Source organism: Coturnix japonica, chromosome 1 (assembly GCF_001577835.2).
Source record: "Coturnix japonica isolate 7356 chromosome 1, Coturnix japonica 2.1, whole genome shotgun sequence".
Taxonomy (NCBI): Eukaryota; Metazoa; Chordata; class Aves; order Galliformes; family Phasianidae; genus Coturnix; species Coturnix japonica.
The window spans coordinates 124,882,457-124,954,545 of record NC_029516.1 but is presented as its reverse complement, the minus strand read 5'-3'; the positions used below and the strand labels follow the sequence as shown (position 1 = coordinate 124,954,545).

Below are 72,089 nucleotides of genomic sequence, written 5' to 3'. Positions count from 1 at the left end.
AAGCATTGTATCCTAGCACAGATCAAGATAGATTATGAATCACAAATATTTGTGTGGCTGAGCCTGTAAAAGAATCATTACAAGAAAATTAGGAAACAGTAATTTGTTGATGCTGATTTTTCTTCCCAAGAGGATGTAAGATCAAATCTTTTTCTATTAACCTGATTCTCTTTGCTTCTAGCCATAATCCCGAGGGCGTTTCAATAACAAATGTCTAAGTATATTCTCAGTGCTACATGTTAGCAAATTACCTAGGCTTTTTATTTATGTGGATTGATAGGACATCTGGGAAATAATTGCTCATTAGGAGAAAGCTGACATAAATGTATGAAATAATATTTTAAGATATGACAAAACATTACCCAAGCTGATGACATATTAACAATGATTTTACAAGCAAATTGATTAAGCTGTGGCAAATGAGCTAGTGTATTTAATTACAATTTTATGCGCTGTTGATACTTGTGCTATAAATAAGGGAATTACATATGGGTCACTCTGGTGTTTGGTTGTGGAATTGTTTACTTGACATACTGATGTCATTAAATGATAATTCCAGATCACTGGGTAATCATGGCAACTTTCTACAAGACTGAATCGACTTTTACTGAGTCAGTTTCTAATTCAGTCTCTGAATTCCTGTAGTTCCAGATCTATTTTAAGCAAAACATACAGAAGAGGGTACAAGTGTATTTGTGTTGCTTGCAAGTCTGCGTGTGAAATTCAAGTATGAACAATTTATTTTAGCATTTCAGTTTTTGGATTCTGACCTGAAGTCTGCTGAAAGCCAAGGAAGGGCAGTGAGGTCTCTCTACGTGGCTCAACAACAGTGGATTAGGTATGAGTACTTGACTTGAAGTCTACATGTAACTGCTGAACTGCACCTCAGAGGTGCAGTTCACCACTGAGGACTCAAATTAGTCCTATAAAATTGAGTCCTATAGAAAGGACTCAAATTAGTCCTTTTTATACACGAATTGCCTGAAGAGAGCAAGATGTGACACTCCAGGACAGAGACTGGGGGTGAAGCAACAAATCTGTTGTGGGGACAGTTAAAAGCAGAACTAGAGCCTACTCCATGGCTCTTGGTTGTTTAGCAAAATGTAACTTTACTTTTCTCTGTGAAGTCTGAATGAGACATTTACAGCAGTATTGCTTGCTACTGACTCAGCCGGTGCAATGAGTTCTACATGGATCGGATGTAGTTTGAGTGACAGTTTTAAGCTCTTCATGGAATTTGTCCACTTGTTTACACTAAATATAAGAGAATGAGTGTTTGAAGTGCCTAACTTGATTAATACTCTGTGAAAAGCATGACTGTACTAGCTGAAAGGTAAGCAAATTCAATCTTACAATAGCTCCACTTCAGTGGTTAGACTAGTTTAATGATCTCCTGTGCTTCCTCCTCCCCGTGTTTCAGTCAGCCCTTTTCTGCCCCTCAATGCTCATTCCCACGCCCTGGCCCCTCCAAAGCAAATGTTATTTTTAATCCAAATCAGCTCAGTGATCCAGTTTAGATTGCAGTTCCACAAGCAGTTGTGTTGACACAACTGTGGAGGTGGTACAATATGGGGAGGTAGGAATGAGTGGTTAAGGACAGCATATTGTGAAATGACAGCTTGGAAATGACACCTGAAAATGAAAGGCTTTACATATTAGGCCTATGGAACTTATAACATAATTATACAATAACACATTAGAACATAAGTCTCAGTAGAGAAAGTTCAACAAAATAAATCACCTTATCTTCATATGAACTCTGAAGTAGGTGAATTCTGGTAATCTGCCTTTTCTTGACTTTAGTTCTGTCAGACTGAAGCAATAGCTGAAACGCTCAAGAATGACCTGAATTATAAAATGGGTTGCATGTGTTGTTTTTCTCCCTTCCTCCCCACTCCCAAATGAATTGATTTTTCATTTTGAATGTTTATGTCAAACTCTCTGTCATTCTGCCCAATCTAATTCCTCATTCAGTTTTATAGTCAAACAATAATTACAAACAATCACTGGGGAAAAAGCATATTTTAGTTATTTGATGTAATCTCATCTCATATAAAATATAAACTCCAAAAGCAGCAGTAAAAGAGTTGCAGAGGACCCATCATTACCTCAGATTCAAAATAAAATGCTAAAGTCTGTAGCTTGAGACTAGTGCTTCTTCTTATAACCATCTGCAAACGAAGTACAGTCAGGCTTAAAATGGAAGGAAAGAAAACCATACTTTCTTTTCTTAGAGAATGTTAGTGAAACTCTACGGGAAGCACAGTAGTACACACAGCTATATAGTAAGTATGACAGACCCTTTCTAAATCTCAGTGTCTTTATGGAACAAGCCCTCCAGTTTAGATGTTTGTAGACGGACACATTTGCCAAGGACATGTTGATGTAAGAGTGAAAATAAGTTTATCTGATTCCTAAATCCTCTTCACCATGTAGCCACTGAAAAGTATGTGGTATGAGGGGCGAATGGGCAGTGTGGGAGTAGGACAGACATGCCACCACCTTCATGAAGTCCACCATTGGTATCTATGTTGTGAGTGATGGAAATAGCCTTCCTTCTTTCAAAAAATCTTCCAGTAGAATGACATCCTATTTTTTCAAGGTAGCATAAAACCAAATGGATCCGCTTCCTACTTATTTATTTACCCTTTTGTCTTTTTCAATTTTATTATTATTATTATTATTATTATTGTAACAAAACCAAAACTGAAACAGCTTTGCCTATTCATTAAGTACAGTAAAAGAGAGTAAACAATCTATTTTCCCGTAGGGTGCTAATTGCCCACAGAGACATACAAGATAAGAGGGAAAGGCAAACAGCGAGATCTACTGTTCATTTTTAACCACAAAGGTAGCGGGAGCAGGAAAGAGGCAGGATCACTAGGCTTGAAAAAAAATATATTTGCAAGACCTTTTGTCTCCAGAGTCTTTTCCGTGACCTTTATTAACAATAGCTCAGATTCCTCTCCTCTCACATGCAGGGTAAGACTAGGCCTTAAAAATTTACTCTGCAGTCCCGTTTGCATTGTTATATCTTTACTGATTTCGATAATTTTATGACTGCTTTTCACTGAGTTAGAGGGCAAAGTATGTTTTATTTCTGTATCAATATTACAACAAATTGCTTTCAGCAAACTGTTAAATCTGTTAGTTTTTTTTTTCCACAGCAGCTCTTCACCTAATCCATGGCAAATGAGTTCTGGCAGATTTATTTTACATTCTTCCCCCTCACATCATTGCTCCTCAAGTTCTCAGCCTGTCCTGGCCCTGAGGACACTGAGGCCCTCCCTGTTCCTGCCCAGTCCAGTGCACCCCAACCTGCCCAGGCACAGGGACCAACACCAACCCTGGGGCCATCAACCCTACCCCAGTGAGACTTTGGCAGTGCTGGTCTCCAGTAGCACACAGCCTTTTCCTGCCCAGCTATGGGACCTGACAAGCTAGGTCCAACCACAGGCCCAAATCCCAGCCCAGCCCTGGACTGTCCCAGCCCTTGGCACTGCTCTGCCATCCTTGTCACCTCGGTTCCCCTCACAGGGACTGATCCTGAACCCCACTTGTGGGTTAACGTCCTGGCCTAGCATGTCCTTGGCCTCGCTTTTCACTTTATTTCTGCTCACATAGCACATTATCTAAAACAGACTCTATTTTTTCCACTGTCTACCAGCTTACCTTCAGTTACCCAAATATTTCTATGCAAAGGAGTCACAATGAAAGCTGTGCATATTTAAATGTGAGCTTAAAAATCTTACCACTCCATCTAGGCAGATATCTACTCCATGCCCATTCTGCATACCTAAAAGACAGGTGTTTCCAGGATTTGCTTTGCTCTGTGGGATCTCAGTCACTGACTGAACAACCTCTTTTTGGCTGTTCCTGTGCAGTGTGTACATAAATACCATTTCACCATTGTTGTGGAGAGTATATTCAAGCTTTTGTCTGTTCTGTGTCAATTATCTCACACTCCCAGGCTGAAAAGAAGCTAGGCAACAAAAGGTTGTTCAATGTGTTGGACCAAAACCTTCCTCCCAAGCAGAAAAATAGGTTTTCAAGTGGAAAGTGCAAAGTCAGCCCTTACAGAACTGCAAATAGCTGCAGCCAGGGAAAAAAAAAAAAAAGAAAGAAAACAAGAAAATAAAAAAAAAAAAAGCTGAATATGCATATAGAATTTGGAATCAAATAAGAATATTCTAGTCTGAATAAAAATGCCAAAGTATTCAATGGATTTTTAGAATGTTCTGAAATCTGTGGGTTTCGTTGCTGTCATTACTAAATTTGTTCTGAAATATTTCTTTGCATAGCTGAGTTTCTCCTCATGTATACGAAAACTGGAGTCCTGGGGTTATACCATAGGAGGTAAGTTCTGGAACATACGGCATCTATGGGTCTGTGAACAAGCTCCCCTCTGACAAAGTTTTTCTTTCTAAGCTGCTGCTCTCTATTCCTTGTAACTGATGTATAATTCACCCCTCGCTTCTTCCAGTTCAGTCCATTGACTAAGATTTTACTCAATAGGATATCAGCAAAAGAAGTTCTAAAGCTAAAAAATCTCCCAGAAAAAAAAAAATAAAATATAAAACAAAAAAATATTTATATATATATAATATAGTATTAATAATAATAAATAATATAATACTATATTATATATACTATATATAATAAATAATATATATATTCAATTTAGATTATTTCACTAATCTAATTTAGTGCATGGCACTGAACATGCATTGTCCTGGAATGCAGGCACTGCTCAGGAGGTGATACATTGCAGTACAAAGGAGGGGATAAACGACTGGGGTGAGAAGGGATGGAAATCTACTAAATTGATTTTGCTACAGGAGCAAATGAAGTCTGGAACTACACTATAGCCCTGCTCTGAGTAGGTCTGGATAACATGAAGATTAAAAAGCACTGATAGCTGCCAGGGGCTCATCTGTATGAGCATCCCACTGCTGCAGAAGCTGTGCAACAGCAGGGAATTTAAATAAAGAAACAAAGTGTCATGAATGCAAGGCTCCAAGGGTTAAGCACTGTTTAATTATGAAATCAAAATAAGTCTGTCCTACAACAGAAAAACATCTGTTTATTTTTTTCTAGTGGAAAAGAATGTGAATTTTTAAAGGAGATCCTTAACTGTGTGAATTGTATTAGTGCATTTAGGATGGCTTTGCAGGAATGTTGTGAGAAAATCAAAAAGGGATAAGAACTGAGACTGATTGTAAGAGTTTGGAACTTTATGAGAAAGGTATTACCCAGGCTAGGGGAAGAAGAGTTTTGTTTGGTATGTGTAGGTGTGAGCTCTTAACGTATTAGCTGACTCCTGTAAGTCTATGGTATTTACAGTGTAGGTGTTGATTAAAAGCTTAGACTTATGATTACTTTATCAAGTCGTGGCAGTTTAAGATGTTTACACTTGACATGTGGTTTGATGGTGGAACCATCAACCAGCACAGGTGTTGTGAGAGATCTGGAGAGAGTTTCCAAGTCACAGGGCTGGTCAAGTTACCATCTATATGGGTGCCTGTGGCTACACAGGTGAAAACTTCCTCCTGGGCTATCCCCAGTGTCAACTGAGCTCAAAGGAGAAGGACTTTCTGCTGAGGATTAGTAATGAAACACAGATAGGCTAATTTTCATCCCCAGGTAGATCCAGAAGAGGCCACCTCTGATGTCTTACAAAACAAATAAGCAGATAGGTCCACTGAACTGCACTGTTCTTTTCCTGACTGAATTGAAAAGAAGTAAAATGGGAAAGTGTCTGACTCTCACAGTGTTTAAGAAACATAAATCCTACTGAATGCTGCACTTGAACTCAAAAACTTCCAAATGTATCAGCAGTAACAGGTAAATAAACCAGAAAAAAAGAATACATAAAATACCAGTAATACTACTATTGGCTTTGCCATTGGTAAATTGCATCCATTTCTCATTGCTTACACCAAGAAACCACACCCTCTAATAAACTAAAAAACTGTCAACAGCTACTTGAAAAGGAGCTTAAAATGTATGCTAATTTGCATTCATTTATTATTGGTTATTCTATCAAAAAGCATGGAATCAGCTGAATACTTCTGTCATTAATAAAGTTACACCAAAATGGGATTCCATGGGATTCTGCTATCGTTCAAATAATATTAAGCATGCTTTTAATAGCCTTGCACTGTTAATAACCTTTTACTGTTAATCTCTGTATAATGTGAAACTATGAATTAAGATGGTTTTTCATGTTCAAGGGCAGAACTTAATTTAAAGACCCTGATGGTGCAAGAAGCAGACTGAAATAAATCCATATTGCAAACAGTCAGCTAAAGGATGCAGAGATAAAGAAGGACTTATGAAGACAAGCCATGCAATGTCAAATTTATCTTTTTCAACAGTTTCCTACAGAGAGCATTCCCATTAGAAGCAGGAATGTGGTGGCAAATGAGAGGTTTGCACAAGGTAAAAAATATAAATGGCAAAAATGACCAACGAAGCTGATAAAATAAGATTTCTTTATGTTTGGTCAGACAGAGAATAAAGATTAATGGACTCTGATTAGCCTCACATTTATTTTTAGAAATCCACTCACTTGACAATGTTGAATATCTTATTCATATTTCTTATTTTTATATCAAATTACTAGCCAAAACTTACACTGATTCCACAAACGCTATTTGTACTTATCTTAATTTACCATTTGTACTTATCTTAATTTAACTTGGATTAAATTAAAATCAGACCACATTACCAATGACTTCTATTCTGCATTTCCCAGTAGGTTTGTTTTATTTTTCTTTCTTTCATTATTAAGTACAGTGGTCTGTCTTATTTTAATAGAGTAAATGAAATTCTCTGAAATGGAAAAGCTTATTCAGCTAACATACCCACTTGTGTCACCGCTGCCACACAACCTGGACAGATTGCGGCATTGTCAAAAACATATTCCTGGCAGCATCCTCATGAAGGAAGCAGCAAGGAAGGAAGGAAGGAAGGAAGGAAGGAGAAGAAGGAAGAGGAAGGAAGGAAGAAGGAAGGAAGGAAGGAAGGAAAGAGAAAGGCAGGAAGGAAGGAAGGAAAGGAAGGAAGAAAGAAGCGAAGGGGAAGGAAGGAAGGAAGGAAGAAGAAGAGAAGAGAAGGAAGGAAAGGAAGGAAGGAAGGAAGACGAAGGAAGGAGAGGAAGGAAGGAAGAGAAGGAGAGGAAGAAGGACGAAGGAAGGAAGGGAAAGGAAGAGGCAAGGAGAAGGAAGGAAGCAAGGAAGGAAAGGAAGGCAAGGAAGGAAGGAAGGAAGGAAGAAGGTAGGAAGGAAGGAAGAAGAAGAGGAAGAAGGAAGGAAGGAAGGAAGGTAAATGAAGGAAGAGAGAGAAGAAGGAAGGAAGGAAGAAGGAAGGAAGGAAGGAAGGAAGGACAGGAAGGAAGGAAGGGAAGGAAGGAAGAAGGAGGGGAAAAGGAAGCTTTCTTTTGTTATTTTTTTGGCAGGTGAGGTTTAACACAGAAAAATGCCTCATTTTGAAATATGAGTATGATTTACAGGGTGAAGTGATTTTAAAATAATTAGCAGTTATTTTGTGATTGGTAAAAAAATAGAATTTCTTCCTACAAACACGCTTCTTAACCCATCCTAGCTACAACTCTGTTACTACTGTTTTCACAACAAAGTAGTGGAAGAGCATGCACTATTCAGTGTATTTCTTTCTGAAATACACTATGTAGGCTGCACTGCAGAAAGTGGGAGGATCACACCCTTCAGACAAATATTGGCAGGTCAGCCTATCCTGAATGGGGACCTGCTCACTCCACACAGCCTGGAGGAGAACCTCCGCTAAATAAGAGGGCCAGAGACCAATTCCTGCTACTGGTACCACATGGCATTCTTCCACAGAATGAGTTCCTGTGCTGCAAAGTATATTGCCATGGGATGGCTCCTGAAGTCTGAGGCCATAAATGATATTCAAATGGGAATTTCTTTTGGTTTATAATCTCCAAAATGGGGCAAGGGTTGTGTTGCTATCTACCAGAGTGAAGCAGGCTCCTTCTTTTTGCATTTTAGGAGCACTGACAGGTATGTTCTATCACCAAGACAGCAAAAGAGCACCACATACACATAGATGACTGAAGCTGGGCAGGGAAGGAAGAGCCAACAGTGACAGTGATGAGGGACCCAGTGTTCAATTTTGTCTTATGGACCTGCCTGTAGGTGAGCTCTTTCTGTCCCCAGTAGAATGGGGAATGGCTTGGATTGTAACTGTTAACATCTGAGGATATATTAAGCTTTTAGGAGCAAGCAGTCCCAAAAGCCAGGGCTCTCCCAGACAGGTAAAAGTAAAGAGAGGCTTTCATATAGGGAATGAGTGAAAACTGAATGCCAAAAATACCCAAGGCCTCACCTCCCATGTAACAAGTAGTAGGACAAGAGCAAGTGGCCTCAAGTTGCACTAAGGAAGGTTCAAGTTGGATACTGGGAAAAACTTCTCAGAAGGAGTGGTCAGGCATCAGAACAGGCTGCCCAAGGAGGTGGTTGAGTCACCGTCCCTGGAGGAAAGAGTAGAAGTAGTACTTAGGGACACAGGTTAGTGGGCAATATTTATGGTAGGTGGATGGTTAGACTAGATGATCTAAGAGGTGTTTTACAACTCTTATGATTCTATGATTCAAATCTGTTTCACTTTAAATGTTAGGAAATGTGTCATGAATATGGCAAATAACTTCAAATAGAAGACTTTGGATCCCTGTTTTTAATTTGCTTTCCGGATATCCAGATATCTTAAAACACCCTGCAGCCTACTCAGTTGAATGCCAGGCAACAATAATCATGACAGAAGTGGACATGAACTGTATGTTGACCTTATGAAGGCCTAAAAATTGCTAAATACTCTGGAAAAAAAGCAACTGGAAAGCGTGTCATGTGAAGGAAACACAATTAGAGGACAGTTTTCACTTTTCAGTGTCTCAACTCACAACACATAAGAGGAAAATAATAATACCACTAGAGTGTTGGGAAGATAAATTCATTAATATCTGCAAAGAAATAGAGTACTACAATGAGATCATCGAGATGCTCGTGAGAAAATGAGTGATTTCCCATTCAGTGAAGCACTCAGAATGTGTGCAGTAAATAATGGACAGGGCACAGATTGAAAGATGAGTTTAAAATGAAAGATTGGAGAACTACCCACACACTGATCTCTGTTCATCCTTTCTCCACCCTATTATTTGCACCTCCTATGAAGTATATAAGAAGAAAATTAATTCTGCCTGAGTTAGAAGCAGTTGGGTAGCCTTATTCTGAGCTAATTTTAACCTGTAAAATAAGATGTTTAAGCTGTGTTTCCTCTGCAGTCAGTGAAAAGAAGTAGTTACCTTAGGAAGTAATTCATCACACCTCCTCTGACACCCATGTTAGGACAGGGTGATCACCGTCTGGTGATGTCTATCTCTTTTCCTGGACACACACACTGAGGGAGTGCAGAGAAACAATTTGGCTTCAGCCTCTGGTGCTAAGATGACTTCAGTGTTTAGATTGATCCCGCCCTAAATCTCAATCTGAACAGTACAGTGTGCCATCCCAAAGTGAGTAGATCATTTTAACTGCCTTGTTTTTCTTCTGGTTTTCTGTGAATCATGATCTTTTTTGAACCATTAAGCAAAGGTGCTGAAATTTGCATGAGACTGTCACTGACAAGACACTTCAAAGATGCCATTTGTGTGGCAGCTGAAGAGTGATGGAGTGATGCCTGATGAGATGTAGAACAGCTGCTTGAGGTGACTGATATTGACTGGAGAAGAGTCCTTCCCTTCCTGTAGCTCGCTGTGGGTGCAAGGTTCCTTTTTTTTTCACATAGTACTTGCAATTGTTTGAGAAAGATACATGATTTAGAAGGAGCCTATTTTGCGTTTGGAAATAAGTGTTCTGTTGTGGGTTTTCTTTTGACCCAAGCAAATGATATTAATCATTCATATCACAAATCTGATTTTTGTATTCCATCAGGATGAGAAATCAGATGCATTGCGCAAACCTGTCAGCAAATAATGCAGAACTCAACAAGAAATTTTATTCTGTGGTTAAATTTGTATTTAATTTTAAATCAAAAGTGAAGCAAAAGCTCATAAGAAGCACAATTTGTTGCATTTAGTTGGAAAACAAAAAGATTCTTTCATGGATTTGTTTGATTTTAATTTTAAGTTAAATATGTTTTAGTTTAATTTTCTTGTGCTTATTAAAAGAGATTCCAAGAGTTTACCTTTATATTATGAGTACCAATCCCTTGTCAGCTTCTGAGGTCTTCTAGCTTTGAAATGACAAGTAACTAGCCTGGATTAAATAGTTTCCTGTTTGCACTGAACCATTTCTGAGCTCAAATCCAATCCTACTATACTTGTCATTCATTCTTTTCTTTCTCCCTTATTATCATTATCCAGGCATCTCTTGTAAATGAAGCTCATGTCCATATTTTTTGATAGTTAATCTGGAAAACTTGCTTTCAGAGGACATTTCAGATTCTGTAGGAAAATGTTGAATAAAAAGGTTAATTAATGGAATGCTCAACAATCAATCATCTTCAATTAAAATTTAGCTATAGTTAATGCAGTCACAAGTCTGTCTCAGTCTTTGTGCTCTAGGGACAAGTCAAATACATAATGCAAATCCACCCTACTTATCTTCATAGTATTAATATTCATTCTATAAAATTTTCATGGTAGGTGCAGTTCTGCATTTTATTTTCTAACAGCAACTCGAGGCAGCAGTTTTATGCTGTTAATTTCATTTGCTTTCTTCATCTACTGGATACCTAGTTTTCCTGTGTCCTCAAACAAATACTCTGCTACCTGCTTACACTAAGCAGATCTGTTGCATCACATAACAGTGCTTGAAAGTATCTATAAATATAGTAACTGACCAAGACATTATCAAAGATAAATCCTTGGTGCTAGATGTCCACTATGGATTTAGAAGCCAGCACAATAAAAGGCAAAATAAATTCCAATTTTTATCTTTGGTGACAAAGGTCTCATGTCCAACTGGTATCTCTATGAGTAGAGGTGGAACTGTCAAGAGTGGATGTAAGTTCCATACTTTTAGCTATGGCTAAACCATTGCTGATTTTGCATTTCTGCCATGACCTGCAAGAGGTGATCTTTGGTAGACTGGGTAACCAGGAGTGTATTTCAATAAGCTCATTTTAAGTAGATGACACTTCAAGTTGTCAAAAAGCTTCACTTGAAGTTAGTGTTCAGAGATGCTAGAACTGACTACGTGAATACATCTTATCTATTTTGGTAATAAAATAGCTTAAAATAGCTTAGAGGTCTTCATGCTGCATTGAGTGAAGAATACTTACACTGTTCTGTCACAGAAATGAGACACTGAGAGGTGATTTTAAGTAGCTGGAAAGCACAAAAAAAAAAAAAAAAAAGCTAAGTTCACGTGCTTGGCTGTCAACATCTGTTTGTGTCCCACTTGGCACAACCATGTGAGAAGATGAGCTAAAGAAACACTTTATAAGGGCTATAATTCATTCTATGTCTTTCTGGAGGTCTCTGGAGTGATGTCCCACCTGCACAATATCCTGAAATGTGTAACAGCGCTCTCCGTATTCCCTATGTGATCTTAGGAAGAACCACCTTTCGCTAAAACAGCTGCTTCAACAACTCCCTGCAGCAGTAGAGCAGTTTAATGGAGAAAGATTACAAGAAACGAAAGCATTCTCATAAATGCTGGTACCTTACAATATTAATTTGGTATCAAGATGTTATCATATCTGATGGCATCCAGAAAGGTTAATGGTTAGTCACATCATTTACCATCATTAAGTAAATAATTTGATTGCTACCTGTGAACATGAAGCAGAGCCTGAAGTTTTGTAATGTTGGGTTGTTGTTCTTTTTCGGTTTTTGTTTTGTTTTGTTTTGTTTTTTAACTTGCCTTTCTTAAATGTGTTTTTGGTCAGTCCATTTATCATTTCAGCTTTTGAGAATGAACTGACTCATAGACTTAAAAAGTAGATAAGAGTAGATTAATTTTAATGTACTGTAGTTGCCCATCGGTACTAAATTAGTTAATACTCCCTTTCTGAAATGTTGCTTTGAATATCAGGTATTTTCATTTACTGGCAAGGTCTGTGTTGAAAAGAACTGTTGTCTTATGCAGCAAACTGTAACTGAAATTCATGAAGCAGAAGCTATAAATCAAAACCGAGTAAACAATTTTGTTTAGTGTGTAGATGTTTCTCTACATGCTTCAGGGCCTCAATACTGATTTCTTTTATGCTGACCTTTGCACCTGTCAATTGACTCTCCTGTCACTATCTGACAGTTTTCCACAACTGTTCATGGCACATATGCTGTCCTTACAGTTGTATTTTCCATCTATTCCATGAAGTGCCCTCCTTTCTCCTCAGCTCTCTTCTTCCAAAAGTCATGAGGAAGAACATGAATAAAACTCCAGACTATGGATAAGTCAACTGCACTTACCTTTTTGCCTCCTGAAAAGACTTAGAGTTTTTATAACGTTTTTTCAGCTCCCTTCCTCTTTTTCTTTCCCTATTTTTCAAGCTAATACAGGTTAATCTGCATTACTTTTTACTCTGTAAACTGAAACCTTGAGGCAGATATGTTGAAGACTTTAGGAATTCTGTAATGAATTGCATGCAGATTAATTACATTTTTGTGTGAAGACGAGGTAAAAGACACCCACCTTATTTAACATGATACGGATTTCTACTGAAACAGTCAGAAAGTGTTCCCATTTTTGTCATGCTCCCAAACAGATTGATGTGAAACACACTTTCTTTTCCTGTTTTGAACTGAAGAATATTTTCAGATGCCAAACAAGGGAATCAGTATACAACTAACGTTATTCCAAAGTAGATTTCTGAGTGACATTTTGCATTATGTATTCCCACTATTGTGTCTAACCCACTTCCAGTCTGTAACTGTGGGTCCCTTTTTGTGCATGTTAAGTAGTTTTTCATCTTGACTGAATTCTAATTTTATCTGAACCTCTGTAAGTATATCCGCTAATTGAAGAAAAAAATCATTTTGCATTCATTTTGAAACTAGAGCATGTTTTCAACAAGAAGTTTCTGTTTCAGAAATGTGAAATTGCAACTACTCCCAGCTTTGTTGCTCAAAAAAATCTGAAAATACTATACTTTCAAATATATTTGAGAAACACATTAATTTTACCATCTATTTTCTGTAGTATATAGAAGTGTTTTTGTTAACAAGACAAAAATCATTTAAGACTTACATATGCATACATTTCCAATGCAGGTTACAGAATAAAATACAAGACAAGCTGAATAGAAGCCTTTTTAAAAGGCAGTGTGTTCTAGAGTAGTTTTAAGGAATCGTAAAAAAAATAAAATAAAAATAAAAATAAAAATAGAGGTCCTTTTACTAATTTATTAGAGCTATCAAACGTAATTCCATTTTAATTTTATATATTTAAAATGATTCCACTCTACTTCTGATTACACACATAATAATAGGTATTATTTTAAAACGAAAGGAGCAGCAAAGAAGATAGCCTTCTAATTACTTCCTACCTAGTACTGAAAAGGAAGGACAATGAAATACAAATGATCACTTGAAGATTTAAGTGCTTAGTTATTAAATGATTGAAAGTATAAAGGAAGTAGCTAATTTTGAAGTCAATTTGAAATGTAATTGCCCATTATGCCATCAGTGATCTAGGCATACTATGATTTACCAATGAAAAATTCAGCCTTATATTAGGAAAGAGAAGACCTATGTCATTAGTTGCTATACCTCATTTGCATTGGTTTTCAACAGAAATAACCTGATGTGAGCTGGATGGAATGTATTGTCTTGAACTTGTTGTTTGGTTTTTGGTTTGAACTTGTTGTATTGTCTTGAGTTGTTTGGTTTTGTTACAGAGCTTTAGCAGTAAAAAGGTATATCTGTTGATGATGCATTAGCTTCTGATTTTGGTAAACTCGGGTCTTGCTGTTGCTACAGCTCTTTCATAACTAAACCTCTCTTAACAGTCTATGGTGACTAGAATTCACAGTGCTTATCACTGTGAAAATATAGATGCTTCAAAGCCCTTGCAGTAAAATGTGACAATATGCTGCATTTCACCATTTCGTGAAATCAAACATTTTCAGGGCAATCAGAAAAAGAAGACTCTGGGATAACAATCTAATAGGGATAAGATGCATTAATTAACATAAACAGTTTTAAGGAAGAATGGCAATGTAACACAGATGACAGTCTACCCAAGTATTGCAATGAGGTTTCCATGATGAGAGAGGATTTTGATGAGAAGGTACAGGCAGGTTTTCTGTTCTCATGCCTATACTGACAGCTTTTACAGTGGGGAAAATTAACTCAAATGTATGTACTCAAGTACACTGTATGTTATAAAAGCCACAGAACAAACAGTATTGAGTACTGAGTGATTAACAGATGAGAATCTGAACTGTTTAGACAGTTAAATGGTAATTAAAACCTATTTAAACATTTTCCTTGTGAACTAATGTGTACCTTTGAGCAAATGTAAATAAAATCTTATTGATTTAACTTATCCTTGGCCAACTTCATTCGAGACCAAATGGACAGGCCTAACTCCTTAATTGTCTACTTTTGCCATGAAATTCTAATCTATCAATGCTAAAGAAGTACTATTTTGGCACCAGACATGTGAGACAGAATTGTTAATTGTATAAGCTAATTGCAGACAATTAGCATAAAGACATCATAAAAGTTAGCCTGAACCTCATTTTGTTTTTATTTTCTGAGTAGTTCAACTGTTATGGTTCTGGACCCATACCTGTTTCAAATAACATCTCTTTCATTGGGTGATATAATAAAAGAAGTTACAGTATTTATGACCGTACAATAACCTCATAAATATTCCAAGATTTAGTGTATTTAGAATTCTAGGAATTTTGTAATATCTTAGAAGTTCTAGAATTGTTATACAAGGGAGCACAGAGCTTATAAAGAACAACTTGAATACATACTGTTTTTTAAAAAACATTATTCAAAGGAACTTTTAACCATAGGCAGACCATATTTCTTGAATACAGTCACCAATCAATCATTCTGATGGGGTGGAGACCCAAGACAGCTCTGTTCACAAAAGTAGTCATTTTGTCCTGACAGTGCATTAACATCTCCTCTGATCCAGCTGAAAAACAACCTTTTATTTATTTATTTATTTGTAAGGTCGGTGCTTACTAAGATTAGCAAAATAATCACCTGTGTGCCAGCATGAGAGGAGTGGCAGGCACATGAAGTCAAGGGCCCCCACTAGTTACAGTGAATTTTCAAATTGGCTTAAACTGACTGTGATTCTGTGGTGCTAAAAGCAGCACCTTTCTCTAATTGTGTGAGGAGTTTCAAACTGAGCTTTGATTCATCAACAAGCCCTTCTTCTGAAAGTAATAGGACCTCTGCCAGCAGGGTCTGTTATTGCCCTTCGTAGAGTTTAAATCCATTGGACTGAATTGAAGCAAATTAATTGATTAAAACCTATGTGTTAAATTTAATAAGGCTTTGTTTGGTTGGTTGGTTGATTTTTCATTTGAAGTTTTGTCAGCCTGCTTTTGTTTCTCTGAAGCAAATTTTGGAAATAACCTCTGAAGAAATATGCGCTATTCCTATCCAGAGGACTAATGCACAACATTCTGTCTTCTTAATAAGGAAGACAGAAACCACCTGAAATACAAACATTAAATATTTCAGCTCCGAGCTTACCTCTGTCTTAACAACAGAGCAACCTTGAATTCCACAGAAATGTTTTTTCACAGCAGTGGCCTCTTCCTTAGTGTTTCCCAGTCAAAAGGTGTTGTGTAATGGCATGTGGTACTTAACACAGTATCAACAGGATCCCAGGGAGGAAGGTATTAATATCAATTGCTGTTTAAGCAATTTGCTTCAGAGCAGAGCTTCTCTCATAGCCTGCTATGTTTCAGACTGCACACTCCACACTGATAAGGTTGCCATGCTGGTAGAGTACCTGACATACACGCTGGCTTGAGTACAGCTGCACTGCCTGTCATACCAGTAGCTCACGAAAGGTAAGTGGTGTCCACTGACAATCCAAAATGGCAACAAATACATAATGCTTAAAAAAAAAAGCACCGTTAGGATAACAGTGCTCCTTTTGGCAGTTCTGCCTCTCTGAAAGAAACTGTTGCTCCATTGCCACCTGACAGAACTTTCCCTTTCTGGGTCTAACCAGAACAATGCCTCGAATTAGTCCTTCTCCCAAGAAACTCCATGCATTCTCATAAGAAGACCAATAATGTAAAAGGTCTTTTTCTTAGTAAATTGCTAAAAAAAAACAAGGGGCAAAAAACATTAAAAATGACAGTTTCTAGAAGCTCTCATCTAGTTCATCTTCCCTGGCAAATTAATCCATCTTGTTTGTATATTACCTTTCCCATTATGATGCTTTATTGAATTGCTAATTTACTCATAATTCTAGGCTGTTTGGATCCATTTTGGCTTGCCAAAGTTATACTTAGAGCCAAATAATATACCTATTAAACTTGGAAAAACACTCTTTTTCAAAGGTATCAACCCTTAGGCCAATTCAAACTGGTTTATCTACACTAGTGTGCATACACTCTGTATCCCTAAAGCAAACGCAGAGGTGGAGCTTGCACACTAATTGTGTAATGGGATTTAGGACTTCTATACAGTCACATGATGTCCATTTGGTCCTGTTCTCAACACTGAATACTTAGAGGGATGAATGGTAGCATTTAAAGAGGTTACCACCTGCAGCTAATTGGTCCTCTGCCTTTTCTTTTTCCCTTGATCGAGATTATAACCTTCTCAGGAGAATGTCAGCCAAAACAACAACAACAACAACAACAAAGAAAACGTGAATGATCCGCAGATATTTTGTAGCAGTCAAATATCTTGCTGTAAATTTTTAATAGAGGTGAGATTAAAATAATCTGTCAGGTTTTGGACTTGATACACCAACATGTGGACTTGCATTTGATCCACACAACTCTTAGCTGGGAGGTGGGTTGTTTATTTTTTTGGCTGAGCAGTTGTAGCACAGGTCATCATACTGTTTATAATGGACCTTTTTTTGCAAAGAGTGTAATATTCTGATAATATCCAAGATTCTCAGAAACCTTTCAGGGGAGGTACCTGTCCGTTTTACCCCATTACCTCCTTTAATCTTTCTTAAATAAAACTGGCTTAGTTGACATAACCTGCCAGTGCTTGGCTACAAATGATGGAAATATCTGATACCGTGAACAGACCTGGAAGAAGATGGACTTCCACAGCGTCTACTGAGGAGCAAGGGTGATCAACGCTGGTCAAGAACAGAGCATTTCCCAGTTGCAGTTCTCTGTTCCCATCTCACTGTGAATGATGTTGCCAATGGCTATGAATTAAAGACCCCGGTATCAGTGCTAGTTTATTCTGACAGGTCAAAAAACTTTGATTTTATGTCTGTTTTTCAAGAAATCTAGCTCTTTGCACAGTGGACTTAGTAAACATGAAAGAGAGGAGAAAGCTGGACCAAAATAGTTGACTGGGAGCAGGAAAGATTACAGTCATGTCAGTTTAAGACACTCTTTCTCCTGAGTCAGAGTCCTGTGTGAGCCTAAGTCAAATCCCCTGATTGTGGCAGTGCTACCACATAAGATTTCTAGCTACATCCCCTTACTGGATCTGCTAAGCAAAGGCTAAAATAAAGAAAATAAACTGTAGTTAGAAATTAAACAGAAGCGTACTTTTACAAATCAAAGGTAAATCAGTTTAACATCTGAAATGTTCAGGTCTGCTTCAGTGAGAAGAACTCTCTGAACATGTGCTTAAAAACAGTCACTACCTCGTATGTAACTTTTCTACTTCCCTGTGCTTCATGTTGCTGGAAGTTCTTTAAAAAAATGCTTCAGAACGTTCATGGATATTGGCTTGTCACTCAATTATTTCAGACATATGCAGAGAATTGCATGTATAAAACCTGCTCAAGCTGGCGAGGTGAGGAGGAAACTGAAAAAGAGGTGTGAAAAGTGGGACAGAAGGATTGTAGTGACTTTAGTAAGCACTCACTCACTAACTATTTTCTATGAAGTACAAAGGGATAATGAGCTAATTTTTGGTGGCTAGGGGTCACCTAAACTTCAGTGGGTTTCCCATATTCACGTGATTCTGTCCTCCATATGCAAAACTGAGAGATCTTGAAATATTTGTAAATAAGTGTTATTTACAAAGACAGTCTGGCTGTAGATGTGATGAATCCAAGCCGATTTAGCCTTAGCTCAGTGCAGTGTTATTTTCCAAGCTCCTCTCTTCACATGCAAGAATCATGCATTTAGAGCAGGCTGCCTGAGGTCATAGACAGGATTTAACAAGTGCAAGCCTGCTTAAGGAGGCCGATTTGAACTGAGTGGATACAGAGCCTTATTTATGACACAAACATAATCTGAATGAAATTGGTTTATGTCTTGTTCATGTTTAAGAGTACTGTGCTACCCTTATGCAATATTTGCATTGGAAAATAAGAGATTTGCATGGGAGTGAATCACTAAAATTATTCACAAGGCATTACGAGGCTTTACAGAGGATCTTTCATAAGTGAATCAGGGATGGGTACTGTCACTGATTTCCAAATAAAATTCTGGTACTCTATGTGAAATATTCCTTTTAGTAAAAAGGCTGTGGTGTTGGACTAAATATATACAATATCTTGGCCTTTACATAATAACTTTTGCTCTAGAAATCTTGCAGCCTATCTCTCTACATCACAGCATCAGTGCAGGCATTGAATGTGGGGAGACGATTTAAGCAGAATGAGAAAGCAGGATTCGGAGCACATAAGGTCATCTCCTGAATAGTAGGATTTTCTGCTAGCAGCTGGCACTGCTGAATCTGACCAGTGACTGGAAGGCACTGTGCCAGGAGCTGGGACTTGAAAAGATCTTCAGGCTGGAGAGCACAAAACTGAAATGGAGAGGAGACGATAGGCTTTTTTTCTAGTTTTAAAGATAGGTCAGGGAGGCGAGTAAGGCAATGCTTGATGGAGCTGGCACTTCTGTGTTTGTCTATGGGGGAAAGCTACACTGGGGTAAATATAATTAGTTTTGATGCCGATATAGTCACCATAGCACCTGTCTGTATTTTGTACCTTCCTGGTATAAGATGGCATTTATCATTTTTAACTTGTCATTAATATCTTAGAGTTCAATAAAAAAAAATCATTTGTACACTGTCATAGATGTACTTATCAGATAGTGTGCCGTGGTTAAAAATTAGAGCCAAATCCACATCAAGAAGGATTTGCTAGTGTAGTCTGTCTGGTGAGTGGATGCCCTCATAAGATACAGAGAGCCTGTATCAGTGAGAAAAGTGCTACACTTATGCAATTACACCACAACAAAAGTGCAAAACAGCCTGTAAACATCCGTGCCATAATAAGTGGGTTTTCCCACTGGCTAGTATGGAAAAGATATAAGAGAAAGCACCTCAGATGTCGCTTGTGTAACTGCCAGAGTTGCTTGTTGTGCTAGCCTCTGTCTCTTCAAAGTCACAATTCATACTGCTACTGTAAAGAGCAATCCTATATACAGCCACCAGCAGCCACACCACTGCCATGTTATGTCCATACTGTGGCTACTAATCATATTCTAATGCATAGTTAGCACAAAGAAGAGCACAGGTAACATATGATTTTGCAGAGATAACCTAGTGAAACAGGGTCTGTTGATTTGGATTTCCATTCATCACTGAAAAGATTAACTAATTTCTTTTTTTCTTAACATCAGAGAAACCAATGTGCGTCAGCCCTCCTGTGGTAAAACCACAGTCCAGATAAGGTGCTTTAAGTTTGCACTGAGGTGAATTTTCCAAGGTCAGTCCCAGGCCAGAGGACAGGGCTGACCTTGCTGAGCAAACCTGTGGTAAAATTAAAGTACCCAGCACTTGGTTGTGTTACTAGTTTGTCATATCTGACATCCATTTGTGACTTTAATACAAAAGTATCATGTACTTTTTAGCAGCAAAGACTCAGCCTTTATCATCTGCTTTTACTCTTCAGAAGCAATTCTGCTGTCCATTCACCATGGAATACAGAGCACACAATTTATCAAAAGGACCTAAATTCTACATGCAGTTGAATTAACCCTGGACATCTGTATCTATGATAAGTCGTGTGAAACAGGCAGCAATGTGTCCAGAGGGTTTCATTATCCTTGGGTGATGCAATCTGTGTTAGGACTGATCATGTCTATACCAGGTTTTGGAATCACTGTGTCTTCACCACTATTACTAAACTGCTGTTTTGTTGATTCTGCCACTTATTACTTTGCCTTCCTGTTGTTTTTGTGTTTTGTTTTGTTTTGTTTTATTTTGTTTTTTCAATCCTGATTGTGAAAGATGCCACCAAAAGATAGTGGAGGTTATCCCACAATTTCTTTTATTTCATTGTGATGATAGAAGGCATCTACATTTGAAAAGGTATGATTGGTACCAGGCAGAAACCACAGGGAACTACTAGGCTGCTCCTAGTGCTATTTGTATATCTTTAGGGACAGGGACATGTATGTGGATGAAACTGAGCAGAGACATCTGACTAAACTAAAGCATGAAATGGTAAGGCTCAATAGTGATGCAGAGCAGGGACAGCCAGCAGAGTTTGGGGGTATTAACTTTCAGGAGCCTTAAATGGAGAAACTGCCTTACAACTGTAAGAGTGGAACATGTCATAAGAATTTCTCCTGGCACAGTGAAATACCATCATCCATTTCCATCTGAAGTCTCACCATTCTCATTTGGTAACCATTTCTGAAGAGAGAAATTCACAGAAAAAGAAATGGTCTGGATTGTTGTGAAGGAGCCATGTGCAACAACTAAGAAACTGTTTGCCTTGTAAGTTGGGAATGCACAGGCATTTATTGATGAATCTAAATGTTTGGAGGTAGCTCATTATGTTTAGGTAATTAATGTAACCAGCATGGCTGTTATCACTTCATATCATATCTAACAGAAGGCAGGATTCTTCTACAATGTAGTGAAGACAGATGATCACCACAGAAGACTTGCTAATATTAGAATAATGTGATAGATAGGTACAAGAAACCTACATTTTTAGAAACACTAGGGTACTTAATGCTTCTTCTCTTCTCTTACTTTAAGGGGAAATATAAAAGTTGATAGTGCTGTGATTATTCTTGTCCATCTGAAAGATTTAGTACACACATAGTCCCATCTCTCCCCCATTAACGAAGCCTTTCACTGAATTCACTTTCAACTGAAGAAAGGGTCAATTATTCCACATCTACTACAGTCTGTATTAACAGCACTGAAAAACTTGATCCTGGGTTGGCACTGTTTGCCTCATATGAGAATTATTTCTTCCATATTATGCAGATTTGTTTTAGAGCAAAGTGAACAGGAGAACTCTGAGACATTTTGAGTAGTAGAGAAAGTAGCGATAGTGTACTTCTGCTGTCAGAAGCGCAACAGCCAGAGGTGCAGTACAACTGAAATACTAAATGAGAGCAGAATTTTGAACAAAATGAATCTCCTGTTAGGACAGGAGACAGAAAAAAAAAAAGAAAAAAAAAAAAAAAAAAAAAAAAAAAAAAAGAAAATGTATACAGAAAAGATTTTAATAAATCACACAGGGAATTTATTGAATTCTGTAAAGGTTTATGTAGTAATGTTACAAAAATAATTGCATAAATTATAAGGTAGTTAGGGCAAGAAAGCAGGGATAAATATTCTATGGAACTATAGAAAGAATCCATCTCCGCGGGTAAAAGAATGAGCTTATATGGTCTCACATAAAATGTATTTTATCTGTTGCTTTGCAACATGGAATGAGAAAGGACAAACTTGTACCTGCAAATTGGTGTAAAAAGTCTCTACACAGATTTATGGGCTGCCTGGGTCCATAGCCAGGCAGCTTCTGGAGATCCCCTAGGAGGAGACCCCACAGCCGTTGAGCAGTCTGTGCTGGTGCTCCATCACTAAATAGTGCAGAACTTTTGATGTTCAGAGGGAGCCTCTGTGTTACAGTTTTTTTTCTTGTCCTGACACTGAGCAACACTGAGAAGAGCCTTGATCCATTTTCTTTGCATTTTCCATTTGGGTATTTATAGACATTTATGACATTCTCCTCACTAGAGAGGTGCTCCAATCCCAGACTATCTTGGTTATCCTTCTTTGGACCTTTTCTATTACATCCATGTCTCTCCCATACTGGGGACACAGGGCTGGACACATTGCTCCAGCCTTACAGAGGAAGGATTACTTCTCTTTACCTGCTGGCAATTCTTTGCCTAATGCAGCTCAGAATAACATTGGCCTTCTCAGAAGCAAGGGCATGCTGCTTACTCATGTCCAAAGTGGTGTCCCCACCTGGTGCCCCATGTCCTCTTCTGCAAAGCTGTTTTTTAGCTGGGTGGCCTCAGCATGTCCTGGTGCCTGGGCTTGTTTCTCCCTAATTGTGGGACTCTGCGCTTCCTCTTGTTGAACTTTGTAAAGTTGCTGTCAGCTCACTGTAGTAGATGCATTGTTACAGAAAGGCTGACAGACACAGAAAATGGTGTTCTGCCTTTGAAAATTAATAAATAAATAAAAATGTGTTTCTATTTACCTTATTTACCTTCTTCCCATCTCCTGCAAAAACTGTTTCTGAAGGTCACAGACATTTTCTTCTACTCTCTCTTCTTAACCATGCTAAATTTAACTTTCTTTCCATTTCTCCTTTTTATCATTCTCCTGAGTTGTGTACACAATACCAGTGAGCACGACATCCCTTGATTTCCTTTCCTTCTTGCGTAGATTGGGCAGGTGTTCATCCAGTGTAGGCACCTGCGGCCACATTTGCTGCAATATGGCATGGGTGGGAAAGATAAAAAGGAACAGATAGCCATTGCCCAAGAAATAGCCTCTGTGCCAAGAATGATAAAATACCGTTCATTGCTTAATTGCTCAATATCCATTCCAAAATCGAGTATTATCTTTACCTGAAGATTTCTTTTTTAATACCCTTAGGTCAGTTTAAGGTCAACTGTTAAACAAACATGAATCCACAGTCACCAAAGGTGAAAATATGCTAAAAATCTCTGTAGTTATTTAAATGCTTGTGTAGTTAAGAGTTGGGTGATTTACCTTTTGAAGTTCAGTCCAAAGCTGAAGCATAATGAAAATGAGCCAGGAAAAATAATTCCATTATTTATTTATTTATTTATTTATTTATTTATTATTTATTTATTTTCTATCCTGTACTTGCCATTAAAATAAACTTGAGTACTAATCATGAGGCCATGCAGGATAGGTATGAATCTGAAGTAAACGGCAGAATGGGAGATAGAGGCATCAGTGATGAAGAACAGTTTGGCAGACTTCATGTGAGGGTTATTTTACATTTACAGGAAGTGACACTGTGGTATTGCACACTGAAGTATGTTAGTTTTTGTATCCGAGGCTACAGGTGCTAGTGATGTTAGACACTAGCCATTCGAGGAAGATTATTTTTGTATGGAGGCAATATGTTTAACAGAATAAGATGTGGATGGGCATCTTGAAATCCATCAGGATATGTAAATACAATAGCTGCTTTTAATTTGTGGTGAAGGCTACACACAGCCAACTCAGAAATATGTTATTTGGGTCAAAGAACCAGAATTGACCAGAAAACCATACTGCTTATGATAACCCCTCAATTGTTCCTAAATAAAGTAGGAACACCAAGGCAAAGTTAATCCTGATAGTCACATAGCTGTGCAAACGTCTTTCTGGAGACTGCACGTAAAACAGACATACACATGCATTTGGAAACCTTTGACAAAGCATCTATTGTATCAGAAATGCTGTGAATTACATATAGGGGAGCATCCTTATGAGAAATACTCTTGCATTAATTCTAAAATTAATTAGTTCTTGCCATACTCAGCAAAAGAGGCAGTGTGGCCATAAGCAAGTGAGGACAAGAAGACTGCAGTTTATCTAATATTAAAAGAACTGTGAGTCAGGTGCTAGCCATATACATGGAAGAATTCTGTATCCTATAACTGCAGCAACAAATTCAATTCCTCTTGAGATCTACAGGGCTCAGACAGGTGGGGAGGCCTTGGCGTAATGCCATGTGCTTCAGAGGTACTCAAGCACTTGGCAAAATTGTGTAATTTGTAGCAAATGATACACTTCTCATGGACTGTTGTTTCCTTCAAGTCCCTGGTTGGTAGAGACACACATGTAACAAGAGCCTTTGATGTTGTGCATGATAAAGTCTTTGGGGGATTTGCTAAAGGCCCGTATGGCAGGTTTTCCCATCCACAGTGATAGGTAGTGAGAAAGTATTAGCTAGTACACAGGCTTTGTTGTCATAGCTTATATAAGCAGAGGGGAACTGGTCAACACTGCAAATGTCTTCAATTAGCAAAGGAAACAAATAAATAACATCAACAATAGGAAAGGCATTTTCTAACATAGGATTTTTACTTACATAGAGTTTATTTGCAATGTATTGTTATTTCTAGAGTTCTTCTACCTGATGAATCAGTAACTTTGTTCAAATTACAAGCTTAATGAGAATATTGATGATTATCAAAATCATGTTGGTGAGACCAGAAGTGAATTTTAAAACCTGGGTTACAAAATAAATGAAATCCAACAGTTTATTCCAAGGATTTCCTGCCTCTTTCATTACTAGAACAGAATTGTCAAATGCTAAAGTAATTCTTCACCCATTGGCCAAAGCCATTTAAAGTGATCTGTGCACCTATCTCGCTATTTATACTTTATTCAGCATGTTGAAATCTTTTGCTATATTGATTGATAGGCTAATAAAATAGATATTTGAAACCAGGTTCAACATGTACCTTCAGATAGATCTTTAACAAGTTAGACATAACCTGATCATTCACTTGTAAATGGGGAAAAAAAACAACAAACTACCTTAAACTTTAAATTTTGAATATACTTTAGAGCCTTAGAAACTTAAAAAAAATAAAAAAATAAAAAATTTCAAGTGTAGTAAAAGTAACATTTGGGTAAAGAAAAGAAAAACAGAACAAATTTAAGTTAATTAATAGTTCCTGGAAGTTGAGAATGCTTTATTGACTGGATTAGTGTGACAGACAGTAACCTTAAAGTTTGGTAATATCTACTCCTATAATTATTACTTATTGCAAATTTTAAGCAAATTTTAAAATTTTAAGCTTTTTCATCTAACTTTCATTTTACTTTCATTTAACTTTCATTTAACTTTCATTTTAAGCTTTTTCATCTAATTTAACTAAAAATAATTAGGTACTCCTAGAGTCATGGTCTAGATTGTTATTTTTGTTAAGAGAAGCAATGACTTTTTTTTTAAAAAAGAAAAATCTTGAAAATTCTCAGGCTCAGATGCTTCTTTGCTTTTTCCTCATAATTGTATAACCATCACTTTTTGTTCAGTAGTATGAATTGACCAGGCATAGATCACTGCAGTGCAAAGAACTGGATTGGGACTAAGCACTCTGGTCCCCCTTTATTTTCGATGGGGGAAAAAAAAAAAAAAAAAAAAAAAAAGGCACTGTAAGGCATGATTCATTCCATTATAATGTAAGCAGCTAAAATAGTTCAGATTCAAGGAGCTCTAAAATGTCTGGTTTTCACTATGGACAGAGGCATGGTCACCCTAGGGAATGGACAAGCTTAGATCTTGATATCTGTGTTACCAAGTAAGGTGAGATCATTTCCATTCCATCTATTTTCTGTAAGCAAGATATCTATAAAGAAAGAAATACTGTCTCTAAAAAGTTTCTAATATAATAATACCTGCTAATGCTCTTGTTCCGTGCTACCTACAGTGCCCTAGAACCTCTAAAACATACAGACTGAAATTTGTCTCAAAGAAAATCAGGTAATATTCCATTATGCTCCATTCTGAGTCATGAAAACCACTGGCTTAAAACTAGCACTCGTCAAGAAGTACATGACAGTGATCTGACTAAAGGTGTGTACACAGGATTGTTGATACAGTTGATACAGTGTTGATTGGAACATGTATTACAATAAGTGTACAGAAGAGTATATTAGTATTATTGTATAGAAGCATGCACATGCAATAACATGATTGAAATGAAATCATGGATAACAACTCTCATTAACAAAGCAACTGAAAGCCTATGAACACTTAGAAAAATTGAATTTCATACATTAACAAATGCGGTATAGTGGTGTGTAAACTACATCTATGCAAAAGTAGAGAGAAAAAATAATAAGAACATTTCTTTGCTTTATTTTCCATTTGTGAAGGACTATTCAGGGCAAAAGCAATCCCAGTGATGACACAGCTCCATTGCTATCTGTGGGAAAAGAAAAAAGCATTCAGTGAATATTTACGTTTTGCATTTAGAAATGAAAACAGAGTCTGTATTGCTGAAATACCATCTATTTTGATATATTTTTAGACGATGGTAAAGAGCATCTATTAAATTCTTTAATTGGCAGGAGTGGATAACTTATTTAAAGCTTCTAAAAGGAAGCTTGTACTGGTGCTTTCTGGCAAAAAGCCTTGGCATTCCGTGGAAACCAAAGGGGCCCGGAAATATCCAATGCTGCACTGATATTTCAAAAGTGTAAACAGGGTAATTGTAGATGAGCTAACTTGACCTTGGTTCTGTGCAGAAGAATGGAACAGCTGATACGGGACTCTGTCCATAAGGAAATAAGAAATGGAAACATAATTACTGTCAGTCAACATGATTTTATGCAAAACAGGTTAAGTTAAACAAATTGCATAGTATTTTTATGAGATCAGAATTTCCATTGTTTGGTCTATTTTATAAAGTTAAGTATGCTGATAAAATAATGGCTTTCACTCACCTGTGCAACACTGATACCTCATTACATTTTGATTAAGTTATTAACATCAGAAGAAAATCAAGAAAATATTTATTAAACGAGATCAAACTGTATAACTTGGAAATTTAATATGTAATTGTTAACTAAAACCTACCAAGTTTCACCAGTGCAGTGTTAAGAGAACTTTTCTTCACAGAATCACAGAATCACAGAATTGTAGGGGTTGGAAGGGACCTCTAGAGATCATGGAGTCCAACCCCCCTGCCAAAGCAGGTTCCCTACACCACGTCACACAGGTAGGCGTCCAGGTGGGTCTTGAATATCTCCAGAGAAGGAGACTCCACCACCTCCCTGGGCAGCCTGTTCCAGTGCTCCGTCACCCTCACCATAAATAAGTTCTTGTGCACATTCGTGCAGAACTTCCTATGCTGAAGTTTCATCCCATTACCCCTGGTCCTGTCCCCACGCACTACTGAAAAGAGACCAGCCTCGCCACTATGGCCCCCACACCTCAGGTATTTATAAACCTGGATCAAATACCCTCTCAGCCTTCTTTTCTCAAGGCTAAACAGATCCATCTTCTTGTCCAAGATTGTATCCAATGATTTTACCTATGGCATGTAGAGAAAGAAATATATATTACAAACAAACAAAATACAAAATAAAAAACTAACTCTAGAAATATTTCTAATTTATGAAAACAACAAAAAGGAACAGAGAAATGTTGAGGATAGATGATGAGCAGGAAGTGATCCAGATTTCTGGCTAAGCAGAAACAATATGGACGTTAGTATTGCCAATTGAAGGCTACATATTTTGGGAGAAGGATATATAGATGGCACTTGTAGGCCTGAGGAGTGTAACTGCTCTAAGAAAATGGGAGACAATAGTTGATAGTTTTGTGGGGGTTTTTTTTGGTAAAAAATGACACTAAGTTGGCTGATGTGATCCATTGCATTACTCTGGATGGGGTCAGAGGTGGCCTTCTCATGGGATGACAAAAGCAAATTAAGGTCTCCATAGAGATAGGCATAAACAATGAAAGGCGTAAACAATGGAAGCTACCACTTAGCAAACACATTTTACTCCACTTTGTAGTATGCAGACAGAGTAATTCAGAGTATCAGTACTTCCTGATTTTACTCTTTGCCTGCCTGATATCACTCAAGAATTTGAACTTCACAATTGCGTGGTCACTACAGCCCAGGCAGTCTCCAATCCTGATATCACCAATCAGTTCACTCATGTTGGTGAGCAACAGGTCCAGCACTGCATTCTCCCCCTGATGGGGCTGTCCATTACCTGGCTGAGGAAGTTATCCTTGTTATATTCCAGGAGTCTCCGGGATCACCTACAGTGCACTGTGCAACTTTTCCAGCAGATATCAATGTGGTTGAAGACCCCCAGTAAGATGACAGCCTGTGATCACAACGTCTCTGTACCTGGAGGAAGAAAGTTTTATCAACATGTTCTGCTTGATTGGATGGCCTATAGTAGATGTCAACCATAAAGCTCCCTTTGTTGCTTTGTTCTCTATCTCTCACCCACAGGCTTTTGACCTGCTTCTCAGGGACAGCTCTTCACACATTAATACTTCCTTGATGTTGAAGGAAACATGTCTCCTCCTGCCTTGCTTGTCTCTTCTGAGCAGCCTGTAGCCATCAACAATCACATTTTGGTCATAGGAATCACCCCACCAGGTTTCAGTGATGGCAACTACATCATGTTTTTCCTGTATCACAGTTGTTCCCCACTCTTCATGCCTGTTTCTCGAGTTGCATGCATTAGTGTAAAGACAATTAGCTGGGCAGCTGGTCTTGTCACCCCCTGAGAGGATAACTCCTTAATTCCTTTGAATTACCATTAGATTCACTGTTGCCTTCATCATCACAAGATGTAGCAGGTTGCAGGCCCCCACTAAGAGCTTGTTCCTCTAGCTTAGCTATACTATCCTGCACTGTCATGGGCAGGCTCTATATCACCTTCTTCTCCTTTCAAACCTAGTTTAAGGTCCTGTCAATGAGCCTAGACAGCTCCTGAACCAGAATTCTTTTCCCTTGTAACTGATGGCATCAGCCTCTCAGCCATGTCTTTATCAGATAAGTTTTCCTTGTCCTCTCAGTATCCCTCCTTTCCATTGAAGGGACAGAGGAAAATACCACCTGTATTCCCTCCTGCTCCATCCACCAACTGCCCCAGTCCCCCAAAGCCTCTTATGATAGCCCTCAAGCTTCTCTCATTAACTTCATTGCTGCAAGCCTGAACCATCAGTAAAGAGTCTTACCAAGTAATCTTTTTGTATTCCTCAGTGCCAGTGGATAACAGAGTAGTAATATCAGCTAACATGATAGAAAATCAGACTGAGGCATCAGATCATGGTATGAGGCAATGACCCTCATGCTGACCTGCAATGGGAGCATATACCCCATATACCAGTGAATGCAAGGTATCTGGTCAGTCATTGCAATTAGGTTCTGCAGCTTTTCCTCTGTGAACTGACAAGTGACCCTATCTCTATCTAATCAGTAAAATAAGGTGTGGGGTTTTGTTTGTTTGTTTGTTTGTTTTTTTAATCTGCTGCATCTAGTACATCAGCTCATGGAGCAGAGGAGCCTGCAGCAAAAATACGTGAGATGTGAACCAAATGGAGAGAAAGGTCAGGTGGGAGCAAGTGGATACCAGTGCTGGGAGACAGAATGAGTTAAAAATCACCTTAGCTAATAACCACTGATATTTGTATTGAATATGAAGATCCATATAGATGAAAATGGGTAAAAAAAGGACAGAGTATCTCTGATTAAAGTGCTAATGAGCAGTAGCAGGTATACCATCCCTGCCCCTCAGCATCTTCACCGCCATACTAAGGATACTTTGGGCTTCTGTTTTTAATCCCCCATCCAAATATCTGCGGATACATCCAAAGTCTGTAATTCTGCCCTTTCTAAAAAAACAAAACAAAACAAAACAAAACAAAAAACAATGATCTAACAGCTGGTGTCTTCCTTCTCTACTATCAACAACAGACAGTCTGTGCGGGAGGAGAGGAAAAAATCAGATGTCTTAATTTGGCTCCCCTCTGACTTCCCTTGCTGGCTAAACATCTGCCCTACAGCTGACACACAGCACTCCAAGAGCAATGAGCAACTTTAAAGCACAGATGTCTTCCAGTTCTCAGATTCTCAGTGAAATTATTAAAATTTGTCCCCATAGTGTCTAAAACATTTCCTGAAGTTTTTAGTTTTGTTTCCGATAAATTCTAAAGGGGTCATATGTTATCCAGACAGGCAAGGAAATAAACACATATATTCATCTTAGCTATTGAAAATATCTGGGACATTAGTTCTCTAGAGTTCCTTTACAGAAAGTAGAGAGAGCTCTAACATCACTTCTGGAATCACAGAGTACAGCTGCAGCATTCGTGTCAAATACCCCAGGTCTATGTAAGTGCTAAAAATTGTATTTTCCTGTGCTTATTTATGATGAGGAGCAGATATTAATTTTCTGAAACTAACTTGAGAGAAAATATTGTCAGTTCAGTGGGCCTGTTTTCCAAAAGAAGGGAATCATAGAATCATTAAGGTGGGAAAAGACCTCTCAGATCACTCAGTCCAACCACCAGCCCATTCCTATCATGCCCACTGACCACATCCCTCAGTGCCACATCTACATAGTTCTTGAACACCTCCAGGGATGGTGACTGCACCACTTCCCTGAGCAGCCTGTGCCACTGCAGCACCACCATCCCTTCTGAAAAGAAATTGTTCCTAATATCCAACCTGAACCTCCTCTGAAGCAATTGTTGAGTATTTCTGAGACTCACGGAAACAGTTCACAGTGAATACTCTGTAATATTTTTTAAATTATTGAAGTCGGGCTGGAGAAAATAACTTTGTTTAAAGTAACGGGTTAAGTTGATATAAGTGTGCAGAATGGTTACAAAGTTGAACCTGCAAATGGAAAGAGCAAATCAAAATTAACTATAGACAGACTTCAGAAGTGTGAAAATCAAGAAAGCCTTTTTACCCAGCTGAAAGTTAAAAAGTAGCTAAATCATCAAGCTATTAAATTGGGTTATTTCATTATTATCACTCTAAAGGATTAGTAATGTAAGGACATTCGAGTTTGAATGTTTTGAGCTTCCTGATATTTCTTTAAATACATCCAAGGCAGAATGGTGGCAGACAAATGTTGTTTTTAAATTCCATTATCCTGCAGCAATATCTAGATCCCTTTCCATAGGCATTTTTCAGCAAATGTTCAATTAACAACCTGACAGCCATTCACTGACTTTAAAACTATCTGATCTTTGCACAATCAATACTGTATATCTGTGTAATTTATACCACTGTGATACAGTTACGTGTTTTGCACATTTACTGTTCTTACGTGTTTCTAAGCAAAGTGAAAAAAAGGTCATATTGTTAGAAAGGGGGACTCCATCCCAGGGAAGAGTTGCAGAGACTGTGGGGCAGATACATTTGCTGGGAAAGATAAAAGAAAGGCCGAGCAGGAGAGTCATCCAAGGATCTTTCGTCAGATGCGAGTCAGCTGGGACAAAAGCAGTTTTTGTTAGCAAACAACCCCAGAACACTTTGTACCAGAAAAGAAAGGCTCTTTCAGAGCGCTAGAAGGTGTAAGAAAAAGATACATAGGGGGCTGCACTTCCGAAGGTTCTGCCAGGTCTTTGCAATGCTCCAGCTGCAGGAAGAGATTCCTTTGATTTGCTAGCACTGAGCCTTTGCTACCTGATCCACATCCATTGCAGCTGCAGTTTATGCAACATCTGTGTTTGAAGTCATTCACCTTTTAACAATCTACTTTCATAGCCTCAAAAGGTTTTACAAGTCAACAACTCCTTAACCAAAAATGGCTGCAGTTTCCTTCAGAACTAAGTGAATTTTTGAGCTCAGATGTGTCCTGAACTTCAAATTTGCAGCCTACTTCTCCTTTTGAGATGATCTGAATGGACTAAAGTGTGGCCCAGTGGACATTTCCTATTTCTTGTGGGTTTGGAGGAAAAAAAGTCTTCTCCACATATCAGTGAGACAACAGGGAGAAAAACTGCTTGACTAACCTGATCTCCCTCTATGATCTAGTGACTTGTCTGGTGGATGAGGGAAAAGCTGTTGATGTAGTCTACCTAGACTTCAGCAAAGCCTTTGACACTGTCTCCCACAGTGTCTCCCCACTTCTCTTGCAGAAACTGGCAGCCCATGGCTTGGACAGGTTCACCCTTGGCTGGGTAAGGAACTGGCTGGAGGCCCAGGCTCAGAGAGTGGTGGTGAATGGAGCTAAATCCAACTGGTGACCGGTCATGAGTGGTTCCCCAAGGGTTGGTGCTGGGGTCTGTCCTCTTCAATATCTTTATTGATGACCTGGATGAGATCATTGAGTGCACCCTCAGTAAGTTTGCAGATGACACCAAGTTGGCTGGAAGTACTGATCTGCCTGGGGGTAGTGAGGTCCTACAGAGGGATATGGAAAGACTGGATAGCTGATCTGAAGCCAATGGGATGAGATTCAACAAGGCCAAATGTGGGGTGCTGCACTTTGGCCACAATGACCCCAGACAATGCTGCAGTCTTGGGGCAGAGTGGCTGTGTAGAGGAAATGGACCTGGGGGTACTGATTTGTGATCAGCTGAACATGAGCCAGCAGTGTGCCCAGGTGGCCAAAAAGGCCAGTGGCATTCTTGTATCAGAAACAGTGTTGCCAGCAGGAACAGAGAGGTGATTGTCCCCCTGTGCTCAGCTCTGGTGAGGCCGCATCTCGAGTACTGTGTCCAGTTTTGGGACATTGAGGCCCCGGAGCATGTTCAAAGAAGGGCAACAAAGCTGGTGAGGGGTCTGGAGTACAGGCCTTATGAGGAGAGGCTGAGAGAGCTGGGATTGTTAAGTCTGGAGGAGGCTCAGGAGAGACCTCATTGCTCTCTATAACATCCTGAAGGGAGGTTGTTCTGAGATGGGGGTCAGCCTCTTCTCTAGTATAACTGGTGATAGGACTAGAGAGAATGGCTTCAAGCTGTGCCAGGGGAGGTTCAGGCTGGACATTAGGAAATACCACTTCTCTGGAAGAGTGGTCATGCAGTGGAAAGGGCTGCCCAGGGAGATGGTGGAGTCACTAACCCTGGAGATGTTCAAGAAACATTTGGACGTTGTGTTGAGGGACATGGTTTAGTGAGAACTATTGGTGATGGATAGATGGTTGGAATGGATGATTTTGTAGGTCTTTTCTAACCTTGGTGATTCTGTGATTCTGTGAAAATAACAAAGTGGGGAAAAAGGCAAGAAACAGAAGTGAATGGGAATGGAGTACCTAGAAATATTCTCTTGTTGTATGATTAAATACAAGACATGAAATTAAAAACACGTCCATTTGCCGTGATTACCTCATGCTCTACTGTTATTAATGCCATCTAATGTTCCTTTGCAAAATCAGCAGTTTAACTGAAAGCACACTCTTTGCTTGTATTTGATTTTGTGGTCTCCCACATCAGTAATGAAAACGTAATGCTTGCATGAATATTTTATTATCATTAAGTGATCGTTTTGTTCTGTGTCTACAAATACTCAGCAGACCACGTGTGGCATCCTCTTTTCCTATTCTTTTTTTTCCTTTTTGTCTTTTTGTGGAAATTACTTGATCGTGATTATCCTGGCAAGTCACTACTATTTAGATACATGAACATGGTGGTGCTTGTTAAGAGTGATCTTGGCAATGCGCCCTCCGCTTCTTCTGCCCCACCAACCAGTCCATAGTGAGTGTAGTAGCCATACCACCAAGCCCACTGACTGTGGGAAGGCTTTATTCAGCTTCTAGTGTAGATGCAGGAAACTGGATAAATACCAAACATCACCAGTTCTCTATTTCTTTTGTCTGTATGCTTTATCGTTCTGAAGTGAATAGCTACATCTAAACTGCACAGCTGAAAAATACGGAACAGCATGTTAAAGAAGACATTCCACCTCTTCCTTCAGCATACGTACTGCCTTGCCTGTCTTCCCCATATGGCCATAAATGTGTGAAGCTGGCATTTTTGGGTTCTTCTTTAAACCCTGAAAATACCTGCAGTGTCCCCCTGTGAGGCCATTGTCAGGCTGAAGCCTCTCTGCCAGCCAGACTGTATATGAGGCTGCAGAACTGCCTTTCCCATTTGACTCCCCACATCGGCAACCTTCCTCAACTCATTGTATACGTACAATATATACATTAAGCAAAACAGAAGGAGGCCCACCATTAATTACTCATCTACACAATGTCTAACACAATGGGAGCCTGAGGCTCCAGCAAGTTTCCCAGACGCTGTCTAAATAATGCAGATAGATGATAACCCTCTCTGAAAGCAATCAGTACATCCTGAGAGAAAGCTTTCCTCATATTATTCACATAAAACTCCCATTGAAGGAGCATGCTAAAAAAAGTGCCAAGGTTTTCCTCTGTAGTGCCCATATTTCTGGGGCTTGTATGTGCATGGGTTGAGTGAATGTTTTGCATGGGTAAGAACTGCACTGATGGCATATTCCAAACACTAAGGGACAATTAATAGTAGTGATAATTAATAGTTTTACATTCCTTGTTACGCTTTATCAAATAGGTAGGCAGAACAAGTAGAGACACACAAAAAGACAGAGTGAAGGTTGTTTTTCCCCTTTCATCAGTAACAATCCCGGGGCTATTTATAAGGTGTATATATCATAGAAATCCAATAAAACAGGACTGGAAGTAAACATGAGATCATGCAGGTATCACACTGCCCTGAGTCAGGACGACTGTACTTGTGTCAGTCCTGATAAATATTTGCCTAGCTTCAAATGCTCCAGTGATGGGGCCTCTATAAAAATCCCTTGACACTCTGCCCCAGGACTGCATAACCCCTGCTGTTAGAATTATCCCAGCATCAAGATAAAAAACTGAGGATGCTGGGCTCCCTTCTGAAGTTCAAACAAACAAACAAAATAACAAAATATGTTTTTTATGAGGAGGGGGGATAAAAATAAAAGAGGAAAAAAGAATTACTACCTAAAGCAGAGCTGAAACAAAGAGAGACAGTCAATGGAGCAGTAGGGTAGAGGGAAGCGCTGAATGCTGGGGATTGTTTGGCTGAGGAACAGCTTCCAAAGGCAGTAAGAGGCAAACAGATGGATGCTGGAGGGACCTGCTGGGGAAGGGGGCAAGCAAATGGGCTTTCACACAGGAGCCGCTTGGGAAGAAATAGACTGAAAAAGCAGATCAGGAAAAAAAAAAGAAAAGAAAAGAAAAGAAAAGAAAAGAGAAAGAAAAAGCAATAAAAGAGAGAAAGAAAACAAACCCCAATTTCTGCTGGAATCCTGTTGTGCTTGGGTGAAAAGGCCTCGGTGAAATTTCACTGTAAATATTGCATCAAAGAAATCCTGAATTCTAACATCAGCATCTTTTTTTGAAGAGAAAGGCCCTGGCAGACCCTAGACCTCGGCTATCCCTACAGCTCAGAGCAGGACGGAACAAAATCTCTTCAAAAATGAAAATGTAAAAGGGCACCGTTTCCAAGGAGCGCTACGTATTTGTTTACGTGCTGCCTCGTCTAACAGCAGCACAGGCTCCAACCACCGCCGGATGGGGGCAGCACCGGCGCGCCACCGTAGGGAGCACGCTTAGGGACGCGGGAGCGCTCCTCAGCCCGTTTCGCATGCGCGCTCCCGGGCAGCGGGACCGCGCCCGAGACCCCGTCCTGCTCCAGGATGCACAGCCTCCGCAGGTGTGTGCCCGCAGCAGTGTCTTGGTGTACCTGAGTGCATCACCTCTGTGCTCAGACTGCATGGGCTTGACCTGCTGCTGTCCCCAGAACGCTCTCTCCCAACGGGTCCCGGTGTGTTGCGTTCTGAACGCCCCACTGGGAGCATAAATTGTGAGCTAGATAGGAAAATACCCAACTCTGTGATAGCATGAACTGGGAACTGAGCGTGTGCCAGATTTCCCTGTGCATTTCCCCGGTCCGAGCAAACATCACTTTTGTTGTGTTTGTGGAAGTTTGGGGAATGAGAAGATCATACCCCTTTGAGCTGCTCTCACTACAAAGGCATAACACACACCTGCAGCAGACACTAGCCAAGAAGCAGTATCAACAAGCAGGTCCCTAAAACTATATGAAGGATGGATGCTCATTCCCCACCCCAGTACCACAGACCACGCTCCTGGGCAGGAGCTGTCACGGCCCATTAGCACTCAAAGGAGCTGAGAAAGGTTAGGGAGGAAGACGCTGCCGAGAGTTCATGTCCTCATACAGTAAGGTTATGAAATGTATAACCAGAATGACACTGTATCGCAAGTATGCAAACAAATGTACAAGGGAATAAACTGACTTCACCTGTTTATGTGGAAGTTCAAGGACATCAAAATATAAATCACTCTATTTTGTTGGAACAGATAAGTGCACTCCTGATAGTACAAGAAAGTGTTGCTGACGCACATAATCTTTCTCTGTGCTTTTCCCATGGCTTGACTACCATCAGCTCTGTGATCCTGGCAGCAGGTAGAAGGCAACAGCCAAGCCAAACATCAGGCACATCCCTTTCAACTCTTACTCCTTATCCTCAGATTGAAACAGCATTTCAAAATTAGATTTAGGCTAAGAACAAACAAAACCGTATTTCTGAAGCACACGGCAAATCCTGAAATCCAGCTGACTCATGCACTCAGCCTCTTTGATCGCATTGGATAACCTGCCTGTGATTTGGGGCAATACCTGCGACATATCCCTAGCACCTGGAGCTCCAATCCCCCCCAGCATGAGAAAAAATTAAAGATGGAACCTGCGTGTGCTGGGCTTGTAGATTCAAGCTTCCACATGCACCTGAAAACAGTTGCATGTCCCCAGAGGTGATATTTTTATCTGACCAGGTGCAGGTAATGCTGAACATTTTGGCAGTCTTCCCAAGCAAGACTTATTTGAGAGGTTCACGGCTTGCAGATCACGGCGTTGCTGATCGCTGTTTGTTATCCATCCATACAGTTCAGTAACACGAGTCTAAGTACATTTGTAAATATATGAAAAGATCACATGCATTCTTTTGGCATGTAGGACCTCCAAATAGTTGAAGAGTGGCAGCACGAAATCAGTAAGGCTCTGTGCTGGCAAAACTCTGTTTGCTGTATCTAAACTGAACTTCAGCCTTTCCACAAGCAAAGGCTGCTCTTCCCTTGCTGTGTCTCTGCCAGCTTGGGGTGAAAGGAGGCAACACTTGATGGCTGATGTAACTGTAGGCAAAGGCCCCTATCATGGATAGTCTGTTCTGATGTCTGACCATTACCCAGCACAGCTTATTATTCTTGGACGAAAAAGGAGATGGCTGGAACACGGTATGCTGGCAAAAGCAAAGTTTAGCAGTTGAAAGATGTGAATCTGAGCACTATTTTGTTGGTGTACTTCTTATATTGGCAAAGAATTCCCAGCAGAGACCTCAAGCTACAAGATAAATGTGGTGAAATAGAGATGGGGCAGGGAGATATGACAGGCAAAAAGGAACGGGAGAGGTAAAACGATCTTTTTCATTTCTTTTTTTTTCCCTTTGATCACGATGGAATTATCCCTTGGAGATGATTTGAGCAAATATCCTCTGGCAAAATCTATTGTGATTATACTTGAAGATGCCACTGTCCCTATTTGTCCACCCCTGTGTTCTGCCCAACTTGGTGGCACAGGAGAACATGTGGTAATCTCTGGCCATTCGGACTCTCATCCTGCCTCTCTGAAAGCCCACAGAAATCAAAGCCAGTCTGCTAACACTGCAATAGAGGAAGCATAAGACAAGCCAGCTTGTAGAAACAGTGAACTGCAGCAAAGAGGTGGGGTGGAGTAGTGGCGTTAGTCCATGTATTTTAATTAAAGATGCCGTAATTACACTGAAAGGACTGGGTAATTTTTCTCCAGAAATCTTGAATTCGGGTGCCTTAATGCCTGTCATACAAATAGGGCGCTTAGTTCTGCTGCAAAATGTTATCAAAATGTTTATTGACTGTATAGTAACGAGCACCATGTATGAAAATATCACTTAGCCGAATGAATATTCATCTTCTCTAATATGTCAGACCCAGGAATGCGTGCTCAAGGTCACCGAACGTATTTCATAAACTCTGGGGGAAATCTTTCCATATTTGTGAGGGGTTTTCAGACAGATGACTCCTATCAGTGTGTGCGCCCGCATTGCTCGGAGGGGCAGCAGTTGCTCACCTAACTTCACTCCCCTTAAGCCTTCAATAGACCGAATGCAGCTGTAGGTAGAAAAGCGACAATTCCCGATTTTTCCTTTTTCCTTTTTTTTTTTTTTTTTTTTTTTCATGCGGAACTTGAGATCTGTTATGCAATCAGAACGTATCACCCGCATTTATTCCCTATGCCTCTCATTTTCCCAACGCGGAGCCCAGCGAGGGGCTGCGAGGACAGCAGAGGGGCAAGCAGGGCCGGCACTGGGGAGCTGCCCTACGGGTACAGCCCCTCCTCGTTCCGAGGGACAGCTCAGAGTCTCCGCTTTCCACCGGTTGCTTTTTTTTCCTCCCTTTCTTAAAGAAAACCAACAATAGAAGCAGGTGACTACCAGCTCATACGTAAATGCCAGCGCTCCCCATATGACGAAGGCAGAGGTCCTCCTCCTCCCGGAGCCGCTTTCCCTCAGCCCGCCGGTATTGCGGTCACAGTGGTCTTCCCCAACCGCCCCCTCCCTGTTCTGCTGTTGATTTCTAACCGGGTTACGATGACCCGGGAGGGAATACGGGGATCACCTCCCAAGCAGCACTTTCCTCTTTCCCTTTCCTTTCCCTTCCTTTCCTCTTTCCCCTTTCCTTTCCTTTCCTTTCCTTTCCTTTCCTTTCCTTTCCTTTCCTTTCCTTTCCTTTTTCCTTTCCCCTTTCCTTTCCCCTTTCCTTCCCTTTCCCTGCTGCTCTTCCCTTTCCCTGCTGCTCTTCCCTTTCCCTTTTCCTTCCCTTCCCTTCCCTTCCCCTCCCTTTCCTTTCTCTTTTCCTTTCCTTTCCCTTTCCCTTTCCCTTTCCCTTTCCCTTTCCCTTCCCTTTCCTTTCCCTTTCCTTTATTCTCGTCTTTTTCTCGCGAGCCCCATTCACGTCCCTTCTGCCCCCGGGCAGCCCCCGCTTCGTAGCCCCCTCAGGGCCCCACCACGCCCGGATCCCCCTCCCATAGGAGTTTCACCGCGCTCCTCCTTCGTGAGGAGAAAGGAGCCCATTGATCGCGGCGCACCAACGGGAGGCCCCAGGGGGCTGCGTGGAGTAGGGGAGGCGGTGGTAGCGGTGGCGATGGGGGGATGAACTGATGAGTGCAGATAGCGGTGGGGGTGTGATGCTCACCCGCCAGGTGGAGGGGCTGAGAGCGTGGGCGCTGCGTGCGTGCGTGGGGAGGGCTGACGCACGCACACACGCCCGCGTGTGATGGATGGGGGACCGCGCACACACGCCCGGAAGCTCCCCTGCCGGGGGGGGCTGAGGGCTACGCCGAGAGAGGCTCAGCCTCCTCCCAACCTCAGCCTCAGCCTCCCCCCGCCGCAGCCACGACCCCCGCAGGCGCTACGAGCCGCCGCCGCCCCACAAGCGGCCCCACCGCCCGCCTGACGCGCGGGCTCGCCGGGCGCGTTTGTTCTCGCGCCGCAGGCACGCTCTGAGGGGGCGGTGCCTGAGGGGAGCCGGGGGGCCGTGGGCGGGGGTAGGCGAGGCGCCCAACGACCAATAGTAGCTCGCCGCCTCGATCCTTAGAGCCCGCCCCGCTATCCGATTGGCGAATCGAGCCGTCCTTCGGGCGAGGCGGCGACCAATGCGGGGCGAGAGCGGCGGCGGCGTTGTCCCGCCCCGTCTCGGTGTGCGAGCGCCTCGGTAACTCGGCGGTCACGTGTTGTTTTGCTCTTTAGTTGGGGCACTCGGTGCGCGATGCGTTACTCACTGCCACGCTCCCGCCGGCACAGGCAGCACCCGCCGCGGCAGCAGCAGCACCGGCCGGGCGCCGCCGCCGGGAGCCGAGGCGGGCAGGACGTCGGGCGGCCGCCGGCAGCACCCGCCGCTTAGAGCCGGCCCCGGCGCGGCTGAGGAGCCCGGGCGGCCGCGCTCTCCCCGCGGCTGAGCCGCTCGGCGTCGGCAGCGCACGGCCGGGGGATGGCGAGCCCCGCAGCGCCGGGGCTGCCGCCCGGCCCCAACCTAAACAACAACAACAACAACCGCGGCGTGAGGAAGTGCGGCTACCTGCGCAAACAGAAGCACGGCCACAAGCGCTTCTTCGTACTGCGCGGCCCCGGAGGCGGCGGGGAGGAGGCGGGGGGAGCCCGGCTGGAGTACTACGAGAGCGAGAAGAAATGGAGGAACAAGTCCGGGGCGCCCAAGCGGGTGATCGCGCTGGACTCGTGCCTCAACATCAACAAGCGGGCGGACGCCAAGCACAAGTACCTCATCGCCCTCTACACCAAGGACGAGTACTTTGCCGTGGCGGCCGAGAACGAGCAGGAGCAAGAGGGCTGGTACCGCGCCCTCACCGACCTGCTGAGCGAGGGCAAGGCGGCCGCCGGCTCCCCGCACCGCCCCCTGCCCTCGCCCTTCGCCGCGCTGGCCGCCGGCGAGGAGCCCGATTACGGGCTGGTGACGCCGGCCACCGCCGCCTACCGGGAGGTCTGGCAGGTGACGCTGAAGCCCAAGGGCTTGGGGCAGAGCAAGAACCTCACCGGCGTGCACCGCCTGTGCCTGTCGGCCCGCACCATCGGCTTCGTGCGCCTCAACTGCGAGCTGCCCTCGGTCACGCTGCAGCTGATGAACATCCGCCGCTGCGGTCACTCGGACAGCTTCTTCTTCATAGAGGTGGGCCGTTCGGCCGCCACCGGGCCCGGCGAGCTGTGGATGCAGGCGGACGACTCGGTGGTGGCGCAGAACATCCACGAGACGATCCTGGAGGCTATGAAGGCTCTAAAGGAGCTGTCCGAGTTCCGGCCCCGCAGCAAGAGCCAGTCGTCGTCCTCCTCTTCCTCCGGGGGGGCGGCCGGAGGCGGCGGCCCCTCTGCTACGCACCCCATCACCGTGCCGGGCCGCCGGCACCACCACCTGGTCAACCTGCCGCCCAGCCAGACCGGCCTGCTCCGCCGCTCCCGCACCGACAGCCTGGCCGCCGGCAGCAGGGCCGCGCCGTGCCGGGTGCGGACGGCCAGCGAGGGCGACGGCTGCCGGGTGGGCTCGGCCGCCGGCAGCCCCATGAGCCCCGGCCCCGTGAGGACCCCGCTCAGCCGCTCGCACACGCTGAGCGGCGGTGGAGGGCGGCCGGCGGGGAAGCTGCTGCCGGTGCTGGCCGGGGGCGGGCTGCAAAGCAGCCGCTCCATGTCCATGCCCGCCTCTCACTCGCCCCCCTCCGCCACTAGTCCCGTCAGTCTCTCCTCCAGCAGCGGTTTGGGCTCCGAGCCGGCCCACCCGCATCACCCGCAGCGCCCGTCCAGCGGCAGCGCCTCGGTGTCCGGCTCGCCCAGCGACGCGGGCTTCATGTCCTTCGACGAGTACGGTTCCAGCCCGGGCGGCGACCCGCGGCCCTTCTCCTCCTCCTCCACCGCCAGCAACCGCAGCATCACGCCCGAATCGGTGGCCGAGACCCCCCCGGTGCGGGACTCCGGCGGCGGCACCGATCTGTATGGCTACATGGCGATGGAGCGGCCCCCGAGCGGTCGTCTCTGCTACCGGCCTTGCCCCGAGGCTGACCGGGGCCACCGCAAGCGGACCTACTCGCTGACCACCCCGTGCCGACAACGGCCCGCCCCGCCGCAGGTCTCCTCCGCCTCCCTGGACGAGTACACTCTAATGCGGGCCACCTTTGCCGGCAGTGCCGGCCGCCTCTTCCCCTCCTGCCCGGCCGGGGCTTCCCCCAAAGTCACCTACACCCCCTACCCCGAGGACTACGGGGACATCGAGATCGGCTCTCACCGCAGCTCCGGCAGCAGCAGCACCAACCTGGGGCCGCCGGCAGGGGGGGGAGGCGGAGGCGGGGGCGGAGATGATGATGGCTACATGCCTATGACCCCCGGCGTGGCCGCAGCCCTGGGTCGGGGGGGGCGTGGTGGCGATGACTACATGCCCATGAGCCCCACCAGCGTGTCGGCCCCCAAGCAGATCCTGCAGCCCCGGGCCGGGGTGGGAGGCGGCTCCCCCGGCAACGGGAGCAGCTACAAGACCAGCTCGCCGGGGGAAAGCTCCCCCGACGACAGCGGCTACATGAGGATGTGGTGCGGCTCCAAGCTGTCCGTGGAGAGTTCGGACGGGAGGTTGAGCAACGGCGACTACATCAACATGTCCCCTCGGGACCCCCAGCACGGGTCCCAGGCTCCCTCCCTCACCCCCCCGGACTTCTTCTTCGCCCCCGTAGCGCACGGGGCTGGCGAGCCCCTCAAACCCGGCTGCTACTCTTACAGCTCCTTGCCCCGCTCTTACAAGAGCCAGGGCCTGGCTAAGGACAGCGATCAGTACGTGTTCATGAACTCTCCGGGCAGGATGATCCCGGAGGAGGCGGTGTGCGGAGCGGCTCCGTCCCCGGCCGGCACCTTCGCCCCCTCTAGCCACACGGTGCCTTCGCCCCTGCGGCACAGCCGGACCGAGGGCTTCCTCAGCCAGCGGTGCCAGCGGGCCATCCGGCCCAGCCGCCTCTCTCTGGAGACCTTGCGGACGATGCTGCCCAGCATGAATGAACACCCCTTGCCTCCCGAGCCCAAGAGCCCCGGGGAATACATCAACATTGACTTCGGGGACACCGCTGTCTATTCTCCCCCCTCACTGCCCACTGACAGCCCAGCCTCCTCCCTGGGCTCGGGCACGGGGCAGAGGCGATCCCCTCTCTCCGACTACATGAACATCGACTTCAGCTCACAGTCACCCTCCCAGTCAGGCACGGTCTCGGTGGGCTCTTTGGAAGCTCTCTCGCCTGGCTCCTCCTCCAGCACCAGCCAGCCCGATGGGCGCTACATGAAGGCAGCTGGAGGGGTGGCATGTCTGTCCAGCCCGTCTGACAGCGGGGATTACACTGAGATGACCTTTGGCATGGCCACTACCCCACCCCAACCCATCGTTCAGAAGCCAGAAAGTGCCCGGGTCACCAGCCCCACGGCCGGGGTGAAGAGGCTCACCCTCTCTGGAGTGGAGGCCTTCATCCTTTCTAGCCCACCCCCAGACCCCAACCGTGGGGCCAAGGTCATTCGGGCTGATCCCCAGGGGCGCAGGAGGCACAGCTCGGAAACTTTCTCCTCCACCACCACTGTGACCCCCGTGTCCCCCTCCTTTGCACACAACCCCAAAAGGCACAACTCAGCCTCAGTGGAGAACGTGTCCCTCAGGAAAAGCGAAGGCCTGGAGGAGGAGCAGGGCAGCAGCCCCATGTGCCGGGAGACTTCAGCTGGCTTCCAAAACGGCCTCAACTACATTGCCATTGACTTAGTGGACGGCAGCGTGGCAGGCTGTGACAAAGCCAGGTCGAAAGCTAGGCATGTTCTGAACGGAGGTGTCAACGGAGTGGAGATGAGCGCCTACGCCAGCATAGACTTTCTGTCTCACAACCTGAAAGAAGCAAGCGCTGTGAAAGGTGAGTAGCTACACCGGATGGTGCTTGGCTGGAGTGGGTTTGTTCCTCACGGGGGGGTCTGGGTTTTGTTGCAGAGAGCGCTCTCCCATCGCTCTTTCTTCAAAATCTCCTTTCCTAAACACATGCTGTAATCGCCAGTCTTGAAAGAGCTCGCTGCCTCTTTGTATGAGGGAAAAGTTTACTTTGGGGATATTCCTTTGTGTTTAAATTCTTCTGGGCTGCTATGAGTGTTTACTTCGGGATACCCCGAAGAAGCCGATGTTTACGTTGTTGCCATGGTTGGGTTATACTTCAGAGTTTTCTCATGTAAGATTTCAGAAAGTGTTTGGAAAACGTGGCCAAAATAATTCATGTTAATACAGCTTCTAAATATTATTTAACAATGTGAAACGATCGAGTTGGGGTGAGGACACGGGATTACAGGAAAAAAAAAATCCCTGGCACTCAAGCTAAGAAGGTCAACCGTAACAAAATTAGAAGGGTTATTTCAATATCTCAATTTTGAAATCTCTTATCTCTTGCAAAAGTTTAACAGTAAATCATGGCGAGTGTGGAATGTGAAATTAAAAAACAAACAAACAAAAAAACCTCCCCCCGTATGTCCAGCAGTTGCTGTGCACCCAGGCTGCCCCATGTGGCACTGTGCATCTTGCTTGGAGCACAACCCCACGGCAGCTGGGCTCATATCCGGGGGGTGATGGGAGGGTGTTGGGGCACCAGCGCTCTGTGTTCAATGACAAAAGCAAGCCAGTGAAATCTGAAACAAGGACTGAGGGAGAATGTATGTTTTAATTCTGTAGCTGTTCCTTTGTTGAGGTGCTGGTTTTCCTGTTCTTTTTTTTTCTTTTTCTTAAAAGGGGAAGAACAAAGAACACCCTTCCCCCCGGCCCTTCTCCCCCCCCCCCCCCCCCCCCCCCCCCCCCCCCCCCCCCCCCCCCCCCCCCAAATAGCAACCCGCCTCTTCCTAACAAGCGGGAATTCGTATACAAGTGAATGCTGGCTGGGGAGGGCCCAGAACAGCCAATCTGTCAAGGATTAAAAGTTAATGATGAGGCACCGTAGGGATCCTCTTTGCTGTTGCATTTATGCAAGACACGGTACTTTAAACCTGTACGCATATAGAGCTGTAATAGATGTTTATGGGGCTGGCTGGGTGAAACAACATAGTGCACAGAAGCGGTTGCTTGGAGGTAAATACGTGTTGCTTCTGCATCCGTGCTGTTGATAGAGGTTGTCAATTATGTGCAAAAAGTGGCAGTCTTTAAGAGCCACGCTCGCAATGTCTTTCCTTCTGTTTTCTTCCTAGCCAGTCGATTTTGAAGAAGAAAATATTTTCTCTTTTGATAGGGAGTAAAGGAAGATGGAAAAGATGAGAGCTCCAGCGTTGGCAGAGCAAGCTTTGAACCTAATTAACGCGAGAGGATTGTTGAATGAGATGGCAAAGTTTTAAAGGATGCACGCTTATTCTGAGTGACTTGAAGGGCCGAGGGCAGAGTGTTATTTGGTGGTTGCTTTTGTTTTCGCTGGGGTCATTTTTGGGATTCGTATGTCGTGACCTGAAGCGGGTGCAGATGCTGTGCATATGGGTTGTGTTGCCCTATACAAGACCAGCTTTGAATTTACAGCCTAGGCCACTAGCAAGCTATTGTGTGTGTTTCTTTGCAAACCGATTTTTCACAGAAATAACAGGTTTTCTAGAGCCACCTATGGCCCTAAGTGAAAACCAAGCTGTTGTTGGGAAATAACTATTTCCACAACAGTCTCCAAACTGCTGACCTCAAGGCAGAGGGGGAAGTCAGGGGGAGGGCAGAGGGAGGCAGTGACAGAGAAAACTTGGCATGTATGGCAGCGCTCCCATCAGCCGGGCTGGGAGCAGGAGTGGGGCAGCCGAGCTGGGGACTGACTGCTGTCCTCCTGCAAAGTAAACAAAGGGGTAACGCCAGAAACGTGGCCACGTTAATTTGGTACATAACGTACTGAGGAGAGGATTTAATTCTATTGTATATTTATCAAAGCGTGGTTTATAGACAGGTTTTAATGTTTAATCTGTATGTGTATTTATTTTCCCTATTTCCTTTAAGCTCATAAACGTAGACCTCATCCAGAAGTGCTCTGGGTAAACTCACTGAGGTTTAATCTCCACGTAGGAGGCAAAGCTCTCCTTCCACCCTCCTGTTTCCCTGGAAAATGTGTCTGCCTGCTGCGCAGTTGCTCTTCTCGGGGATTGCTGTAGCCAATATGAAGCGAGGGCGGTAAGAAAAAAGCTGCACAAGCATCAGTCGGAGTGCTCTGGGTTGTATGTCAAACTCAGGGCTTCACGTGAGCTGCGTTTGTGGCAGGCGAGCAGGAAAAGCTGTAGCAGGGGGTAGCAGAAATACATCAGGAAGGAACTTGTTAGGATATGTGGGATGCACTTGTGCATATTTCCAGGTTTTTCTTTTGGTTTTCATTAGGATTTCACACTGAAGTTTGTTTACAGAGCTGCTTCTGCCACTGCTAAAATGATCACTTAGCATTATGTATTTGAATTCCGAAAGCTGTGGCTTGGGAGATTTTTAAGACTTATATATTCTTCAGAGAAATATAGAGACAATTTAAAGGAAACTATATGTGAGCAAAAGCAAGTTATTTTAACTCACTGTTATTTTAACACAGCGGTAATTCAGGTAGATTTGAGAGAGTCTGTTTTAGTAAAATAATGGTTTGCATGAGAGATCTCTTACATTACGTGTAATCAGCATTGATTACTGAGCTGTTTGCACTATTTTCAGATCTTGTTTTTCTGTATATATCAAAGTGGCAGGCTTTGCCTCTTCCAACAGAAGAGGGATTTTTCTATGCAGTTCATAAGACAATGGAGGATCCACGTGCGCTTAACAATTGGAGCAGGAGAACAAGTCAGATACAGGATATACAAACAAGCTCCTTGTAATTGCTTTAATAGTAAATTAGTGTAAAATACATGGAAAAAATCAATTTGAATTCTTCCTTAAGCTCTGTAGCGATCAATGTATTTTCACGTGGATAAATGCTTTGTGGGAAATAATCTTTGTCATTTGAAGGTGGTTGGTTTTCACATGTAGCTTTTTTCCTGCTGCCAGTACCTGTCCTCTGCTGTAGCAGTGCTGTATTTGTGGGATCTTCTTCCATGTTGTCATCTCAAGACAAGAGTGAGCTTGTGCCACCACAATGGCTGTGACAACAGAGAAATCAAAAGGTTGCTTGAAATCATCAACATGTTTGATTTTACTGTACTCTGAAAGCATGTGCATATTGAAGAATCTGAGAAATCCTTGCTTCCATCCAATCTGTAAATAAAATAATGGTTTTACTGGTCAATTAAAGCTCTTATTGGATACGGATAATTAGCTAGCCTTTTGTTCTGACTTTCTGACCACTTTTTGGTTGGCTTTTTTTTTTGCTTAAAGAAATGTGTGTTCTGTGTATGGTTTTATTTATAGAGGCATTTGCAGATTTTTCTTGTACAGTGTCAGTTATTTATTCCAGTGTATTTATGGCAGGTAACACTCAACAGTGAGGTGACTTTTTATGGTGAATCTTAACTCTGTTGAAGTAAAGTGGGGGGGTTTTGTCTCAGTTTCAGTGGGGTAAAGGTTTTACCTTTTGTATGTAATCCTGGGATTCATAAGTAAAATTCCCATTAAGGTTAGTGACTGTGTAATTGGGAGTTCTGCTTAATTGAAAACACCAGGCTTGTCTTCTCTTAACATCATGCTCTGTAACTTTTCAGTGCTTATAGTAGTTGATCTAATTTTCCAAAGCTGAAAAGATATTATGTATAGTGGTACAAAAAAACAACAAGAAAACAAAAAAACGAAAAACAAAACCTGCAACAGCAACTGAGGATTGTGTTCTTCCTGTGTTAGTTTTGTTGCCTTTATTTAAAGTAATCATCTGTAATGCATCTACTGAAGATCGTAATAATGTGATTTTTGATAGTAATAAACTTCCCCCTTGTTAATTAGTTCTTACTTTTGTGAGGGTTTTGTGAATGTGCCTAAAACAAATAAAAAGCATATCTTAAGAACTCTCCCTGTGTCTTTCTGATGGCATTTCAGATTATTTCAAACACAACCCTTGTTTCCTTTTTCATTCGGATTGCTTTGCACAATGAATTATTAAAATTCTTTCCATTCTAGTATGCCAACAGCCCTAAAGTTTTGATTCTGAGAGCAGCGTGAGAATGCTTAATTGTCTCATTTCCAAAACTTATATTCATTTTTTAAGTGACTTCTTAAAAGGATTGAAAGAACTGTATGTTGTATTAGAAGTCATTTTAAAGTCATCTTTGAGTAAGGTACTTGTAAGCGTAGTATATTCCCTTGCTGATAAGCTCCTTAAGAACATCACAATTAACACCCGAAAGAACTGAACTGCTTTTAACAACTCGCATAGTTGGATTTTACCTCTTAGAATTAAACATCTGAGGTTGTCTTTTACTGCCTCTATGAATGCACTTCTTGTCTCTCAGATTGCATTTTACAGGTAACCACACCAAAATGGCTAAGCCTGAACCCAGCAGCACCATTTGTGGAACAAAATGTAAACTGAAGCTATCTGAGATTAAATGGAGCCTTTGATATTTTAAATTCTGTTGATTATGTGGATGCCAGCTTTTTACAAGCAGATAGAAGTCTCATACATGTTACAAGTTTTAATATTCTGTTTTGCTTTATATACTAAATTACATTTAGCTATACTGTTCTTGTTAGGAATGCCATGGTTGCTTTGAGTGATTTAAGATAAATTGTTATAGACAGAGTTGAATGGAGGGTTTGTTCTAAAATGCACCGGTACAGTCATTGCTCAAGGCAGAGGAAATGCTTAGGTTGATGATTGCTTCTGATTACTTGATTTCTTTCAAGATAGCTACAAAGACTAACGTTCCCTTGTAACTAAAATGCATAAAGGAGTGTTTGAACAGAAAGAGCGTTAGGACTTGTTTTATAATGGTGGTCTTTGGTTTGGTTGTTGTTGTTGTTGTGTGTTGGTTGTGTTTTCTCTAATAAGGAGGGAATAACATGGGATTCTTTACACTTGATTTACTGTCATTTTTAAATAGCAGTAATTATACCGGAATGCTGAAGTGGTTTGAAAGTTGAAACACAGCAAGCATCTACACACACACAGAAATGCTATTATTAGGGTATGTAATGCAACTTTCCTGCCTATTCACCAGTTCAGTGGCAACATAGACACATTCAAGCGTTCTTCTCTATCAGATTTTCAGTAAAGCGCTTAGAAATCACAGTAAATATGTTTATTTTCAAAGTAATAAATATAAATGGCCATAGCTTGTTTTCTCTCTCTCTCTCTTTTTTTTTTTTTAACTTGTTAAGGGTGTAGTATGTTGTTACAGTAGTTGTCTGCTTGTTTTCTTTGTTGTCTATGTGTTATGTATTAGTTGTGTAGTACTGTAGCAGTTTGTGGGAGTTTTAACATGACGTTAGCAAAGTGTGTATAGTAACAGTAAAACGTGAGTATTGTGACTAATTTGCTCAATAAGGTTGTGTAATGTTGAGGGTTTCACAGTTCTTTTTGTTATTTCTTTGAATGCTTGCTTAAAAGTGAGCTGTATGCATGTGGTAATGAGTAGCATCCATTCATTTTTAGAGATAGTGCACTGACCCCAAAGTTCAGATGCATTTTGCTTGTGTGCGCGTTGTCTGGAGCGCAGCTGTTTTTAAAGTTTCCATGTGTATACATGGAGGGGGTCAAGAGTGGCAGTCCTGAAAAGCCAAGTTCAGCGGAGTAGTTCCTTGCTGCCAATTGCTGAAAAGACTGCTTTTCCTCCTGGAGCTTGTCCAAAGGACAGCTTCTTTTTGTTTTCACCCTGGTGTTTGTCTCTGCAGCCTGACTGTGTGTGTATCCTGGTAATCCTCTAGAATCAGCAGAAGTAAACAGAACTCCTCTAGAGGAGCTCATCCTCCCACCTAATGTTGACACCTACTAGAAAGCAGGGTGAATTTTCCCTCCACTTTGCTGCACCTCTGTGAGCTGTAGAAAAAGCCTGGGTTACTGGTTTAGATCACATCTATTGTTTCCATGCTCCTTTACATTGGATGAATCCCGTAATTTCAGGGTTTTATTTATATTTTAGGGTTAGGCATTGTTAGTTGGAATGAAAACTTAGATGAAAAGTAGAAGAAACACCGTAAAGGTTACTTGCACCTTTACAGAGGGTAATGTAAAACAGCGCACTTCAGTGTTAGAGTGCTAAGACAGACAGTAACACCTGAAGCTTCCTAAAGAAAAACAGAGGAGTGTCATCTCTGTTAGGTTCTATCGGCAGCTCTCCTGAAGAACAGGCATTATTTCCGGGACTCCTCTGGTAAGTTTTGTGCCTTGGAAGTGTGCTGCTGTCTGACAACTGCAGTGAAGCACAGATCTCCAACACCAGTCAAAGCAAAACTAGCACTGTTCAGCATAAATATTTGCTCTAAAATATGAGGGATTCAGTTGAAAGTCTATTTTTTAAAAAGCAAAGACAATATTTAAAGTTCTGTTATCCACGCAGTTTTCATTATTTACAGATTATGTGCTTTTCTTTTCAAATGATTATTTATCAGCAGTGACACCCCCAAGTTATGCATAGGTATAGGGAAATAATAACAATAAGCAATGTTTTGCTCACACAGTGGAGGACAATGTGTTTTGTGAAGAAACACACTAGAAGCTGCAAGTGGAGAAGTAATGCATCTTTTCGGCACTGAGTTTTGTTTTCTGTCAAGCCTGGATTTGCTTGTCTTGGTTAAACTCAAATAAATAAATAAATAAATAAACAGTTCTAGAGTGCATTATTATCTGAACTATTTCTGTCATTGGTTTGCTGACAGAAAAACCCAAGCGCCAGACCTAAGCCCCTCCTCCTAATCATAACATGCACGTTGCGGAAGAGGGACGTAGTAGCCTGATTCCATAGATTAGTAGTGATTCAGTGTTTTGTTTACATTTTGTCAATCTCTTCAGCATCCTAGAGGAGAACACTTCCTTCCTGGCAGATGGCAGCCCCAGGGCCATGCACCTGCCACGACAGGCTCTGCGCTCGTAATCTACCCCAGCATCGCTGTTGACAAAAGGCTAATGACAGGAGACTGTCTGCCTGACAGCCTCAACAAAACAGGAGCACATTTGTCCTTCAGCCAGGCTCTGAAAGATCTTAGGAAGGACATTTGGGTGTATACGCAAGAATTATCGTGGCATTTAATTTAGCCTTCTTCTGAAGCTCTTGTGGTGCGAGATGCTTCTGAGATAATTACGTTGTAGGTGGTAGGGTAGGGTGTCTCAAAGAAGGGATTTTCTGTTTCTCTGCTGGAGTGACACCCGACTTCCTATTTTGCAGCTCAGTGCAGATGGTAGGAGCACGTGTATGATTTAGCAGCAGAGCTGTGGGGTGCTGGCGAGGGGCACGGCCCTGTGCTGCTCAGAGGGTCCACGGCTGCTGTTAGCTGTTTATGAATGGTGTGTGCTGCTGTTGCATAATGCGTTCATTTTTCCATTGTCTGCCTTCTAGTGTTAAATGTTGTTACTATGTCACTAGGCCAGGATCTCTCAATTTGTCTTTCTTTCACTTGTGTGTTTACGTTTGGTTGCCGTTCTGATTTGAAATTCACATGGGTGACGTCCCTCACGGATGCTACCCATAGCGAGGGTGTCTTTGAAGTAGGCCAGGATGTTCTTTGCTAAATTTAAAAACTACCCAAATATTACCCAGAGTTTGTAGAGTATTAAGCGGGATTACATGACGCACGGATTAGACATTGTTGAGCAGCTTGTTTTTGTTTGAAGGGGTCAGAAATGGAGGCACTGGGGCTTGAGTGCAATGCCAAGCCAGGGAACTTACCAGTACCACAAACAGCAGAAGTTTATTAGAAACAACAGAACACAGTGGAAAGTCTTCTAAGCTTTTTTAAGTCATGCTTTAAAAAACATGTTTGAAACATGCTCTGGTGATGAGTGCAAGGTATGAAACTCACTGTTCAGTTTCGCTGAGTTTCACAGGCAATTTCAAGAGACTTGAGGTGAGGACTCAGCTTCTCTGAAGTCAAAGGCAAATCACTAAGTCTTTCCAGTAGCAGTGGGAAAATCCTGTCAGTAAAGTTAGATCTAAGCAATGTTAGATTTACCTATTGTCTTGTGTCTTCCCTGGCAGCATGTTATTTTAAAATGATATTAAAGAGGGTTCTCTATGTCCAGTTTAAGCCCTCATTAAATTGGTAAACACTGTCAAGCTAATGTATTGAATGAGGAATTTTGAAGATTTTTTTGTTGGATCTGGGCTTTAGCTCCCTGCAAGTTACAAACTTGATCAAACAAGACATTCCTGTGAACATCTTTTGGGGTAAAGTTAGGCTTGGCTTTTGTGTGGGAAGTGAGATACCCGGCACAGCAGGAAGGGTCCCTGAGGAAGGGAAAGCAGTAGTGAGGCTGGCTTAGTTTGCCTTCAGGGATGGAGTAACTGCCACTATACAAAGTTATTCCTACCAACTACAAGTGCTACATTTTAGCATTATATTTAAGAAGTAGGAGTATAATTGATACAAACCCCCATAGGTCACACCCGGAAAAGGATTTTTTTGCAACAGTTTCTGAGATTTGGATCTGAAAGGTGGAGGTGAAATGCATCTGTGTGGTAGTTTCTCTCAATTGTGTTATTGTATCATTTGGAAATGTTTATAAGAGGCTAGACTTGCATCTTCTACAATAAAGTTTTAATTCCTGAGCAATTGTTTCTGCCAAAATCAATGAAGCATTAACTGCAGTAATATTGTCTCTTTAACATAACAAGAAGAAAAATTATGCTTCTGTTGTAATAACCAAGAGCTATTCATTAAAAACTTGTGATAATGATAAATATTCAAATTGTGAACTGCAAAAATTGCTTTATTATGAGCATTATTTACAGCTAATTAGTCTTGATTTAATAAAACTCTGAATGTTTATATTTAGAATTGGAATCAAACTTGTAAAGCAGTGTAGGGGTATGTAATTCATTCCATAGTGGTCACAGAATTAATGTTCATGACTTTAACAGTATTTACAGGAAATGAGTATGTGAAGAGGCATAAGGGATAAACGTATGATCCTGAAGCACATAATGCTTCAGGGAGTTGGCTGTAAACATAAAATGGGAGTGCTAATGACCTTATAAACCCAATATTCCAGCAGTTCCACTCACAACTATCAGAGAGATATTCTTGCTTGCACAAATAAGTGCTAGGATGGTGTTGCTTTCTTTTGGAGTTCTACAAAAATATAATTCATCATACTTCTCTGTTTTAATCTGTAAATGTCAAACAAACATCTTGTCAAGATAAACCTTTTACGTTAACTGGTGTAATCTAAATAAATAGTAGATTGTATGGGTCTTAAATAAATATTTTGGTATTAATCAGTTGCTGAATGTTAGCCAATAGGATGATTTCCAGATGTAAATGCACCAATAAGTTTCAGCACTGTAAATAATTAAATGATTTCTAGACCAGGTCTATAGGTGTTTCCTTCCCCCCCCAGTTAATGTAAACATCCAAGTGACAGTAAACTTAATGCAGTGTAAGAGCTGGTAACATTAGAATAGTGTATCTGTTGTTTTTTGTTGTTTGTTTGTTATCAGGGCTACAAGGATGATGATGAAGGAGCTGGAATATCTCTCTAATTAAGAATGGCTGAGAGACTTAGGAGAAGAGAAAGCTGAGGAGAGGGGAGAACTTATCAGTGATTTAAAATATCTAAAGAGCAGGTGCCAAGTGGGTAGGGCCAGGCTGTTTTTGGTGGTGCCCAGCAACAGGTCTGGTAGCAATGGGCACTAACAGAAACACAGGAAGTTCTATCTGAACATGAGAGATATCTTCCCTTTAAGAGTGACAGAGCACTGGAGCAGGCTGCACAGAGAGGCTGTGGAGTCCTCTTCTCTGGAGATACTCAGAACCTACCTGGATGCTGTCCTGTGCAAACTGCTTTAGGTAACCTACTTTAGCAAGGGGTTGTGGGCTAAACCATCTTCAGAGGTCCCTCTCAGCCTCTGTGTTTCTATATTCTTGGCTATGATAGAAAGTATAAACAATGACCTTAGACATGGGGCTTGAATGAGCACAACTTAACTAGTGTGTTTTATGGCAGAAGGAGCTGGTCTATGTTCTGTGAGGGAAGTTATCCCCACGTCTGCTGTATCCGTCAAGAACCTGGCAAGCTTTGACTTGCCTTCCTGGCTCCATGGATCCTTTGTCACCATAGTAAGAGGAAGTAATGCAACACTTCATACTCTTCACACTCCTCAGCGAGTATTTTTCTTTGTACTCACAGATCATCTCTTATAGCTTTATAAGATGATAACACCACAGCCATACAATTTTACGTGAAATTACGTACCCCTACACTGCTTTACAAGTTTGATTCCAATTCTAATTAATTAAATTAAACAGCAGCTTGCTGTTTCTTTAAATTAGGTAAGATATTAAGGTATGTTCCTAGGACTTAGACTCCCAGAAGATGGGAGTCGTGGGTCTTAGTCATTTCTGTTAGACAGAGAAATGCCATTCTTTCTACAGTTCCCTACCAGCCTAAGTTAAAAGGAAAACACTGAGCTTTTCAGAGGCTTGATGTGTAGGATGAAAGTTTAGACTCTCTGTCCCAGGTGGAATGATGTGTACACATCTTGTCCTTAGGTATCTTAGCTCTGATGATGTGAGTATTAAGAAACGTTTCTTTTTTCAGCACTTCCTGTTCATTTGGTTTCAGTCCCATTCCCTTTACCAAGCATTGATTTTCAACTGGTCTTTTGGAGGCATTTTCCCAAGCACTGTGCTGACAGCTACCTGAGCAGCCAACTCTTATTCATTGCACTCTGTATGCAAGCCTCCAGTAAGCTCTGCTGAAGGTGGCAGAGCAGTAGGCAAATAAGTCCTTTATAAAAACCTGTTACATTCTTCTTTGTAATCCTTTATTACTGTTTTTTAATTATGTAAAACCATTGTTTTGTTCAGTGGTGAAGTGGCTTTGTCATCCTCAAATTAGCATAGCAGCCTGTGTGCACCTGAGTAAAGCTTTCATTTTTTTCCTGTACTCTTAGAAACAACTTGCATTTTAATATGTGTCAAAGAAGGTGTTAACTTATTAATTACGTAAAGTACAAGCAAAGCAAGTTCTTGCTAGGGAGCAAGAAATGCAGTGTGTTTGATACACGGAAAACTGTTCCTTGTCAGTTTAAAAACCAAAAGCTAGCACAGTGATGAAAACAATTATGCTTGATTTTCAGTTAATCCAGGGAACGCTTGTCCAAATTCTGTGATTTAGTTAAGGAAAAAACAATGGGAATAAATAGTACTCAGAATGGTACTTGAGATAACTGTGTGGGGCTATGACATTGGAACCTCTGATACAGAGTAAGCTGCCAGCTTTGAAGTAGTTCGTGGACTGTAATTTGTTAGGCTGTATGGAAGAACCACTCATTTAATGGCTGTTCATGCTGGGTTTATCTTATAGTTGCTTTATGGAAGTATTTTTCTCACCTGAGTAAACATGTCCAAGTCTTGTATCTACTGTATGGGGAAGTGTTCCTGTGGTCTTTTATCTTAAACATTGATTGAATCTGGCTTTTTGGTTTAGGGACTTTTCTGATGACTACTGTGGAGGCTGAAAATCAAACTGGGAAACAGTGGTGGAGTTGTGCCTCAGGTTGGTTGGTTGGCTTTTCTGTTTGTAAACAGACATCTTGTGTTTGCTACGGAAAAGCTGCAGTTGGATTGTTTAGCATAGGATGGGTGGGACTATTTGCAAGGCAAAGGAGCTTATTCCAGAGGAGGCAATTTAGTCGTTCTTTTCCTAACGTGTTTTGTGGGATTTAGTGTTTCTGGACTCCTGATGGATGCAAAAGTGTTGTTAATAGGCAGAAATATCTTTGTCTGAGGCAACAAGGTGATCACATTACCTCAAATTCTTTGCTGTGGGGGTGGTGAGGTGCTGGCACAGCTGCCCAGAGAAGCTGTGGAGCCCCATCCCTTAAGGCACTCAAGGCTAGATTGGATGGTGCCCTGGGCAGCTGGTGGGGGAGCAGCCTTGCCCACAGTACGGAGTGGGGCTGGGTGAGCTGTAAAAGGTCTCTTCTAACCCAAACAGTTCTGTGATTCTGTGGTAAAATTTTAGGGGTCTTAATACATCTGTTCAGAATGAAGCTGTTTAGTGTTGAGGGTTTCCAGCTCAAATGTCTCCAGTAGGCACCAAGTGTCAGTATTCTTGTTTTATGCTTCTCCATGTATGGTGCTTTCTTAATCTAAACAGTGTTTTTTCACTACATGTAGATCTAAGGAGTAGACATCTCATTAGCAAGTTGTTAGGAGCATAATTAAAAAGTCCTCTTAAAATAATGTTCAAACTCCCATTAGTAATCAGGAAAGATTCAGACTGGAAAGATAGATATATGAACCTTTAAGGTATATTGAAGGGGATGGTCAAGGACAGTCTTCATTATTGATACAAACCTTTTGCCTTCCCTGACTATAGAGGGAACCTACACACTTAGCATAAAAGAGACATGTAACTTCTGGAGGGCTGTGGTTTCGTGTCATCAAATTTGCTATTTAAAACAAAAGGGCTTGAAAACAAGACTGATGCTCATATGTGTATACACTGGTGTAGCTAAGCAGTCCTGCCTGGCCTGGCCTTACTCTCTATGATAGTTTATGATGCATTGTGTGTGTTCAGTAAATGTGAAATTGAAAGGGATTTGTGTTTTCTCTAGCTATGCAGCTGCTGCACTGTTGACTGAACACTTTTCAATGCATTTCCTGGTCTCAATCACAATACGTTAAATATGCAATGATATCACCTCCTTAGAACTTGGAAACAAACTTGTGCTTTAAAGCTACAGGCATGTTGGGGAAAATACTTGTTTTGCAAACTGTTTCTTTTGCAATCTCCTTTCTAAAGCAGCATCTTAGCTTTTACAAAGTCTCATCTACTTCATGGTATTCTCCAGGAGGTTCCAGATCATGAATTTAACATCCTGAAATGCTCACAGCACATACTTGAGATGTCCTAAAGGGGTTTAGAAAGTTAGCTTGCTGTCAATGGGAGAAAATATATGCAGCTTTCTGTTCTGGAAACACCCACTGAAGTCTAGGGAGCTGTACTCTGATGAGCAATGTTAGGTCTAGAGCCAAACTTTCAAGTGTCATTCATGAAGTGACAAAGATGGGTTTCAGTCTTCTTGCTGTATAGAAACAATCCTGACAATTTCAGAAAGACTGGTCTCAGTTACATGGTCATATGGTCAGATTCACTGCTCTAAGCAGAATGTATTTTTCAGAATGCTCCACGAGATACTGGCAAACCTTAAAAAGAAAAAAATTAAGTATTGATGGTTGCCTATAAGTGTATTTACACAGCAGCATATCAGTGAAACATTAAACAAAAGGAGGCAAAGATGCATGTGTGAGAGCACCTGTGAGATAAGGAAAAAACAGAGCTCCTGAGACAGCCAAGTACAGCTTTATGCAAATATGTTCTGAGAGCTCTCGTAATTACAGGAGAAAGAGCCTCGTGCTCTGCAGTCAGCTGTACTGGACATGATTGATACCTATTTTTTGTCTCTCTTTCAGTCTCTGAAGTTTGGATAAGAGTGCTGGGAAAGCACACTGTGCTTTGAGAACATAATATTTCTTATATTTAAACAAATGTTCTTTTCTTGGGAAAAGTAACATTTTGTACTGCAGGTCTCACTATGGAGAAACAACACAAGTACATGCTGTTTCTGAAGCTAAGATTCATTGTCTGTATCACTCTTACTTGTTCCTTGGGGTAGGTGAAACTTGGCATTCTGCATCTCTTTAGCTACCTTTCAAGAAAGTGAAACTTTAGCATCTGTTGTTTGGTCCTGCAGAACAAATGAATCTAGGCTTGCTTCACGTTATTTCTGCAGGAAAGATAGGGAGGATTCAAGGTGCATGTAGAGGAGCTGGGAACAGTCTCATTCTGTACAATCTGTGCTTTTTGAGTGAGAAAGAAAGCAAAATATGAGTAGGACTGAGGAGGCTGTTCTATGTAGCTGTTGCTTTCACAAGTTATTTTATGGCCGACTTCCAGTTTTTAAACTGGTCTTCTCAGGAGATAAATTTTAAACAAAAAGTACTTTTCTAAACAGTTTACTGAGCTTTTTGTCTTTCCTATCAAACAAAGTAGCAGTTATCCTGCAAATGTGATATGCAGATGATGGTTATGATGCCCATGTGATAAATATACATTCTTTCCTTTTATATCCTAACATATACTTGCTTCTATGTGCATTACAATCCATATCAGCTTCAGAAATAAATGCCAATTCATCTAGAGATTATCTTCAGAGCACCACATTGTAAAAGAAGCTGCAAGTACCCTGTTTGTTTTTAAAGCCAGCTTTATAAATGCAAAATAGAGATGCTTTTAATTTTTCTAGCATTTCTCAGAACTGTTAATACACAATACAATGTTATAAATCTAGTCTGTTAATAAGGAATCTGAAGGGTGAGGGTGTTGAAATCAGTGGGGACTAAGCACCTCGCTATGTTTGTGAGTCTCAGTGTGAGACAGTAACCAGTATGCCAAGTGTGTGTGTTGGCTGCAAGCCTACAGTCTAAAGATGTTAGGGAGAGCTCAGCTTGTTGTCTCTAATGAGATCGCTAGAACTACTTTGATAAACGATATTTTGAAAGATGGTTATGGCCTATGTGTACCTGAGAAAAGGGTAAGGTGCTTTGATCATTCTCTGTGGAGGTATTATGAAGTATTTGCTTAACTTGGGTTCTGTTGGTTCTGGGCAGGAGCTGTGTCCCAAATCCCACATAATTTGTCAAAAAAAAAAAAAAAAAAAAAAAAAAGGAAAAGTTCTTGACCCACAATAAAATAAGCATGCATTTCATTGTTAAGGCAGGATGTAATTCCTTTGTGTCTGTGTTGTTGTGTGACCCTGACAACATACTGGACCGGACTATCACTTGTGGCTGGGTGCCACAAGCAAATTGTTGAGGTCTGTTATGAGCGATATTTACCTTGTATTAGATTTCACTTTTTTAGAATGCTTTGTTTTCAGTGAGTAGAAAAAGATACCGTGCTTGTGTGTGTGTACAGTGCCTTAGCACGACGGAAATGCAGAAGCCATAAAGTTTACATGAAGTAGCCTTTAAATAAGGAGACTTTGGCTTTATTAATGGACATAACTTTAATATGTACCCTTTTGTATATGGATACTTTAATTACAGTTCAGATGGAGCTAAAAGTGAAAAATGGTTAATGGCTTAACCCAATTTGTCCTGCTGCATTAAGAGCTAGTAGAGACATAGTTTCAAAAAAGCAGGAGTGACATTATATGCAACAAGATTAATAGCTGAATTAAAATTTCTAGTTATGAAATGGTACTCAGAATGATACTTTGGAAGATACGAAATTGAGAAAGCAAACTGTTCTTACATTATACCGTCCACCAAAACACATTGGCTTACTTTTCTTTCAATGTGAAAGAATTTTCCGTGATCTCATGGGGAAAAAAGTACAATTCTTTCAACATATGGACAGAACAAATGTCATTTAAAAAACAAATCTAGAAAAAAAAGTAATATAAAACTTCTGAGAAAGAATTGGTTAGCAAACAAATTAGAGACACTATCTGTGTGTCAAATACTGAAAGCCCCCTAGGAAACTGTGTTAAAAAGGAATACTTCTTTTGCTCCAGGCTTATTTATTTATTTATTCATTTATGTATTGTCCTAAAAAGTGGACTTGAATTAAATGGGCAAAATAAAGTAGTGAGCTTTGTTGAGAAACACTGGACACCCGTGGATGTTTCTTTTCTCACTGGGGATTTCCTTGAGATTGTTAATTTTGCAGCTTCTTGCCTGGCTTTATTTTCCTCTTGTTTGATTATTATGAACTAATTCACAATGACAACAATGAGAACACTGAAGGTTTCTGAAAGATTTCTGGAAAAACATTGTCAATACTTGAAAACTATCTCTTAAAATGTTTTCCTATTCCTATCAGATTCTCAAAGTTGTTAAATGAGATTATGACAACAAGGGGAAAAGGTAGGGGCAAGGCTGTCATACCATGCACGCACTGTTGTTCCTGTTAGCATTTTCCTGCTTTCTTTTTCTTCATTTCTTTCCTTCCAAACTATCTCTTAGTGAGGAGCATCATCTCCCTCAACATGTGAAGATCTCAGAGCTGCAGCAGCTAGTTTTAGTGTATAACCATCCAGAGAATTTAAAGTCCAGGTGATGTGCCCAAACGTGTTTGTCTCCTTGGTAAACAGTCCTGAAGTCAGTTTGCAATGCAGGCAGATAGTTGACTGTGAAAACTGAAAGCATGCCACCCTCTGAAAGATAAATGTGTTCCTCTAGGATGGAAGAAATCTCCATACTGACTTGGTACATTAGAAATCTCTTGATGCTAGATGCCTAATCCCTTTCCTCGCAATGAGGAGAAGTCCTAGACAAAGTATTTCTGTTCCCCTAGCTATAACATTTAAGTGGCTAGAGCACTGTTTCACCATTGACCTGCATCCTGTACTTTTCTGGCAGAAAAAAATCACATTTCTCTTTCCCCACTCCCATAGTCCTTAGCACATCTTAGCCTTATATTCTTCAGTAGAGTGCTCTCATTCTTTCTTACTGAAGCTGTTTTCATAGAATAATTAGATATCTGTTGTAGCGGAAAGAGAGAGTGAACACAATTTTCCACAATTTTTGCGATTCCTTATCCCTGTTCCCATGAATATTTAAATATTTAATATGAATAATTTTTTGATTTAATCACTGGAAAAGATTGCCTTTCTCCCAGGCGAGAGAGAAAAGGCATACTTTTCTGTCTTTGAGAGCATTTTACCACTGTCTATTTAGTCATGGATATAACCCAGTGGCTTAGAAGAAGCCGTCAGACTTTGGTGTTGTCTGTTGGTGTCTGAAATGTCAGTCAGGTTCTTGCTAGTGGCTCTCTCCTGAAGTCCAGTTCATCTTTCTTTTCTCACTGTTCCTTGCATGAGTAAGGTCCACCTTACACATTTTGATGTGTTAGAATATCAGTCTCTAGTTAGGAAGGATCTTTCCTGTAAGACGTTGTTGACCTTGCTAATGAGTACTGATCAACGTCTAAGAGGATTTGGTCTTTGCTCTTAAAAGGAATACAAAATCATTCACCTCACAGACTTGGAAATTTTTTGGTAACTGTTATTCATCTGATCTTAGTGTGGAATAAACTAGAATATCATCTAGTGTCCTCTGTAAGAAGTAGACATGCATATATACCTGTTGCATCTCTTAAGGTGAATAGGATGATAGTAGGTAGTCTAGTGCGTTAGTCACCAATCCATTCCTCCCTTGTCCTTCAACTCTTTTAAGGTGCTGAGCATGTTGTTTTGCAAAAATCATCTCCTCTCCTGTGAAGCAAGGTCGAGGGAACCGGGCTTGTTTAGACTGGAGGAGAGAAGGCTCCAGGGAGACTTCATTGTGGCCTTCCAATACTTGAAGGGAGCATATAAACAGGAGAGGAAATGGCTGTTTATGGGCATGGGTAGTGACAGGTCAGGGGGGAATGGTTTTAAACTGAGGCAGGAGAGGTTTAGGTTAGATATTAGGAGGAAGTGTTTTTCACGCAGAGGGTGGTGATGCACTGGAACAGGTTGCTTAAGGAGGCTGTGGATGCCCGATCCTTGGAGGCATTCAAGGCCAGGCTGGATGTGGCTCTGGGCAGCCTGGTCTGGTGGTTGGTGACCCTGCACATATCAGGGGGGTTGAAACTAAATGATCATTATGGTCATTTTCAACTCAGGCCATTCCATGATTCTATGATTCTATGATCAAACAAGAACATTACTCCTTTTTCCATTATGGCTAAATCCTCTACTAGTGAACTGCAGAGTGGCTCTTTGACTGACCACTACCAACTGTTCTTTTTAGTAGCAAATTTCTTATGTAGTTTATACATCTGCTTCTTTCTATCTGAGTCCCACTTACTGCCAATGGAAGGTGAAAAGGACTAAACATTTTTCTAATGTTTTGTTTGCTCGGAGATGCTTGTTTTTTATTTATTTATTTATTTTAAAATTCTTTTAATATATTTAAGCAGTTGCATACCCTGCTTGCAAGAAAGAGGATAACTGAACAAATTTCGAACAGTACTATGTTGAGTTGTTTTTTTGTTGTTTTTTTTTGCCTAATTAATTTTATTCTTAATCACGGGATTAAATCACAAATATACGAACTTGTTTAATGCTACACAATGTCTGTAGCTCTGAAATTAAGAGGTATGATTGCAAATGTATTAAATTTATCCTGGAAAAATGAGCATGTCTGCTCCCTTAATTTTAAATGTGAAGTGCCTATTTTTATTATAATTTATGTGGGAAATGTATTTCTGGACCAGCACTTTAGCTATAAATTCATTATAATGACATTTGTAAGTTTAATCCTTTATTTTCCACGTAATTACATTTTAATGTTTTAGTTATTCATATTACAAAATCTATAAAAACCTTGACAAAATGATATGAACTACAAATTATATCAAATTCTGAAATCAACTAAGTGTAATCCTCACTGTCATCTGCACTTCAACTTTACACTCAGCTGCTAGTGAAATTACAAGTGAAGTAATTGCTATTCATGTAACTAGATGGTATCAAATACAAATGACTTTGGTTTTGGTAGTAGCTTTGGATACAAGTTGACAGTAAAAATTGTATGGATTTCTGCATAGGTCAGATGAACATTTCAGCCTCTTGTGTCTATGCTAGGGGAACAGAAACAGTACTTGCTACTGCTGGCATGCAGCATCTTTTTCCAATCTAGTGTTTTGTTTCCTACTTTAAAAGATATCCTCTTTCTCCACGTTAATCATAGTAGAACTCAATATGTTATGGTTTTTAGCTGTATCACTCAAGAAAGTGCCATAAAGCTTATGTTATTAGAGAAAACTGTGGCCACAACATCCTCACTTTGCGACTTTAATGAAATCTGGTAATTTTAATAATCGGTCATGGATAGTCCGCGTTGACCCAGTGCTTTTTTTTCTAAATTCATAAAACAACTAAAACATATCCAAATAACATTGTGTGCTGTTCCTTTGTGGACTTAAGTACCAAAAGGGCGTAGATAAATATGATCAACCATGACTTGTTTAAATGAAATAATTATTACATAGCTTTTTGATTTCATGGCTTCACTTGTGTTGTATTTTTTTTCTAATCGACTGTGGAAGCCCTTCACTTTGGATTGCTGTTATCCACGGACTTCGTAAACTGTTAGAGCGTGCTGCTTTATGTTTTCCTGTGAAATGTTATTGTGGCAAATGTTTAAGCTCTGACTGAAAGCTTTACTTGTGGTGATGATCAAGCTCTGCTTTATTTGGTTGGACCAGTCTCACTGAATTCCCTGGAAGTACCGGTGGAGGCAGATAAGCTGTTCTGTTGTCTTAGCAAGGCTGCTTTTGAGCTTTTTATTACATATATTACTCATTAATTGCTTAATGAGAGTCAGAGCTAGGTAAGGAGTGGCTCATCCTGTGTGCTTTTCAGGTGGGATCTGTGTCCTTGGGCTGTGCCATCTAATGGCTTGGCCCAAAGCCTACAAACACTCCTGCTGTTAACCTTGGGATTCAGTTATATCAACAGGATTGCTTTTCTAGGAAAAAATAGCAGGATCAGAGCCTTAATCAATTTGGTAGGCTGAGTGTGTAGGGGGGTGGGGGGTGGAACAAAGGGATAAAACCAGGGATCTGTTTACCTCAAGTCATGGTTTGGGTCTGTGGCAGTGCCATGGGCTCCCCGCCCCACACTCTACCCACTTGGATGGTTGTGCTACCACTTGAATAAATTGACAGGTGATGAATAGCCTGCACTATGTTGAGCCATCAGCCATGTGAATAGCTCTGCTCTTGTGCTTGCCAGCAGAAGAGAATCATTTTCAGGAATTTAGAAGAATTTTATTCATTGCTTACTGGCTTTGAAAATAAATAAGCAAAAGAGATATTTAATGGATTAGTTAGTATATTCTCTTCACAGTTTACTATGCAAATCTTCGAGCATTTGGTTGTTTCCTAGCAATCTGTGTGTGTTTTGTTATCTGATTTATTCTCTAGAAAGCACTGATGGAATTATATGGTGTGAAGTAGGTCTGGAAATTTCAGCAGCAATCAGGGAGGTTTTTTGTTTTGTGCTTTTTTTTTTTTTTAATAAAGCCCAGAACCAAGAGGGAACTTCAACACTGAAACAGTACTGCACTTTGTGTTGTGATTTGTGTGTGCCCAGGGGAATGAGGTTATCAAATAATATATTTGTATCCTTTAGGATTTTTAGTTAGTCCCTGGATACAGGCAATGTGTACAGGTTTAACTTGCAGTGATAGATTTAAGTGCAATGTTGATCTGGGACTTCAAAAAAAGTAGGAGATATTAATGACTGAATTTAACAAAATACAAACAACGGTGATATCGATGTATTTAAAAACATCAACAAACAAACAAAAGGATGGAAGCATGGAAGTCAGAATTTTCTGCTTGTTAGTAGGCTTCCTCTGAAGCTGACACTTGTTATTGTGTGTGTTGCAGGGTTGCACTAGTTATTGTTTCATTAGAGGGGAGGTTTGGCTTAGATATTGGGGGAGAATTCTTTACTCAGAGAGTGGTGAGGCACTGAAACAGGTTGCCCAGAGAAGCTGTGGGTGCCCTATTCCTTGGAGGCATTGGGTTTGGGGAACAGGGTGGATGGGGCCCTGGGCAGAGTGGTTGGAATTGCATGGTCCTTGATATCCTTTCCAACACAGGCCATTTGTGATTACTGAAGATGACTCTGGGGTTGATTCTGAGGTTATAGACTAGTGTTAAAGTGTCTTTGGGTGATGTGTTGATTGAATTCTGGGCTTTAAAGCTTAGGCCCACAATCCCTGTTGTCCTCTTACAAAACCCCAAGAACCAGGTTTGGGGAACATTTGAAGTACAGGCTACCTCACCCACTCCAGTTTATGTCTGGAAAGTACTTGTGCTGCAAGAACAGGGTCAGACATACTCAGTAACTAACAATCCTCCTCAGTGACCACCATAGTTGGACATACATCTTTAAACATATTTGCTTATCATCTTTTCATGTACAAAGACCTTGTCCTCTGCTTTCCCTTTTAAACAAATTATTTACTTCATTTGGCTTTAGCTGTTACTCTAATGCAGTGGTTGGGTTGGTTTTCAGTTGGAGGAGGAAAGCAATGACACAGAAGCAAAGTGTATCTCAAAATCACAGAATTATTAAGGTTGGAAAGACCAGTAAGCTCATCTTAGTGGAACTATCAGCCCATGCCTGTGACCTCTCTCAGTGTGGCATCTACCTTGTCCTTGAACACTTCCAAGGACACTGACTCCACCAGTTCTCTGAGCAGCCTGTGCATTCAATCAGTATCTTCAGTTCTGCTGGCAGTTTTGAAGCTCCTTTGGTTGCATCATAAATTTGATGCCAATTTGAGAGAGCAAAAAAAAAAAAAAAAAAAAAGGCTCTTTTTATGATGTTAGAATGGCTAGATTTACTTGGTGTTAGATGGGGATAGTGGCACCAGAGAAATGCTAATAGATATGGACAGTGAGATACTTTCTTTTTGTTCCTGGCAAGCTATTAATTCATCTCAGTGTGCATCACTAAACTAAATCCTAAGTAACATCCTAAGTAACTGATCATAGAGCAGCTCCAATTGACTTAGACAGGACTTATTTCATAAGTAAACCTTAGCTCTGGGAGATTCAATAGCAATTTAGCAGTTTTCACATATATGTCAAGGTACGTCAACCTGTGTTTATTGTATAGACTTGAAAAGGAGACTTTGTATTGGTTTATCAGAAACTCACTTGGGATAAACCTGCACAGACAAGCACTATGCCTACTTTAACTTCCAGGTCTTATATAGCATTCACAGCCATCCCAAAGCAAATACTTGTATCTGTACAGTTGAAATTAAAGTATTATGGCTTTTCTAAGTAGCAATGTTAGTACCCAAAGTATTCCAAATCATTTCAGTTTCTAGGAAAACTTTTGTAACACATATACAAACTAAAGTTTTTACTTAACTTGTAAACTTGGGACAGCAACATACAAATGTCAGAATTGCTGTAAATTACTAGATAAACTAGACACTATTAATAGCAAGTATGAGGAATGCAATGTTGCAGCTTGGAATTCTATGGGGCTATGGCACAGTTAGCACCTTTCAAAACAAAGTGTCAGTATTTTGCTATGTAAAATGTGAGTTTTGTTTTTTGATCACAACTATTTTTGCGTTGCTGCTTTCCAAATGTTATACCAAATTAGCAAATCTATGTAATAAACAAGATATTGAAAAAAATTGATTATTTATGACCATGTTAACAAAGCACCTTGATGCTGTTATGACAGCATCTCTCTGGCAGTGGCGCATCCTGTCTATTCCTTTTTTTGCAGTTAAAAAAAAAAGTCACCTGGGTTCTTTAAGATAGGATTGGCCAATTCATAAATCAGCTTCTGTGGTACAGTGTAATTCACCTTTAGATGTTTAAAGAAGCTTTGTAAACAGTAATCTGAAGAGGATTCCTTCCATTTTCCAGCATGCTCACTTTTTTAGTTGCGGAATAATAATTGTTTAGTAAACCAAACAACTGGATTAGAAGATAGATCTCTCTTTGCTTATGTTTTTTGGAAGACTCTTTCCCTTAAGTCAATATGGTCTCAAGAATCTCCTTTAATATCTGTAAATTGATAGCTTTCAATAACAACCATACAGCTAAAAAACTACTTTAGTTAGTATCTGCTTTCTACAACACCTTTTTCTTACCAAACGTACAAAACAGTGGGGATCACAACTTGAACTAGGAGGGATTTCATACTTGGTTTTCTAACTGGTTGTGCTGGGGCTTGCTGGATTGAAGAGCCACAACAGAGAAATGTTTGGTACTTAGTTTGGTACTAAGAACTCAGTGAGGGATTGGAAAGAGCTCTATTTGTTGCCTCTGTAATGCCTTATAATATATTCAAATAGAAAAGCAGTTATTACAGAGCTTTCTTTCCACCCAAGCCCATTCTGAATAATCTCTGTAAGGTATTTTTTTGTGCTGTTTTAATCGTTTATGTGATTTTTGTTGCAGCTGTTACTGACTCTCTTTCATTTTCCTTTTCAGAGTGAAGGAGTTAGTTTTATCACCATGACCTCAAAGAGTACAACATTCAAAGAAGCTGCTCGGCATATTTGGTTTTCTGTTGTTTTGTTTTGTTTGTTTTTTAATTGAAGCTGCTTAAGGTTTACTTTTTGTTGTTGTCATTGTTGGTCTGGACAGTTACTTAACTTTCAAACTGTTGTGGACTAAACCTTACAGCAAATCAGCGAGGAAGGGAAAGCAACCTGCCCAACTCATGTCCTGTCAATGGCATCTACATTATCATTTTGCTGCTGTTTTGACAGAAGTTGAAGATGTTCTTTAGACAGTAGGAACTTTTCTGCCGGCCTCTTTAATTAATGGCCAATGCCTTCATTTCCTTTTTCTGCAAAGACAAACTGTATTTATCCTTCGACATATTGGGGGATTCTGTGGCACCTGCTGAAGCAGTCAGATCTGGTATTTACTGGCATAGTTTCAAGCCTATCACAGTACTACCTACCTCAGTTCAAAGTAAAGCCGGATTTGCGGTGTTGGTGTACAACAGGACCTCCTTTATCTTTATGCTGAGTCTCTCAAGAGCGGTCGCCAGCCTTACTGAACTCGTAACGCATGCAGCTGCTACCTGCTCCTCCATCACAAGCTGCGGTGTCTGATTCTGGGATGGAGCCTGGAGAGGGCACTGGGAAATCTAACATGGGACGGAACTCTGTGGATTGGACTGGGACAGAGAATTCAGAGGGGTTAAAAACGTAAAAATAAAAACATGTAACTGAAACGACATAAGTTAAAGGCATCAAACTGTATTGGGGTTATCTCTCTTTACCTTTGACACACTTGTTTAATTCTCTCTATGTAGGTATTGATGTAGGTACTTCAGATTGCAAAAGCCTTTTCTCCTATCTACAAGCTCACTTTTGTCAGCTAACCCTGTTCTTAGCTGCGTTTCTTGTAACCAAAAATCTAGGTAGGCATACTAGGAATGCAGGGATGATAGTGGGTACTGGCCAGGTTCAAACACTAATATTAACACAGTATTATCTTGCCATCTACAAAGTCCTGAAATCTGCCTTCTACTGAAAGAGCATTGTTGCAGCTACAGGCATTATTACAGGGAAAGAAGAAGCACTGCAGTTGCTTATCCAGAGGTTTTTCAAGACTACGTGTGCATCACATTTTCAGTAGTCTGAAAACACAAGCGATGTGGCGGCTGTGGTCACAAACATTTTATACAACTGATGTACCAGACTAGCAGAATGTCATGCCACCTTGTTTCTCCTTTGATAAATTTGTTGAAGAGTTTGTATACATTTTAATGGTACCTCCCCAGTGCCTGCTCTGATAGACATGTAAGTATTACTAAGTTATTTGAGTTATGTGAGACATTATTTTTTTTAATCATTGTGCTAGGTGGGACCTGTACGTCATTATTAATAATGCATTATCTTTTGGAATTAATCTTTTTTTCTGAGGAAGATAAGAGTCAATGTCTTACAAGTGTAACAAATGACAACGCGATCTTCCTGCTTACATGGTGACTTTTTAGAACTGAGGATTGTATTACAAGACAAAGATGAATGTAAACAAATTACTTCTCTACCCCATGACATTATTTACATTGTAGTTTTGGGGGATTTAAAATCACAACAATGCATAGGCTAATACAACATTAGAACTAAAATCAATTTAAATATCTAATCTGAGTGTTGTTGGGTTTTTTGTTTTTTTAAATAATAATAATAATAATAATAATAATAATAATGCTAAAAATGGTTCTAAAACATTCTAAAAATGCTGCTCGTTCAATTCTGGAACTTAAAATACAAATAATATTGTTGACATTTTCTGTCTGAACCTCCCCATAGCACTGAGCGTGGTACCTGCTGAATACAATATTCTGATCTTCTGTTTTGAAGTAGCCCCCTGTACCAATTAGGAAATCATGCCACTAAAGTAAATGGCTAAAATACATACATCAACTTCAAAACAAAAACTTGACAATGTAGTCAGTTCTTCTCTATCCTGTAGATTTCACAAAGGCATATGCAATACTTACATTCTTAATTTAGTTTACAGAATGGAACCAAAATGTATAAATGTTATGTTTGCTAAACTTCACAATGTATATTGGGTCTTTGTACATTTTGCCTGACTTACCTTAAATTTAAAATATTTTTTGCTATATAACCTTAACAGTTATTAAGCAGTGTTTTCTTTTTGGGTACGTATTGTTTCTGGATATCAAGATGTTAAATATATTTCTTGCTATTGTGATATGACAAGAGACTTAACTTATCTTGCTGTGTCTTCCAATGTACACGCTGTATATAAGGATAAATGTGATGCTGCTGGAGACCAGAATAAATGGAACTAGAGTAGTGTATTGTATTTAGTCTGTATTGATCATGGATGCTCTCCTTAATAGCCATATGCAATAAAATACATTATTTATGAAAAGAGTAAAGTATTTCTGTACCTTTTTTTCTCTAGAGGTGGGGGGCTTGGGCGTTGTTTATATGAAAATCATTTTATCTCTTTTAAGTGAACCATGCTTTTATTCTAGGTAAATCTGCTATGCCCGTACTTACTTTCTTTTGTTTTAACACACAGAATGTCCCTGAAAATCCATGAAACTATTTTAAATATTTTCTTATTAATAAAGAAATTTGTATTATAAAGGGGAAGGAAACAACCAGGAATGGAATATGGCCTTAATTTTTAATTTCAGCTTATAAAGCTCTCATCCCGACAGCAGGTGAATGACTGTGCAAGTCCCTCATTTAATGTTAATTGGGGTAAAATTCAGTCAATGTGTTGTGTTCTCCTGGTAACATCTATTACTAAGTGGGCTTATATTTTCATAGTTACCTTGTGTTTGGGGCACAGTTGGAGAAGTATATTAATACAACCTTTTCTAAAAGGACAGAACCCCATCTCACTGCAGCAAACTCAGATTCTTTCTCTGAAAGTCGGTGTAATTGTCTGTCACTACAGTAGGATCATCTTGTTGCCTCTGAAGTTTCCATATAAGCCACAGAATCATAGAATGGTTTGCATTGGAAGAGACTGTTAATGACAATATAGTCCAACTTGCCTGCCAGTCCTCCTTTATGAAGCAGAGCAGGAGTGCTTTCCATCTTACAAATAATCCTTTGATTTTAAGCATTTGTATCTATATGCTTTTCTGCAACCCTATGCCACGGTGGCTAAGCCTCACTTCATGAAATCCCACACAGATTTCATTTCCTTTCTGTTCAGGAGCTCTTCATCTTGGAGCAGAAGAATATAAATCCTATTTTTGTTCCATCTCTTCTACTTGACTCAAAAATGGTTTTCATTATATGCCCACCCTGTGAGGTACTGCAGCGCCTCTCACCCTATCTGACTAAAGGTGTAATAAGCATATTTTCTTAAAGAAAGCATTAGTGGAAAAATACTGTAGAACACCATGTTATTACCCATCCAGCCAACAATACTTTTCAAACAGAGCTTCCCAATCAGATACCAGGTCATTTTATAATTTTACCAACAGCTTATTTCTTATATTTACTTGTGGCAATGTTGTGCAAAACAGTGGCAAAATATTGTGTGAATCCATTCTCCCCCACCCACTTTGACCAATTGATGGAGGCTGCTTTCCCTTACATCTGAGAACCAGCATCAATGTGTTTCTCCATGGTCACTTCTCCTTATTTCAAGGAATGGTAGTAGTGGTATGCTGTCTGACCTTGGGCTACTTAAATCATAGACAATGTGTATGTTGCCCAAGAGAGACCATTCAGCTGCTCTTTGTCTTTCGTGACTGTCTCTACTGTATGTTAGCTTGAGGAGACAAAATGGCACCTTGTGGATGTTACGGTACCAGCACCCTTGAGGGAAAATAGAAATTGCTTTAGTCTTTGAAATAGCTCTGGAGAAACGCAACTATCTGTAAGTATCTTCTCTTTCTCTAATGTTGGCGGGATGTGTGAGTGGTATCTTAATGCTAACACAGAGTATGGACATATTTGATAAGACATCTGGAAATGAACTCTTTTGAATTCACTTTCTGATAGAACGTAAGGCAAACCTTTGGCTACTCAATCTACCCACAACGTAGCTTTGTGTGATGTAGGAGAGCAACATTTGCACTGTCCTGGATGCCAGGTAATTGTCCTAGGTTCCCATCCGGTGATTATTCTTTCTGAAGGACCTCCTTGCGAACTTTGGTTTGGTTTTTTGTGGAATATAGTTCATGGAGGGATCCATACATGTCCAGATATCATCCCAGAATGGATTCTGATTACATTGAGCATATTCTGGTGTCTGGAGCTTAGCAACATTATAAAATTCTCCATTTTAGAGTGGCCTTGGTGACCACTATGAAGGCAGCATCTCATAATAGCCTTTAAATAACAAGCACTGGTCAAGCAAATTTACTTCTTCAACATTTGTCTCTACTGTCCATTTCTTTTGTCATCTCAGTGATAATGGAAAGAAGGAAGAGTTCAGGTCTCAGCTGTAAGAATTCTGTATCCATCTGTGAATATTCCAGGTGAGGAAATGCAGCTCAGCTTCAGCTCCTTGAAGATACATAACTGAATAGCACAAAGCGAAGAGACTTGGTCAGAGATGCAAACCTTCATACTCTTTTGGAGGCAAATCACCCACAAAATCTTTCAGTGTATTACCACTGCCTTAGTCATTCCCAGACAGCTTCTCCACCATGAGGAGCTTCAACTAGCTCATCAACATCACCTTTGTAATTGTTTTTTCCTGGATGACACAAGTCTCTGAAAGGATATGCAAACAGAGATTGTATTTAATGAATGAGTGATTGGCATTTTAGGGACCCTAAATATTCAACTTACAGTTAGGTATCGTATAGGTATTTCTTATTTAAGGGTACGGTTTGTGACATTTAGTGGAAATCTGATTTCTGAAAACAGTACTTCCTTGTAGTATCCCAGTGACCTGCCAAAATAATTGGGACAGAAAACATCACAATCCACTTCTGAAAATACAGGTCCCTAATTTATTACTATTAGTCTAATCTACATATCAGACTAACCATGTTCTATACTGTTTAAAGTAGAGCTGGGGTTACTGGCCTATGGGATGACTATGACACATAATATTGCTTCATATAAGCCATGGCTTGATACTTTATTTTTATTAGGCAACACCATGTTACATGCTGAATGCGTGGCTTCCAAAAGTTTTTGAAAAGTATAATTGCTCCCCAGTACTTATTCACAGGTAATCTTCAAATCTTCTCTTTCCCCTCACCCTAAGTGATTAATATATGTGTAATGTATCAGTAAGTGCTAAAGTGAGTCTATGTGAGGAACCCTATTGCCAAAATACTAGCTCTTACACAAGGTAGAGGATATAAACATCAGACTGTGTTTGCACACTGCGAGTGGAGGTGGCATAGGGTGGAATAAGACACACCTTGAAACATCTATTAACATGAACATTGCTGGATCTAGGTAAAGGTAAAGGCTTCCCCTACTTAGAATCCCACTTGCTGCAGGTGGACTGGTAAAATTAAACTCCCCCACATCTGACAAGAATTAAGATTAGATCAAACAGTGAAACCTTTCTATAAAGGGCTGA

General features: G+C 41.1%; 1 protein-coding gene and 1 long non-coding RNA gene across 5 annotated transcripts; one reads left to right on the top strand and one right to left on the bottom strand.

The window, feature by feature from the left end:
* Positions 1-26,193: 26,193 nt before the first annotated feature.
* On the bottom strand, positions 26,194-38,615 carry LOC107307935. 2 transcript variants are annotated; one of them, XR_001552564.2, is made up of 5 exons: positions 35,085-38,615; positions 28,079-28,218; positions 27,317-27,387; positions 26,585-26,625; positions 26,194-26,277 (listed from the first exon to the last, which is right to left on the bottom strand). It is a non-coding gene; the product is annotated as an uncharacterized LOC107307935 (long non-coding RNA). The 2 variants fall into 2 exon arrangements; XR_001552563.2 differs by having other exon boundaries at positions 27,317-28,218.
* Positions 38,616-39,588: 973 nt separating this feature from the next.
* Positions 39,589-68,950, top strand: IRS2 (insulin receptor substrate 2). 3 transcript variants are annotated; one of them, XM_015851425.2, is made up of 2 exons: positions 39,589-43,343; positions 44,650-58,655. In XM_015851425.2, exons 1-2 carry the CDS (start codon positions 39,902-39,904, stop codon positions 44,661-44,663), a joined length of 3,456 nt encoding a protein of 1,151 aa, XP_015706911.1. In that variant the 5' UTR covers positions 39,589-39,901; the 3' UTR covers positions 44,664-58,655. The 3 variants fall into 3 exon arrangements, with proteins under 3 accessions (XP_015706911.1, XP_015706909.1, XP_015706912.1); XM_015851423.2 differs by having other exon boundaries at positions 39,590-43,343; positions 44,691-58,655; XM_015851426.2 differs by lacking the exon at positions 44,650-58,655 and adding an exon at positions 66,516-68,950 and having other exon boundaries at positions 39,591-43,343.
* Positions 68,951-72,089: the final 3,139 nt, after the last annotated feature.

Bases quoted from the DNA above. Each gene is read 5' to 3' on its own strand.
- IRS2 (XM_015851423.2), top strand. From the start codon at position 39,902: ATGGCGAGCCCCGCAGCGCCGGGGCTGCCGCCCGGCCCCAACCTAAAC. The intron at 43,344-44,690 runs GTGAGTAGCTAC...CTCTTTTGATAG, and splicing joins AGAAGCAAGCGCTGTGAAAG to GGAGTAAAGGAAGATGGAAA.